At 44.0% G+C, this 72,089-nt stretch overlaps 1 protein-coding gene across 2 annotated transcripts; it reads right to left on the bottom strand.

Moving 5' to 3' along the window:
• Nucleotides 1-23,405: 23,405 nt before the first annotated feature.
• Nucleotides 23,406-62,941, bottom strand: LOC147438315 (UDP-Glycosyltransferase superfamily protein). Of its 2 annotated transcripts, XM_086487601.1 has the most exons (5): nucleotides 62,752-62,941; nucleotides 61,735-62,643; nucleotides 35,317-35,425; nucleotides 34,875-35,010; nucleotides 23,406-23,755 (listed from the first exon to the last, which is right to left on the bottom strand). In XM_086487601.1, the coding sequence occupies exons 2-5, from the start codon at nucleotides 62,580-62,582 to the stop codon at nucleotides 23,574-23,576; spliced, it is 1,275 nt and encodes a 424-aa protein (XP_086343727.1). In that variant the 5' UTR covers nucleotides 62,583-62,643; nucleotides 62,752-62,941; the 3' UTR covers nucleotides 23,406-23,573. The 2 variants fall into 2 exon arrangements, with proteins under 2 accessions (XP_086343727.1, XP_086343726.1); XM_086487600.1 differs by having other exon boundaries at nucleotides 61,735-62,941.
• Nucleotides 62,942-72,089: the final 9,148 nt, after the last annotated feature.

Below are 72,089 nucleotides of genomic sequence, written 5' to 3'. Positions count from 1 at the left end.
AGCTAAGGATGAAGCTCAACCAGCAGGCGCGTGGAAGCAAGCATAGGGTGTCAACCTACGCTTGACTGACTATTGACTACTTCCTATAGAGGCCTCTACCCAATGTCTAAGCTACAGCCTTCAAGAGTACACAAGAGGAGATTTCCTACAACGCTTTCAAGAGCCAAATACCCATCAAACGTTCTCGAAACGCTACGGAACTTGAGGGAAATCCTATTAACACCAATAGGTCGCTCGCCCTAAGGTCCATGAACCAAAATTCCAACCCTAAACACCCGGTGCAAAATCACGTAGGATGTCTGGTCGAAATTTACAGGTCGACGTTTCTGAAAACTAAAGTGCCTAATGTGTAGCTCTACTCATTGCAAACGGGTGGATATGCTAAAATGAAAAAATGGATAACGTATGCTCACCGAATCACCAGATATAGCTCGTGGGTCGAGCTCGCAAAGCCGGGTCGTACACCTGCAATGTAGGTGTTGGCACGTAGCTCTCTTCGGGGGCAACACGCTGCACTTCTACGCACTCGATTCTGACCACCAGCAGTGCGCGTGTAGCGTCAAGATAAAACTCTCACTCTCTCTCGTACATAGAGTACGCTCAACTCACACAGACAAAAACTTATAAAAATGACAAAGGTTTTTTGCATTAAGGTCAAAAGTGGTATAAATACCTTACAATCTAAAACCCTAATGTTCCAATTTAACCATTTACCAAGCCTAAATGTCAAAAATGGGATACAATTTGGAAGCTTTTGCAAGCCCCAATATTTACAAAGGTGAAATGACGGTTTCTTCTCAATTAAGGAATAATTACAAAGGAAATTAATATCCCGCTGGGCAATCATCCTCCGTTGGGTGTGTCCAGCCGCCGCCTACACTCCCCCCTCCTAGATCATTTCGTCCTCGACATGACAGTAGATCTTCTTCTTCAGTGCAGGCTTTCTTGCATCTTCAGAAGAGACTCATACCGTGCATGCTGAGCCAGTAATGTAGGGCCGAATATTTCTATATCGATGGTGAAGAAACCGGTGTAGAAGGCTTCTTCAAAGGCCTGGAGATGATACGAGGGCAAAAACATTATTCGCTGGTAGAGGGCATGTATCACTTCATGGGAAGGCTGAGTAGACAGTTCATATGCACATCTATATGTGTCTTGGAAGAAGAATATGCTGTTTGTTGCTTGTCCAGGTTTAAAGATCTCAAAAACTGCCAGAAGGGTTTTACAGATTTTCTTGAGCATGATGCAAGAGAGGTCAGGAGAGCCAGTGAACAATTGAATGGCGCCCTTAGGGTTTTCACCATGTATTGCTCACTCATTCTCTCACCTGCCTTCAAGCCTGGCAGCTTTGGGTAGTCGAGCCACGTGGGGTGGCTTTTCTTCAGCAGATCTTGTTCTTTCCAGGTCCGCATCCTTGGTAGAGGGCAAAAGCTAAGGTTGTCTCTGATTATTTTAGGCGCCTCTACCAGATGAACTAAATACTGTGGATATTTAGTTAGCCATGCCTTTCTCCATTTTGGCTGAGAGTCCACAATAAGCTTAACTCCTTGTGGTTTGGAGATATCTTCTTCGTATAATGGCACTATCGGCTCCTCTTTAATCCGCTTGTTTATTGTAGCAGCTTCATACTTGAGAAGAGGATATGGGAGAGAAGGTTGTAGCCATTCATGTCGAACGACATTTGCATCTAACTTATGAATGGTCATTGACTTTAATACCCTCTGCTCCTACTCCATTGCTTCTTTGGCGGTGTCTTTTATTGCGGCTTCTATTGCCTTTTGTAGATTTTCTTCTTCTTCTTGTGTCAGATCCCAGGGCTCTTGGGATGGTCCCACAAGGATTTCCTCTTACATTGTTGTGTCCACTGGATCTGACACATTGTCTATGTCAATTCCTTCCATTGCTGCTGGCCCTGTGCTCAAATGTGGCTCTTCAGTCTGTTGTTGGCCTTTTAGCTCATCAATCTACTTCTGATATGCTTTCTTTTCCTGTTTAGCTTGATCCCCCATGTTCACTAAGAGGTCGTTCAATTCAGCATTGGCTTTTTCAGCCTCTTCTAGCTTCCTCTTGGTGTCTTCATTTTTTGTTTGCATCCTCTTTAGATCCTCGTCCTTGATATTCTTTTTCAAGGCTTCTAGCTCATCTTTCATGGCCTTGTTCTCATCTTCCAGACGGCTTTGCATCACTAGGGAGTCCTCGGCCAGCATCAATCTTTGTCTCTTCTCTAGTGTCAACTCCTTTTGGAGTTCCTTCATTTGTTCTTCATATATATCCTTCTCTGAAGTAGTGCTAGTTGAGGTAGTAGCTCTGACTTTGGCTGGAGATGCCCTTAGCCTCTAGATGGTCTGATCTTTCACTTTCATTTGATCTTTAGCTCTATAACTTTGTCCTGGCTTGCCTCATGTTCTAGCTCAACTTTTTCCTTAGCATTCCTCAAAGTTTCCACTTCTTTGGACTCATCAGCAAGCTGGAGTGTCAAGTTGTCCCTTTCTTTCTCCACATCCGTCAGTGATTTGATGATTTTCTCGTACTCCTCCTCTGCTCTTTGAAGCTTTTGGTCTACTGCTTGACTCTGTCTTTCCATCTCTTGGCATCTTTTTAGTGCCGCGTCCAGATCGGCTTGCAGCTTGACTTGCTTCTGTGTGTTCTCTTGGTCCTGCTTTTGCAGCGAGTCCACCTCGGCTTTGATTTGAACTTCATTTTCTTTGAGATTATCAATTTCAATCTCAATGGCCATAGACCTTGCTCTGAGCCCAGTGAGTCTTTGCATCATTTCATCCCAATCATTGGCTTGTGGCTGTAAATCCACTGTATCTGTGGCCATTTCCTTCAAATCCACTAACCGAGGGCTCAACATATATTCTTTGGGTTTAGTGCTCGACAACTCAAAAGCTGCATTAGCTGCCTCTTCTTGAGAGTATCCAGCAGCTAGTAGATCAAGAAATATTCTATAGTTTTTTTCTTCTGGATCTGGCTTCTCATCTTTTGGTTCAACTTCTGCCTTCTGATCCTCTTCTTTGTTCTCCTCTTCCTTGGAGTCTTGTTGCCCATCAAATTTGTCCAACTCCTCAGTTTGTTGGGTTTGAGGAGGACTATGAGGAGGTGGTGATGGTGGAGGGATGGATTCTCGGCTTGATGGTGGAGTTGGTTGCTTCTTCTTGAAATCCCGATCCGCCTTTGTTTTCCTCTCTTTTTCTTGGCCCTCCTGCTCTTCTAGCAGCTGCCGTCTCATATCATCAACCTCTTCTTCGCTAAAAGGTATATTCTCCACTGTAGCATCTAAGATCTCAAAATTCTTGATACAATCTTCAAACTGATCCCTTTGAGTCCTTTGAGATGATCCAGACATAGCCTCAAGTGATGGATTCCAAAACTCGCTCAGATCCCCTTTTAGCGCTCTCTCAGCTCTGAAGATTTCCATTAGTCTTTCTAGCCTTACTGCTTTCTGTGACTGTTTCCTTTAATGGCACCTGTAGAGTTTCTTTCTTTCCCTTCTTGGGCTCTGGCGGCTCTTCTAGCACTGTCTCTAAACGGCGCTTCAACCTTGTGGCTACCCTTGGAGCCTTAGGAGGCTCTTCTTCTTTGTCTTCCTTCAGCTTGAGCCAATCATTTTGGAAGGGAGATAGAGGCCAATTTCCCTTGGCATGCAATGCTCCATAGATGACTTTGGTTATCAACTCACCAGGCACAATATAAGTGGGATTTTTGGTCCCCATATTCATAAGGTTATCATGAATGTAAGCGGCATAGTTTATCTCCTTTGGTTTGCTCTTCTGCATCGCCCAGGTGAAAGTGGTGGCAATAGCTCCAGGTGGCATCCTGTATTTCTGTGGCCGCTTGGTACACATGTGGAAGTACTGGTTGTATAGTTGGCTCATGATGGCCACCTTCGGGTTTGCAATATCTTCAAATGTATAGTTATTTTTCTTTTCTGAGTAGACCTTAATGTCATCTCGCCTCTTAGTCACACTGTCTCCTTTGTTAGAGAGGTCGAGTGCTGCTGCCACCACTTTCTTTGTGATGACAATCATTGTATTAGGCTTGCCTTGCAGATCTGTAACTCTGGCTATGCCATCCTCTTTGATTGTGGTGACAAATTCCCACACTCTTTTAACATCAATCCTTGCTGGCAAGGCTTCAAAGTAATTGTGGAGATCCAGTTTGTCCAAGTAGTCCCCCATCTTGCTCCTGACAAATTCATTGAGCTCTTGAGGGATCATGGGTAGCTCCATTGCATTTCCCTCCGGATCTTTAAACACTCCTTGGTAGATTCTCAGATCATTGGTTTCTAGTAGGTCATCTTGAATCCAAGTGCTTGTGAGCTTCAGGGTTCCCTCTGGGATAACAAAAGGCTCCACTTCTTCTAAGTAGTCCTTGATAGTCATCCTCTTTTTTTTTGCAGGTGACTTTGTGGCTGCCATGGATCCTGTTGCACTCAATAGTCTAAAGTTAGCGTTTTTTTTACAGATTAGCTGATAAACTGAGTTTTGACTACCCAAATGACTTGAAAATTGAAATAAGAACTCAAAAGGGACCAGGGAAACCATGCATGTGTCCACAATAGATTTTTGTCTGAAAAATAAGCATGCAGACATCCTACACGTAGGATGTCTATTTTCTCTGATTTTAATGAAACTTAACAGGCTTGTGGCCCTTGACCTATGCAACATGGCTATGTACTTGGAATTAGGTTTGGACATCAAAAAGTGCAATTTTGAGCAGATTTAGGCTTTAAGCTCACAAAATGGGTAGGATGTCCTATATGGATGACAAATGATATTCAATTGGGTTGAAATTTGATATATAGGCTTCTTATACCATGTAAAAGACTCCTATGAAGTCAATTCCTGCATAGAAGGTCAATATGACCCTGGAGACATCCTACACGTAGGATGTCTACTTTCTCAGAACGACTTGATTTTGGTTCTGTGGGTGGCCCTTAGCATGTAGAACATGGCCCTGCTCTTAGATTTTGACTTGGATAAGCATTGGTGTTGTTAGGAGCATGTGTAGTGTTTTTAGGCTCAGAAAGTGCATCTTGGAGGTTTTGGGGGCCAAATGTGATGGGTCTGGCTTGAAATTTGATTATGAGCTTGTGAAGATGTATTAAGATATCTGGAACTCAAAAACACCAACTGGAGGTCAAATAGGACATTTAGACATCCTACGCGTAGGATGTGTATTTCATTAATTTTCATATCTGACCCCACAGTTAGCTTGGCAATGTGCTAATGAGTATATTGTGTAAGTTTCATGTGATTTGGACTAGTTTTGGTAGGTCTATGACCCATTATTGCCTCTATGCTCTGACTTTTGGTTTTTTGATGCATATGAGGTCAACTCCTGTCCAAATGTGATGAAACTTGATGGCTAGCATGTATAAGCTATGTAGACGCTGTGTATGAGGTGAGATATTGAGTTTGGTGCCCAGACATGGCCTTGAGACATCCTACGCGTAGGATGTCTCCTGATGATTTTTTTATGAGAAATGCTACTAGTATATGCCCTGAGCCCCCCTGAGTCCCCTTTAAGCCCTATTTCAATAAAAAAGTCAAAAAGATAGATAGAAACTCCCTGTCTGGCTTTCAGAGTATTGAGTCATTTTCTGACTCTTAATGTGCTTTTCGGCGATGAAATTTCTTGATGTTAGTCTCCATAGCTTCATGGTTCCTTGGGGATCCTTGCCATATGGTTTTTGTTGGCTTTGGCTTCACCGGAGCTCTGTTTGGCAATTTGTCACTCTTTAAGCGCCCGTGGTTGCGTTTACATGTCGTTGATGACTTGTGGTGGTCTACCACCATAGGACTTGGTTCTTGATGGTTTAGGAAAGCCGCTCGTGAAGTTTGGTGGAAAACGGACATCCGGTTTGGCCATGAGAGCCAGTTGACGCTTTGTGTGTCTGATGCCGTTTTTGAAGCTTAGTCCCGCTTCGGGTCGCCTTATGGCCATGTGGGCTATATAGCTTTGTAGAGCATGTCGAGATGCTCCTAACCATGAGTTTTAGTAGCATTTGGGCGACTTTCCATCGATTTACCACTTGGTGGCCTCTTGCAGGGCTCTAGAAGTTAGGGTTTTTTCAAATGGTTTTTTTGCCGCCTTTGTGCATTCAAGAGTGGTCTCCTATGCTAGGGTAAACCCCCTATGAAGCCTTATTGCTTTTGGGTTAGCCGTTAGGCGGCCACCTCTACCTGTAGGTCTCTATTGCCCATTCCCCGTGTGAACCCTACACTAGTTTTCGCGACAAAACATCAAACATATGCGAAAAGCTCAAGGTGGTGAGCCTACCTCTCATATCTGGAGCCTGTCGGGTGGTCTGCGTGTCGTAGAAGCAGCTGGAAGTCCGGTTCGCTCTAGGTGGCAAGAGCTCTCTCTCAAGAAGGAAATAATAGAAATGAGCTCTAAGTGAAGTGAAAAAATCTTACAATGGGGGTCCCCGAACCACTTTCTATGAAATTTGACATGTGCTCCCAACTTCTTGCAAGATGCGGTTTAGGTCGGAAAGTTCTTGATTTGGACTCCGTTTGCCCAGTTTCCGAGAAAATTGTCGTTTTGGTCGTAATATAGCGTTTAGACCAAACACCATGTTGTACGGTGTTGTTCCGATTGATGTTTTGTAAGCTACCCTGTATACCCATAGTGTCGAGTGTAATTGTTGATCCTAGTCAGTCCTTGACTCTGCTACAATTTTAGTCAAAACAGTGCATAGTGTTTTATTTGTGGCCTCAGCTTGTCCATTTGCCTGTGGATGATATGGAGCAGATTTTCTATGTATGACCATGATTCCTCTAGCAGATATTCAATGACTTCATTAAGAAAATGTGTTCCTCGATCACTGACAATTTCTATTGGTAACCCGTATCGTACAAAGATATTTTCATACAAAAATTGTGCAGTGGTTCTTGCGTTTGCTTTTTGTGTTGCTTTGGCTTCCGCCCATTTTGTGAGATAGTACGTAGCCACAATGATATATTGGGTATGGGTGCGATATGCAGGGGGTGAAATAGGCTCCACAAAATCAATGTCCCATTTGGCAAATACCCGTGCTCCCGCTCCCATCATTGGCCGTAGTGGCATCTCATCTCTCTTTATCGGCACCTAAGTGCGCTAACATGCGTCACAACGCTTTACAAAATCCTCGGCATCCATGTGCAATGTAGGCCACCATATTCCTACGGTTAAGACAATTTTTGCCGTCTTATCGCCTGAAAAATGGCCTCCACTTATTTCTCCATGTGTGTGTTCTAGAATCAGCAGGTATTCACTTTCGCTTGCACATATTCTAAGTTGATTGTCCTTTCCTCTCTTATAGAGTTGATTTTCAATTAAATTAAAGTCTCGAGCCTCCAACTCTATAGCCCTTTTTCGCGCTTTGGTTATGTTTTTAGGAAATATCCTTGTTGTTAAGAAATCAATGATATATTGACTCCATGCAGGTGCAATGTTTACCTGAAACAATGTCGCGTGATCCACCGGTCGTTTGGCACTACATATAGTACAATTGTTAACATAAGCATGTGTATCAGCATACATAGTTGGCCAATAAACTCCTAAGTGTTTCAATCTTTGGTGTGTTTTCATTTTTGAACAATGAAATGCACAATCCTGGACTTCTTCAAGATAACACTCGAATTCCTCTGGATTTATACATAATCGTAGAATTTGGTCCGATCCTAGATGGTACAGTCGTCCTGCAATCAATTGAAAGTTTTTTGTTTGTCGAAATGTTTGTTGTTTGGATCTGTCTTCCTTGTTATCAAATCTACCTCGAAAGGAAAGAATGCTAACAGTTTCTTGAGACCATTTGGGTATCATTTCAGTATTGAAAAGATAAGCATCAGGTATGTCATCGTCTACTCCTTTAGGAGCTTCCCCATTTTGTACCCTTGAAAGATGATCCGCCCGTAGATGAGTTTTACCCTTTTTTACTACCACTGTGAAGTCAAACTCTAGCAATATAATAAACCAGCGTACAATGCTCCCAGTATTGCATGGTTTATTTACTAGATACAAAAGAGCTTGATGATCTGTGAAGAACACAAATTTGTTTGCAAGTAAGTAATGCAGAAATTTCTTTACAACATAAATGATTCCTAATCCCTCTCTTTCAGTGGTGGTGTAGTTCTTTTTTGCACTATTTAGCTGTCGGCTCGCATAACAAACTGGGAAATCCATTGTTCCGTCTCCAGGTTGAGCCAGAATACTCCCAATTGCATATGCAATGCATCAATGTGAACATGAAATATCTTTTCCCAATCTGGTGCTTTAAGTACAGGTGCTGATACAAGGTTTTCCTTAAGCTTTTGGAATGAAGTTTCACATTCCTCAGTCCAATCGAAACTGACTAATAAGCGATACAGAGGTTGTGCAATGACTGCATACATATATATGAATCTTCGATAATATCCGCAGTGTCCCATGACGTACTTGTTTGGCATTAGTAGGCATGGGCAAGTCTACTATGACTCTAATTTTGTCTAGGTCAGTGGTTATGCCATTTCTTGAGACAATATGTCCTAAGATAGAGCCTTGCCTAACCATAAAAATGCACTTTTCCTGGTTGAGACAGATTCGATATGTTATGCACTCCTCAAATACCTTTTGTAAATGGTCAATATGTTCTTCTCGTATAAGAGAGTGGACACAGAGATCATCCATATATATTTTTAAGAATATTCTCAGGTATTCTTTGAACGCATGAGTCATTAACCTTTGGAAGGTAGCTGGGGTATTGGTTAGGCCAAAAGGCATAACTCTATATGCATATATTCCCCACTCTGTGGCAAATGCTATTTTGTGTTGATCCTCTATTGCAATTGCCAATTGGTTATACCCCGAAAACCCATCTAAAAAAGAATAAGCCCGTTTTCCAGCCACCCTTTCAAGCACATGTTCTGTGATCAACAAGGGATAATTATCCCTTATTGTGGCTGCGTTCACTGTTCACACACACACGCAGCTTTCTGTTCTTTTTGGGGACAACCACAATGGGTGACACCCAATTTTTATGCTCAATTTCATAGATGAATTCAGCATACATCAGCTTGTCAATCTCATCTTTGATTCGTTTAGCGAATGTGTCATTATATGTGTAAGGACGCTATTTGCTAGGTTTGGCATCTGATTTCAAAGGAATTGTACATTGGCATATCAATGGATCAACTCCTTTGAGGTCTTTGTAGGACCATGCAAACACATCTTTATACTTCTTGAGAAGTTGTGTTAGCAGTTCTTCTTCTTCAGGTTCTAAATCAGTTGCTATATAGACAGGCTGAGGCTCTTCGCGTGGCGCAGCGAGGTCTATCCGTTTTGCATTTTCCGGCCCATCGTAAGATTCCTCGTTTATTCTTTCGCTTATTGGTGGTGTCATTATGATTTTTCTGTCCTGGATGGTGAATTTTTGATAGTGGGATGGTACATTCATGTTTCCCTGACAATGTGACTGAGTCAAACTCTTCCACTGGTGTCTGGTTCACATCCTTGTAACTATGGTCTTTTAGGTATATTTTGGTCGTATTCTCCCCATGTCTAAGGTATATGAGGTCGTAACCCCAATCCTATACCATCTTTAATTGTCTCATGAATGGTCTTCCCAAGATGATCTCGTAATTGTTCTTTTTGTTGAAATCAACTATTGCAAATGTATGCTCATAGTCAATTCCGCAAGAGGTGACAATTACTTTTTCTCAAAGTCCTAGAGGCTTTTCCATGAACCCACCCGCCAATTGCAATTTCATTCTGGTAGCTCTCAAAGCCATTTTTCTCCATTTTTTCTAGATTTCTTTGGTGGCGATAGCGACTCCCGCTCCACTGTTAAGAATAGCTTTGGAAACCACTCCTTTGAATTCTACTGGTAGTGTGGTATTTCCATCTTCTCCCTCGCAATATTCTCCATCCTTGTTTAAAGGTACTGGCCTAGTGTTTAGTTGAGGTTTGTCCATTTCTCTGATCCCTTCTTGAAGCTTCGAGGTAGGGTCTTTTACTCCAAATTTTTCTAAGCATTTGCCTACGGTGGCCACATGTTTCGTCGTAACCTCAGGAGTTAGGCTAACGTGATTGTGCATGCCACAGGAGTTCGGCTAACGTGATTGTGCATGCCACAGGAGTGGACAATAACTCAATCAACCCTTGTGAATCCATCATTATGTTGGAAGAAAGTCTTTGAGATGGGATTACTCTCACCTCAGACTTAGCTTCATACTCCCCTAAGTAAGAGGGTAGAGTTGTTAGCGAGTCTGGTTGGCTATGCCCCGAACTAATTGAACCGTGGTCTTCCCCTTGTGAATGCATATCAAAGTGCATTTGTGATCTTGCCTCAAATTCTTCCATGGGAGGTAAGATCTCATTTTCCTCCTTTCTCGTGCTATTTATTTGGTGGCTCACCCTATTAGCTTCATTTGCTTCCCGGATTTGCTTCCACAGGTTATTTAGACTATTACAATCTTTACCCATTTCTACGAATGTTTTAGGCTCGAAACCATCAATTGTCTCATCTGTTGTATTTGGCACTATGATAGGTTCTCTCCTAGACTCAGAGGCAATCGTGAGTCTCTCCTTCATGTCTATTTGTTTCTCTAGAGTTGGTTTGATAGGGGTTGGAGCTGGTACCTCATGCCAACTTGCAGGTTTACCAAGCGGATTTTCTATCAAGGATTGGGCTGTTTCAATCATCTTTCGACACATTTCCAACCTCTGTTTTTCTATTTCTGCATATGGATAAGTCATCCATCTTTGCTCTTGGGTTTGGTTGTTTTTGAGTCTAGCTTTGTATGCTTTTAGAAGTGCGTCCAACTGTTCATTTACTTTTTCTACCAGCACTGATCCTCCTGATCCTGCACTTTTGGGTTCTACTATTTCCTTGGGCCCTATTGTTGCCGCAGTGTGTGAGCTTAAACTAGTTAGATCCTCTAACCGCTCTAATCTATCCTTTGTGTGTTTTAACTCCTTGGATAGAGCCATTTGCTCTCGTTCTCTCCTATCTTTCATACGCGCCTTTCTAGCTTTCCAAGTGCTTCTCTGATTTTTCATTTCAGCACTTGGGGCATCGGTCTTTGGCTCTTCAATTATGGGTTTGTTTGTCATTCTTTGGGCTTGGGCTCGTGTCACTGCCTGGATAAGTATCACTGTCTCGTTTTCTGACCCTCCACTGGAAGGCACTGCTTCCAGCATGTTCAAAGTAGTTTTTGCTCCTTTGCTCGGGTTCTTAGGGCAATTAGGAATCAAGTGAGTAATTCCACACTCGGTGCAATACACGTTGACTCTAATGATTTCATCATGAGGACAGCCTCTTAGCCAATGGTCTCCACCACACTTGTAACAGGGTCCCTTAGGCTGTTGAGGTGCTCCTTGAGCTCCTCTTTGTTGGTATGCATGCCTCTACCCGCTCATGCCTCCGTTGGCTATGAACAACAGTGTTCATTCATCCAAGCTGTATCTTACTTCTCCTGCTGCCTGTGCAGCTGTTGGTGGTCCTGTACTTCCAATCATGCTCCAAGGTTCTGGCGTTGTGGGTTCTTTCGGTGGATAATAGACTGGATGTTCTGCATATCCATTGGAATCTTCGTAATACGCATGCATAGGTACCAAAGCCTTCTGTTCTGGTTCGTTTACCGTTGGTGTGTATCTTATGCCGATTGGTCGTAACCTTGGTAGGGGTGGTTGTTGCCCCAATACTGGTTGTGGTCTTTCTACACCTTCTGTTCTGGTTCGTTGACTGTTGGTGTGTATCTTATGCCGATTGGTCGTAACCTTGGTAGGGGTGGTTGTTGCCCCAATACTGGTTGTGGTCTTTCTACACCTACAAGTCCTGGTAGGTTGCCTGCTTGATACCTAGGCATCAGTGGAAGTTGAGGAGATGGTACCTGAACTTGGGGAGCATATAGTTGCTCTTTCACATATCCCTTGTTATAATAACATTCCTCCGTCACATGGTTTGTCAATTTTTGTTCAATAGCACACCACTTTGGCTATTTAGCCTGAGGCTTGGCATACATATTAATTTTTTTTAGCACTTCCTCCACAAGCTGCTCTTGGCTTACAGCTACTTCTCCTTTCTGTGCTGTCTTAGCGGACTTGCTTCCACTTTGTTGTGAGAATGAATCGTCATCAAGATCCTTGAATTCACCCTCCTTGTAGACCACACGATTGTCTACAAGGTAAAGACCCTCCTTAGTTAATTCATTTAACTTTGTGATCCTCTTTATATGTAAGTCCTTTTGGAGATCCGCGTTCCTTAGTCTTTGAATAAATATAAGCATAAGTCTGGAGTGAGTTGGCAATTCTTCCACATAGCAGAACTTCACATATCTTTTTTAGTCGTAGGGCTGCCTTTCGCACAGATTCCCCTTCTTTTTGTTTGAATTTATGGATTTGTGAGACTGTATTATGAGCTATCCCCCTTTGTGAGAATTCCTCAATAAACTCGTCAAACACCTCCTCCATAGACTCAAAGTCTCGACGCTCCACAGAGTCAAACCAAGTAGCGGCATCCTCTTCTAGGGTAAGTCCAAACCCTGCAAATTGAGTAGGAAAGTCCAACACTTCTTCAGCTCTAATTACACGCACAAAGGCTGCCACATGATCCCTAGGATCTCTGCTTCACGTGTATTTCTTGTTTACCCATTTTTGCACCTGAGAAGGCCTAATTCTACAATGGTCTACAAATCTCATCATTGGTTCTCCTCGTCCTACTCGATATACCTCTTCTGGCCTTCGGTAGTGGGAGGGTTCCTCTCCCAGAGGTGCCCCTAAGCCATAATTTCTGATGGTTCTTGCAAGAGGTGGTTCATCTCTTCCAACTCATTCTATGGGTTGTCTTCCAGGCTGTGCCGACTCTTGAGTTTTTGTCTTACTCTCGCCTTGATACTGTGAATAGAGTGGCGGTTCTTGTAAATCTCTTAGCCCTCGTGCGGCTGGATAACCATCTTTGTCTCGGTCTTGTTCTAATGTCGCACTTTGTCGAAGCCATGCCTACAATGATGGTTGGGTTGCTTGTTGATTCTGGTAGTTGAACGTCTGTTGCCGGTTAGAATGTAATGTTGCATCGTACTCTTCTGAAAATGGATTTGTTGACTTGCTAGGGGTATAGGTGGACCTTGGTACTTCTTCGGGGGCATATGTTAATGTTTTTGGAACTGTTGCCTTTTCTACCTCCTCAGGGAGAATTCATTTGTATTCTCGCCTGTACCTGTCAACAAAAATGATATCCTTCCCCATAGCAATTTCATAAGAGAATAAGTAAAGAACCTTGTCTTTGCTTAATTCATTTGGGTAGGGTTCTTTGCATAAAAAAATAAGAGACTACTCCCCGCTCTCATGCTTCTAAATTCCCACATTCTCATTATAGGCAGAGACCCTGGTTGTTTTTTATCATACATAAAAAGAGCTCCAGGTCGATCAATTTTTGGAGGCAGCTCTTGAGCCTTTGAGACAATTTTTCCTTTTGCCACATTATCTCCATATCTCTTGTAATCCTCAGGGTTACTAACTATTAGATAGTGGTTCCCCTTTTGGTCTCGGAATCTATCCCCATCATCATAGACTCAAATTATCTCCAGTCTCTGAGAATGTATTTCTTCTATGCAAATACACTTGCGTCCCCGATAGTCAGAATAAAGTAGGGCTCCCCTAGAGTTTGTTCCTTCTAAGAAGATTATAGTGAAGTTGGCATCATTCAAAGGGTTTTGGGAGGTACTTCCTCCTAGCATCGGTCCTTCACCGGAGAAACCTTCTGGCTGTTGACTACCCATCATGAAGAAGGACTTATCTGATGAAGTGTCAGTATCATTACCCTCCTCAATGATTGGTGCTAATGGATCTAGCCTTGCCTAAGTTACACTCTCCTTAGTGGACACTAAGCTACCCTAATCACCTGCCACTTTTTGGTCTCTAGGAATGCGTCTTCCTGGTCTTAAATTCATCAAACTTAGCAATGCAATTTATCACAAATTCAACCACTCACCTGGCAAGGGATCAGTTTCCGCACAACTTCTTGTCTTGCCGCTAAATATACCTGTACACAAGCGTTTAATTTCGGCAATCAAATCAAAGCATTTAACCACTAGAGGTGATCTTAGTAATGATTGGTATAACTGGAGGGTTAACCTCAACCACTACTATACTTTATACACTTCGGATGTTCTTGATTAGGTCTGCTAATCTGGAATTGTACTTCACTCGAATGTTTGTCAGTTTAGAAGGAAAGTCTCAATTTCGTCTTTGCTGAGTCAAAAGGTCATACAAGGTTCAATTTCACTTTTGAAAGAAGTTCTGGAACTCTTAAGTCAATTGGAACATCACTCTATGTCCACAGTCAGATTTTGACTTCAATAAGCCCCTGTAGACATCCTATGCGTAGCATGTCTTCCTGCTCTATTTTGGCTGAAATTTGCACTATAAGATTCCCCTTCATGTGCTGAGTCCACAGCTGCTCTCACTTTTTGATTTGGACACCTATAAGCTGGTCAACTGATCAGAAATATGTTCCAGCAACCTGATGTTGGTCTGACCAGTCAAATCAACTCCAATTTGGACCAAAATTGACTAGGAGACTTGCCTCAGGCTATACAACACCCTGCTATGCCTACAGTCAGGTTTTGACTTCAATATCATGCAGTAGACATCCTACACGTATCACGTCTAACTGCTCAAAATTGCTCCAAATGCAAACCACAGACTCCTCTTAAGGTGTTGATCACTCTGGTATGCTCACAATTGGATTTGGAGTGCTAAATCACTGTGAACACATACTACGTGTAGAATATCTAAATGATCTGTTTGACCCCAAACTTGAGCCACAACTTCTCCTTGATGTCAGCAACCCAATGCTATGCTTATATTTTAGTTTGGATTTCAAAAGACCCCAATTTTAGCTATCCTAGCCTTTTTTCAGTCAAAAAATGCTAAAGTCTGCTTAAAACCCAATTTTCTCTCCCCATTGAGATAAAACCTTTCTCATGCACTCAATAAATCATGTAGATCATGCTCATGAAGCCATCCTATGGTTTTGGTCTTAAAATAATGCCTTGGCACAATTTGGGTAGGATGTCTGGCAATTTCCTTTCTTTTGGCCTTATCCCGTCAAGATATGGTCAAACTTCCACTTTCCAGGTGAAAATAAGGTAAAACCTACCTTCTAAACACACTGGTCAACTCAGATTTTCAAAATTCTCACCAGAACAACCTATAGACATCCTACGCGTAGGATGTCTACTGGCTTAAAATTTAACTTCTTTCTAACAGAAGTACTCTCTATGCTCTGCAGCTCTCTCAAAAATACTCACAGAAACTTTTGAACTTTAATTCAGCTTCTAAACATTCTTTTCCGTCTTTTACAACTCTTTGATGAGCGTAACAGCAAATATAACATGCATGAAGTGCTCCAGATCATAAATCATGATGTCCTACTTACCCTACTCCTACTCATCATGCGAGATGGTGATTTTGGTGTCTCGGTTGCTTCCTGGCCTCTCCAGACTCTCTAGCTATCCTTTCACCGCCTCTACCACTTCAACTCCTACTCTCTACACCACAACTTAACTAATACCTAAAACTACCTAAGTCTACCTAAGTCGAAGGATCTAGGCAAGACACTCGCTCCCTAGACTCCTCCTAAGGCCTAGAGAGTTCCACACCCTTTGATCCTATCTAAATGTAAAACAAAACTCTGGCAAGTTAGAGAATCCCTATCCTCAAGGACTAGTCTCGGTCACCTACCTAGGCTTTTCGTCCTCGACAGCGACGCCAATGTTGGCGGATACGCCACGACGGACATCAGCACAGTGAGAACTCACCTAACAAGATTTGTCAGCTAAGGACGAAGCTCGACCCGCAGGTGCGTGGAAGCAAGCATATGGTGTCAACCTACGCTCGACCGACTATTGACTACTTCCTACGGAGGTCTCTACCCAATGTCTAAGCTACAGCCTTCAAGAGTACACAAGAGGAGATTTCCTACAACGCTTTCAAGAGCCAAATACCCATCAAACGTTCTCGAAACGCTACGAAACTTGAGGGAAATCCTATTAACACCAATAGGTCGTACGCCCTAAGGTCCATGAACCAAAATTCCAACCCTAAACACTCGGTGCAAAATCACGTAGGATGTCTGATCGAAATTTACAGGTCGATGTTTCTGAAAACTAAAGTGCCTAATGTGTAGCTCTACTCATTGCGAATGCGTGGATATGCTGAAATGCAGAAACGGATAACGTATGCTCACCGAATCACCAGATATAGCTCGTGGGTCGAGCTCGCAAAGCCGGGTTTTACACCTGCAATGTAGGTGTTGGCACATAGCTCTCTTCGGGGGCAACACTGTTGCACTTCTCCGCACTCGATTCCGACCACAAGTGCGCGCGTAGCATAAAGATAAAACTCTCACTCTCTCTTGTACAGAGTATGCTCAACTTATAAAAATGACAAAGCGTTTTTGCATTAAGGTCAAAAGTGGTATAAATACCTTACAATCTCAAACCCTAATGTTCCAATTTAACCATTTACTAAGTCTAAATGTCAAAAATGGGATACAATTTGGAAGCTTCTGCAAGCCCCAGTATTTACAAAGGTGAAATGACGGTTTCTTCTCAATTAAGGAATAATTACAAAGGAAATTAATATCCCACCGGGAAATCATCCTCCGTTGGGTGTGTCCACCCGCCGCTAACATTGAGGCTTACAAAAGTGTCTATATTTAGGCCATCACCATGCTTTCCAATCCAACTCAAACTCACAACTAGGTAGGCACCAAATGTCCATCTACTCCAGGGCTCTGCTGATTAGTAGCCTTTCAATCCCATCCAAGTTGTATGGGAGTACCATTTGGTTTGTTCTTTTCCACCAGTTACTACTATAATCTCACGGTTGGTCCAGATGTCGGTTGCCTTTGTTATTGGTCTTTCTAGCAGCTTCCCTCCAAAATGGGTTCGGAGAGATGCTTCTCACCTTAGCCCGCAAAGAGTGGTGGAGTATTCCCTCACCGTGGCGGTCCTTCCTGCCTTGGTCAAAAGACAAATTGTTGAGCTTGCTAAGCCTACGTTGTTCTTCAGTTATTTTGGCAGGGTGCCTACCAAAATAGAGCTCATCAATTGGCTTCAGAGCCCTAACATCCTCAACCAAGGAGGAGGAGTGTCCAATGTGCAATATCTGGAAAAAGGTTTCTTCTTAGTGCAGTTCAATGATGAGGTGTTGGTGGCTAAAGTCCTGCCCAAAAGCCTATTGTTCCTCTACCAATCACCGGTTTGCATGCTACCTTGGGATCCCTCATTTGAGTCCTCAAATGCTTTCCGGGATATGCGTCCGGTATGGGTTGAATTTGTGAACCTCCCATTGTGGCTGAGAAGCAACTTGAAAGACCTAGCAGCAGCCCTTGGTACTCCTCTATTCATACCATCAAGTAAAGTAGCAGGCATCGCTACCAATGAGGTTTGTATATGGTGGGATCTCAGGAAGGTCCAGCCCAAGAATCTAGTGGAAAATGTGGGGGATGGTCTTAAAGATATCCTTTGACCTTTGGTACTTTTTTTTGGTGCGTGATTCAAGTGCAAAAAATTTGGGCACTTTGCTAGGTCTTGTCCAGCTGTCGTGGCCATGGCCCCAAGCGTGAAAAGTGGGGAAAATGCTATACCCTCAACGATGGATACTGAATTACCAAATCCCCCACAGAATGGTACTGAGAAGTCTCGACAAAGTGTGCAACTTGATACAGATAAGGAAACCTCAAAAAATTCAAAGAATGTGCATTGACTACATGGCTTTCAATAAAATCATCATGAAGAACAAGTTTCCAATACCCAGGATTGATGATATACTGGACAGGCTTTAGGGTTCTACATGTTTCAGTAGAATTGACCTAAAAAGTTGCTTTCATCAGATCAGGATCGCTCCTGGAGATGTATACAAGACTGCGTTCAGGACGTCCTTTGGATTGTACGAGTATTTGGTGATACCTTTCGTTCTTACAGATGCTCCTACAACGTTGAATAGGATGATGAACATGATTTTTCAAGAGTATAGATCATTTGTGGACACCTTGTTTGACGACATCATCGTATTCTCCAAGAGTGAGACAGAGCACATACACCATCTGTTACGGGTTTTCAAGGCACTACGGCAACATCGATTGGTGGTTAATGTAAAGAAGAGCGAGTTTTTCTTACTAGAGATGTACTTTTTGGTTCACGTTGTCTCCGCAAAGGGTGTCAGAATGGACCGGGCCAAGGTTGAGACCATTCGAGATTGGCTAGATTTGAAGAGTGTTCACGAAGTTCGAAGCTTTTTGGGTTTGTGCTCTTACTATTGGCAGTCCATTAAAAAATTTGCAGAGATTGCTTCTTCTTTGCACGTTTTGACATAAAAAGGGATTCCTTTTATGTGGGGACCATGTGAGGTTGCAACCTTCAAGACTAAAAGAAAAGTTGACATTTGGTCCAGTGTTGTTTGAAGTTTATTGTGATGCCTCTAATTGAAGTCTGGGAGCGGTCTTAATGCAGGAGAGCCATGCTTCAGCTTATGAGAGTAGAATGTTTTCCAGACCAAAAAGGGTTGCACAGATTTATGAGAAAGAGCTTTTGGTAGTCATCCATGCTCTTACTCAATGGCGACAATTTTTACTCGGAGCCGATTTTACAGTGTTCATTGACTACCAAAGTTTGCAATATTTTTTGTCTCAGAAACAACTTTGAGACAAGCAGATGCGGTGGGCAAACATTTTGTCGCAATCTTATTTTCGGATCATCCACGTGCAATGACATAAAAGCGTGGTGGCAGATGCATTATCTCGCAAGCCATTGATTTTGGATATTAGGTCGATTCATCATCACAGCTTCGAGGACATGGTAGATCAATATGCCACAAATCCCGTTTTGACAGAGTGCCACTATCTATCTTTTTCAGGCCATCGCGGCATAGGCACCACCTTGAAAGGTGTGGAGCAGTTCTTATATTGGCCGAGGCTCAAAGGATGTGGATGAGTTTGTTCGCAGTTGTTGAGTATGCCAAAAGGTCAAGCTTGACAGGCATAAGGCACCATGTCTTCTGCAACATTTACCTGTACCTAGCTGACCATGGGAAAGTATAGCAATGGACTTCATTTTTAATCTTCCAAAGATGAGGAGGTAACTCTCCTCGTAAGCCTTCAGAGAAACAATCAGTTTGAGCTTGCAAATAGTCTCGTCGTTCCTTCTGAAGGTTGGACAAATTGTTATCAAACTCATGTAAGTAGATCAAGTAAACAAAGAGACTAGATTTCACTCATCTGGAAATGGCCGAAGCTGATACAAGTGGGATGGACTCACCCTTTAATTTTACATCAAGAATTATGGCATTATGTAAACGTCCTTGTGCCCTAAATACCCTTGAGAATGCAACCGAATTTTTCCTATGACAGGTGTAATGTGGCAACATCTCGCCCTCGTGCCGCTAGAACTGCCTCAATGGTGGGTGGTCCCATCTCCTCTGGCGTAATTTCAACTCGAGCCGCCAATTCAGTCAAGATGAATTTTGCCTTTGCTCCTCCATCGAAGGAGATGAGGGCTTCTTGATCTTGTACTTTGCCCCACGCTCTCCAAAGCTCTGTACTTTCGTCCATCTGTACTTTCATCCATTTGTTCAGGGTCGGTCTCCACTAAATCTGCCACCAATCATGCATTTGTTTTTCTCGCCCACCGCTTTGAAACTATCTGGCATGTCCTCTGTCTATTCTTTAGGTGCTTTTTTGGGACACCTGGCAAGTATATACCCATGTTCTTCACAACTGTAACATTTACCCTCTTTAAAGTATTGCCCCCTTGACAGTCGAGGGCCTGAAGATTTCTTATTATGTTGCTTTCCCTTCCTTTTGTTACCGCTGTTCGTTTCTTGTCCGGTCTAAACTATGACAGATGTGTCTCTAGGATACGTAAGAGTGCCCATGTGCATTGCAAAGCCTTGCTTGGCATGCACCATCAACTCTTGCATGGAGTCAAACTTCTGCGGCAAACAATAATCCCGTATTTCTTTAGGTAGATGACAGCAAAATCGCTCAATCTGATGCTTAAAGGTGATCTCAGAAGCCGGCAGGAAAGTGTCCCAAAATCTTTGACGGTAGGTATCCAATGTGTCCTCCTTGGTCATCCTCAAATGATTCCAAGCTGTGATCACATCGAGTTTGTATTCCTGGGTGAGCAATGAGGAAGTAAAAACTCGCTCGAATTGTAGCTGTTTCGTTGTTGCTTCCCTATGTAGAAGTAGGGTAGACTAGTAGGTTTGTACGTTCCCCTTAAGGTAAGATGCCGCCCTTCGGACCTTGGGATGCTCTTGAGTAGCGTCCCCCAGAGTAATGATTCCAAGCTGTGATCACATCGCGTTTGTATTCCTGGGTGAGCAATGAGGAAGTAAAAACTCGCTTGAATTGTAGCCGTTTCGTTGTTGCTCCCCTCTGTAGAAGTAGGGTAGACCAGTAGGTTTGTGCGTTCCCCTTAAGGTAAGATGCCGCCCTTCACACCTTGGAATGCTCTTGAGTAGCGTCCCCCAGAGTAGACTATCTCAAATTGTTGGATAAAAGCGAGGGCCTTGTGGATATCTTTAAAGCCAGAAAACATATTGAACTTTATTGCTTGCCCACCATCCTTGAAATCCTTGGGCTTCTTGCCCTTATCCTCAAGAAAAATTGTATTGGTTGTGTCTATATATGTACTTCCTCTTGGTTGAAAACATCTACTCATCAGAATCTGAACTTTCAAAGAAGGAAGAATCCTCGTCCGAATCGTCAAAATACTTATGAGTGGGATCGGGCTCTTCTTTTCTTTCCTCTTGCCTTTCCGATGTCTCTGAGTCTTTCTCCTCTTCATGCTCTTTCTATCCTCGTCATTAGAATCAGAGGAAGAAGAACTGTTCGAGCTGTAAGAAGAGGATAAGGATGAATTGGAAACTTTCTCAAATCTCACACGTTTCTTTGCCTTTCGAGCATTCTCAAAAGTAGATCTCCAACCAAAGTAGCGTGGAGAGTCTGCTACTCCACTCTATTTCTATGACTGCATCTTGAACATTATGAGTAGACTGACTCGATGTTCTATTGCTTCCTCGAACTCATCCTCTCAGTACACCTTCTGAGCTGGTGTTCCTAGTGTAGGCATCTTCTTCACAGGGAACAAATGGTGGTCTGCCATCGTGAATGCGTCTCATCAAGCGGGCACTTGATAAAAATTTTGCATACTGGGGATCCTTGGAATACTGAAGCATATGTTGAGCATAGGCATCGACCTGCTATTGACACTGCATCTCCATTCTTTTGTATACATTATGTGAAAACAAGCCATACTCTTCCAAATCTTCAGAAGATGGTCAATGTCCGTTTGAATTTCCATTATTCTCTCCTAAACCTGGGCAGTCAGGTACCACAATTTCCAACTGGCAGGATTCGTCGATTGAATGTGTGTGCTACAACTAAGGGGATCGGATACTTCTTAGTAGAAGAATTGTCTGATCTTTGATACCACTGTAATAGACTTTGACATTCCGAGTCGAAAGTCTAGTGCAACACATGAGAAAACTGAAAGAATTGAACAAAGTTGAAAGAGAGACAACACAGCACAGGACGATGAACCACGCCCAGAGAGACCGACCCCAAAGAGTGGCCGCCCTTCTCGATATTTCTTTATTATTATGCTTCACAAAGTACAATGTCCAAAGGTCCTCTTCTCTCAACAGAGCCCACAAAGCTAATCTCCAAGAGAGAGGCCCTGGCAATTCTTATAAATGGCCTAAAAGCAATACATGAAACGCATCAAATCCAAAAGCATGCGGCTCCAAAAGCTAGCGCTGCCAACAACCAACACGATTTACGAAAATCCGTTTGGCTACCACATCATCAATGTAAAACACAAAGGGTCCGTACAACTTGTCACGTCATTAGCGCAATTTGCGATGAGCGTCCATACAGCTACCATGTCAACATGTTTTTACGCAAGGCTTGATTGCATGTGAGTGGTCGTGCTTCATTTTAATGTCTAGTGTCCCTAGGCCCTCTCAGAGAGGGTCCCCATAAGTTGGTGACTTTAAAAATAGGCCACTCAGCAAGTCTTGTAAGTTTGGTAAAAAAATTCATCTACTTCTTTCACTAGGGTTTGGACCCCTCTCTATCCAAAGATCTATCCTTTAGGTCATGCCACATCATCACTTTGTGACAGTAATCCTCCCCATGGGCGTTTGTGGCTAGGTTAGAGACCCATTCCATTGAGCAAGGTAGAAGTATTGTAGTCCAAGAGGTTGCTAGAGCTTTCCATAAGAAGCCAGACATTGCTATGTTACACAACTTAAAAATAGACACAATTACAAACTCTGGCTCAATCTTTGCTTCATACAACAAGAGTCCCCCCCAACAATAGAATTGAAGCAAGGTGGGTTGTTGGATGTGAAGGTATAAGGCAATAGATGAGCTCTCCACTACCATTGATAAGTTCTCTTCCTATGCGCCCCCCCACACCCCCCCCCCCCCCCCCCCCCCCCCCAAAAAAAATAAAAACAAAGTAAAGAGTGTTCCACACACTTGGCTTTTATTGATGTATAAAATTTGATACATTGAATAATAAGGCTCTCAATGGCGCCTTTCTTGCAGGCGTTTACCATAGTATGTGCATGATAGAACAAGGGCCACAACATCAGTCCAAAGAGCCACTCCTAAGCATTCCTCGTGACCACCACGAGGGCCGCCTCCTCTTCAAGCATCTGTCAAGGCATGGTAATGTTTTATAGCAAGGAACACCAAGGGCCTTGACATTATATACAAAGATAAATATCCCAATCTCTCATTCATAACAAGCAAACAAGTCTAGCATCTATCAGATCAGCGCACACACAAGATATGAAGAATATTTGTGAGTCCTAATTGCTCAAGATTGTAAACACCTTCTCATGTAGATGGATAGAACCTTTCAGACAAAAGTGGAAAGTGGAGCATAGCTTTTGATCTTATGGACTGCAACAGATAAGCATTCACAATGGTATGGCATTGCACCAAGTAGATGCAGTGACTTGCTTCCCGATGGGTCCTTGGCCATGCGAAAAGGAAGCCAACATTAGTCTATAGACCATTGAATACGACACATTTGGTGCTGCCCTTTCAATGTCTGCGTTTATACATTCTATTTCTTCAAATATTTTTTTTGGGTGCTCTTTTACCATTGAAACTCTCAACTCCAAGGATTTGTTGTGACGGGATAATTGGTGAATGTGTTCTCTTCATCCCAAGCCGTTTCGAGTCAAACAGAAAGATACATGCCATTCTACTCTCAATAGGAAAATGTAGTGGCATCTCACATAACAGCCTCCAGACTAAAGCTGGATATGGATAGTGCATAATTTTGGTCTTTGTAAATCATCTGCAGCGGTCCCAGTTGAGTAAGACATGAATTCCACCAGTTGGATTCTGAGTGAGGCATTAAATTATGAGACGATTAAAGGGTGCTCACCTTAGCACATGCGACTACTAAAGAACCAAGATTACATATGGCATGCTGAAAAAAGATCAATGTTGACTCAAGCCAGCAACCTGGTGTGCATAATATTCTCAACAGGTAGACATTCAAACACAAATGTACTGCTTAGTTCTCTTGTGGAAATTGCATTGGCTGCATCTTTGCTACATCCTGAAATTTTTTGGTCACCCTCCTAGATGCATGCCTCCATGCAAGCAAAAAGACCTCTTGTGCAATCAAGTCTGCTGCGCTTGGTGTGGCTATTTTCAATGCATTCTTGCACATACTTGCCAAAATTGCCTTGTCACCTGGAGCATATAAGCAAACTATGTTACATGTGAAAACTCTCTCTCTCTCTCTCTCTCTCTCTCTCTCTCTCTCTCTCTCTCTCTCAGTAGAGCATGACCATGTATTGAAAGAGGAAAAATTTCACACCATGAGCCGGGATGTATGTGACATAAAAAATGTATGCACAAACAAGTTTTGGGCTGATGTATGTGGGGTAACAATGTGCTTTCTGATTCCTCCCTCATGTAAGCTATGGCTCAAACAAAGAATCTTGTTGAGAATGTGGATGTGGAGGAGTTGGAAGGAAAGGAAACTACGTTCCAAGAACATCATTATTCGTGGATTTCGCGAAGAGACGTTAGAGACACCTCCTCCTCTTGCCATTGTTATCAAATATTTCTTCAAAACCCACTCTCGCATGTCAAAAGTTATGGTTTACGAAGCACATAGAGTAGTAGGTAAGAAAGGAGCTCCTCACTTGGGAGAACGGTCAATTGTATGCACCATGCCAGATGAGACCAGACGAAAGATTATCCTTAATAATAGTTGAATCTATTTGAGGGATACAAAATGTTTTGTATATGAAGATCGCACTATTAAGCAACAAAATATGTGTTGCAAGGCATATAAAGAGAGGACTAAGAAAAACAAGGAGATCTCTCATTAAGAAAATGTGCCCAAGGAGGAGCCAAGTCCCTCAAGCAAATAGGAATGTGCAACCTGTGAGGCCGAGTTACAATTGAAAGTAGGCTTTTGGAATTGCAATGGATACCCATGGAATGCGGAGATTGGCATAGATGAACTAACAAACAAAGCCGATGTTGTACTTCTTGTTAAAACTTGGGAGCATGATACACAAAGGATTGACGGGTTGGTGGATTACAATGTACATTCATTCATGTGGTCAAAGAATCTCAAGCAACAAAGAGAGCAAGGACGGTAGCATATACAGTTAAGAAAGAATTGGAAGATTTTGTATCAATTGTGAAAGATGCACAAACGTTATGTATGGCTAAAAATTACGACACCAAAAAGAGCACCCATTTTTGTAGCCGGTTGTTACATCCCTCATCATGATTCCCCTTTGTATGTTTGCATGGATAGAGATCAGCCTTTATTCAGAGCAGAACAATGTTCATTTTAAAGGCAAAGGTGATGCTATTGTTTGTGGGGATATGAATGCTCACACAAAAACATTGCAACATGATACTCAACAATTCGATCTGCCATATATTTCAAGGGAGTTGGAGGAAGTTCACTCGTATGATCGTACTTCAAAGGATGAGAAAGAGCCAGATCACTATGGCAAGTTACTTTTACACATGTGCAATAGCACGGGTATACTCATTGTCAATGGTGTATCTTTGTAGAGTGGAACCGATGGATTTACATTTAAAAAACATAATGGGGATAGTGTGATTGACTACATGCTACTCTCCGAAGCCATCATGTATCACATAAAGAGTTTTAGGCTTGGCCAATGGACCCTGGAATCAGACCATCGGACCTTATGTATTGACCTTGCATGTGGAGAAGCAACCAAGGATAATAATCTCAGCCAAAGGGAAGAGAAGTTATCACTTTGTATGGATTTCAAACGGGTACCAATGTATACTAAAATGGTTGAGCAAAAGTTATGGATGACAAAGCTTGAATATGACACACCATTGTAAACTAAATGGAAAGCTTTCAGGAAAGTTATTTTCTCTTGTGCCGAAGAATGCTTTGCCATAAAGCATGTCCATGGTATCAACAAAGATAGATCACGCAAAAGATGGTTTGATAAAGAATGTCATGATGCTCGAAAGTCCTTCATAAAGCTTGATGCAACTTTGAACAAAGACAAGTATCAAAGTCACTTGCATACATACAAGGCATTAATTCAAGAGAAGAGAAGATGGGAAGTAAAGCATTAATTTTTTCAAGTTCAAGAAAAGGCATGTGCATGTGAAAGATTTTGGAGAAACTTGAGGGGCAAGCGGGTTGAGAGTTCTAGTAACTTGAGTCTTGTGGATATGTACACGCATTGTAGGCAACTATGTGAGCAACCAAATGCTGAAAAAATGTCATTTTATGGTTCACTCCCATGTATGCCCTCTTTTTTTACTATTGAGAATGTGTGCAGTGGACTCGAAAAGTTGGCCACTCGCAAAGCGAGAGATCTTCAAGGTATCAAGCCGGAAATGATTAAATGAACGGGAGATTTTACGCATGAGTGGATGTGTGATATGTTCAACCTTGCACTTCGTGTCACAAATTGCTGACGTACCAAGCCATTGAAGAGCGGAGCCGGCTTGCAGATCCTAGCCGAGGGGCCTAAACCCTAAAAAGCAGAAGAAGAAGACCCCATCCGATGGGGCCCACTTGACCTAAGGATATTAAAATGAAGCAGGACCAACATACACACACACATGCTCAATTTGCGTAAACTATTGATCGTGGCAATTGTACGGACGCTCGCAAAACGCGTTGCAGTGCCACGTGGCAGCCTGTACGGATTTTCGTGTTTTACGCTGCTAGAGTTTAGTGCTTTTCATGTAACTACTTTTCATACACCAAGGGCCTTTCAATATGTGCAGAGGGCTCAATCTCTAGTACTCTTCCGGGTGAAGGTGCGGAGCGCGAGTATCGGCATTGTACAGAGTTCAAGTAATATAAATAAATATTGAAAGGGACGTTAAGGTTTGGTGTAACTGACTTGGATACTTCAAGTCGAAAATTCTACCACGAAGCACAAATAAACACTTCAAAAAAGTTCACAGTTCACAATTGATTCGACACTGGCCCGGTGGAGTTCCCTGCCTAGAGATATTGACCCCAAAGACTGGCGCCCCTTCCGGTATTTCTTTTTGTATTAATCTGTGTTCAAAGTACAAGAGTGCGGGCAGGCGCTCACACTCAGACTCTGCTTCCAGATGCTCTGAGTTATGAGTGGCCTACCCACTTATTTAAAGAGTACAGGGGATGCCAAAAGCAGAGCCCAAAAGCTGTAAATCAAAAGCTCTTCATAAATAAAGCAGAAGAGGTCTTCTCTCACAAGCCATCTGAGTACCACACACTACTAGAGTGCTCAGCTTTTGGTCACATCCGAACTTGCTTCCCTCACATTTTTAGCCACAACTTAGACCTACACACTTTCCTCTCCCAGCCACAGTGTGGGCTCTCCATTGCGACTCTCATCACCACAATTTTGAAGCAACACTTATCAGCCACACACATACTACATCACATGTAACTTTGGTCCCATAGGTCATATTTGACCTCTGAGGACGATAATAAAATCTCTCTCTCTCTCTCTCTCTCTCTCTCTCTCTCTCTCTCTCTCTCTCTCTCTCTCTCTCTCTCTCAAATCTGCTATTAACATAAAATATTGCTTGGTTTTTCATATAAATTCTCTTAGATCTCCAAACATATATATTCTTTTGTGATCCAAGATGGAGAAAATTCACCTCATACTATGTCATAGACACCGCAAGAGGAACATCGTCTCTATCACATGTACATTAAGGTAAGTCTATGATCCCCAAGAGCCCTAATGGGTTTAGGAGATCCAAGTGGTATGTTTGCTCAAGAACGTGAAGTCTAAAGAGGTGGATCATGTGGTGAATCCTTGCGTCTGTAAACCTGTCGGTATGCCTCTGCCAATTTCGCTTCTCTCCTCCTGGCTCTCTCAACCTAGGCCCTCTGTCCTCCTAGATCCTAATGAAACCTTGGGAGCTCCCACACAACAGATATGCACGGCTAGCGCTTGAGTCATCGTCGCGACACTTGGCAAGAGAGGGTGATCCTTCATGTTGGTTTGCACATATATCACTTCACATATATCACTTGGTTTGAGCTACATGGATTTAGTATTGACAGGCTGCCTCCTTTTCAACATGCCTTAGATGCACCATCCCTCACACCTTAGATGCACCATCCCTCACACTCACACATTCAGAGAGACTTGCAGGATTATCACACACGATCTCATTCAGCTTGATACTAGGAGCCCGGAGGACTTGGCTGTCTCTTTCACATGAGTTGGGGACAAACATGTCTTTTTATCAAGACCATCGTCTATGCACAACAAATGATGGGTTTATCTCACGTCCGAGGTATATGGACACCCACCTATCTCATGGCCTTAGATGTGTTATTGGTCAACTACGCACCTCATCTCACCAGTTGGAGATAGAGATTAGCTGATCCAGAGGTATACCCCCATAGGAGAGATTATGCCAAGTTTGCCAAAGAGATCCATGAGAGAATTTATGGGATGATCACCATTGTATACTTTCTCCATTGTACACCTCATTAGCCCTCATGTGATTGTATCCCTCCCTCCCCATAGTTTTGAGATGATGCATTATCTACTGATGATGAGGATGTAGGGTAGGCTTACATAAATACATACCCACTCTAGGTACCCCCTCATTCATAGGTCATTTTGGCCTTTCGAAGACGTTAACGTTTCATTTCATGATGTAACCTTTTGGTCTCATAGGTCATTTTGGCCTTCGAAGACCCTTCTCTCTCTCTCTCTCTCTCTCTCTCTCTCTCTCTCTCTCTCTCTCTCTCTCTCTCTCTCTCTCTCTCTCTCTCTCTCTCTCTCTCAGCTGGATCACGTCCTGACGAATGAGTCTAATAATCTCCACCCATGTAAGAGACATCGAGGGTGCCTGAAGAGAGTACTCGAAAGGGGGCAGCCTGTCACCATGCGTCTGAAACCATGATGTCATCTCTACATACCAGCATGAAGTGTCCTCCTGAAGAGCTAACTGTCTAAAAGACTCAAGGGCCAGTCTAGCATATCTGTCTCTAGTAGTATCCCACATGTTGTGCACAAAGGAGACTTATCTGGTAAGCGCCTCAATCTCCATAGAAGGGGCAGCTAGCTCTTCTCCAATGATAGCGTGGGGTACGGAGGCCTTGGCTCTGATCAATCGAGAGATCATAGATACCAAGGGCCTCTCCATACGTCTCCAACTATCCTGACCTATAGAAGGTCCCCATGACTACACCCCATACAACATAGTTGAGGCTACTACAGTATCAAAGAGCCATAACTTTTTCCGAGGTTCCTGGAACTGAACCTGCGAACACATCCTCTCCAAGCCTCCCAAGACCGCAAAAGCTCTAGTCAGTCTAGTCTTTGCTGCTCTCCCCAAAGAAAACATCAGCCCAATGAAGACAACCCCAAGGTAAGTGTAAGCATCTGTATACTCTACAATCTCTTGACCATATGTGAAAGTCGGTGCTAATCTCCTGATCCACTGTGGTGTGGTGTTAAACACCATAACCTTGGTTTTACGAAGGTTTACAAACAATCCACTATCCTCTGCAAATTTGTGTAATGCATCCTATTGTCGCTGCATACCCTCTGGTGAGTCAGAGATCAACACCGACTTTCACATGGATAGAGCCGCCACAGGAGTTGGGCACGAAGATGGATTTCTATAGAAAGCATCTTCTCCACCTCACAGGAGATGGGTTTGTGATTCGACCCAACTACATGGACACACATATGTCTCATGGTTTACGGTGTGCCATTGGTCAGATACGCACATCCTCACATCAGCTGGAGATTGAGACTGATAGATTTAAAGGATACCAGCAGACAGCAGGATATGCCACTTATGCCAGTTAGAGCCACAGACAGAGCTACATTACATATGTCATTGCACAGTGTACTATGAGATACGGGGCCGTTTCCACTGCTTATTCAGAGAGGATTTCGGTCCTTTCTCTAGGGTCATGAGTTATGAGGATCAGAGATGTCTTGGGCTATATCTACTTGAGTTACAAACATATGGAGACACTTTACTACAGAGAGATAGAGAGACAGTCCTAGAGACAGATTACAGGTTACTTTTCACTAGATATGGGACAGCCAGAGGAGCAGTCATCATTGCAGAGCTCGGCCCACACTCATTCGACCACTACCGGCACTCTCATTGACCGAGCACTGGAGCTACGGAGATCTAGACGGCCACAATTGAGGAGAGGGGCTACACAGCATCGGCAAGACTATAGCAGAGGATTCGAGCCATACTCTCGATATCCAGAGTGTTGATGAGGATGGATTCTAGTAGTAGTATCTAGTTTTTTTGTACCCAGACATGGTATTAGATTCACCATTTTGTAACAGATTGGTCTCATAGGTCATTTTGGCCTTTTGAAGACGTTAATATAACATTTCATTTCATCTCTCTCTCTCTCTCTCTCTCTCTCTCTCTCTCTCTCTCTCTCTCTCTCTATCTAAAAACGCAGCCGTTTTTTGACCTAGTAGACAGCAGTCCACTCTTTTGATCATAACTTCTTCATCCGAACTCTGATTTGGGTGATCTATAGCCTCAATCGAAGAGCACGAAGTCCTCTACGCATTGATGTAAAGACAGAAATTTTCAGAGTTATGGAAGGCGTTTCTGTAGCATCATTTCCGAAGTGAACAGGTTCAACAAAATTGATTCTCATCTCCTATTTTACATACAATGTCTTCCGGCACTCGCAAGGGTTCTTCTTCTTCAACAAGGTCCACAACCATTGTGGAAAATAATCCAAAATCTCCTAAGTGTGGAGATAGCAACACAACCACCCAACCAACAACATCGGAAACCATGATCATGGCGTACTTGGTATCATTGCAAGAGACCGTAAACAAACAAGGCGAACACTTACGAGCACTTGCAATGGAGAATGGCACACTAAGGGTACTTGTGGTTGAGAATGAGAATCTCAAGAGGACACTTGAGATGCAAACAACACGTTTGATGCAACTTGAAGAGGAAGTCAAGGAATGTAAACGCTCTCTTGTGGACTTGAATGCTTTGAAGGAGCGGATGAGCAAAGTAGAGCATGACCATGTATTGAAAGAGGAGAAATTTGACACTATGAGCCGGGATGTATGCGACATGAAAAATGTATGCACAAACAAGTCTTGGGCTGATGTATGTGGTAGCAATGTGGTTTCTAATTCCTCACTCATGCAAGCTATGGTTCAAACAAAGAATGTTGAGAATGTGGATGTGGAGGAGTTGAAGGAACGGGAGCGACGTTCCAAGAACATTGTTATTCGTGGAATTCCCGAAGAGAAGTTAGAGACACCTCCTTCTCTTGCCATTGTTATTGAAGATTTCTTCAAAACCCACTTTGGCATGTCCGGAGTTATGGTCTATGGAGCACATAGAGTGGGGAAGCAAGGAGCTCCTCGCTCGAGAGAACGGCCAATTGTATGCACCATGCCGGATGAGACCAAGTGAAAGATTATCCTTGATAATAGTTGGATCTATTTGAAGGATACAAAATGTTTTGTATATGAAGATCGCACTATTAAGCAACAAAATATGCGTCGCAAGGCATATGAGGAAAAGAATAATAAAAACAAGGAGATCTCTCATGAAGAAAATGTGCCCAAGGAGGAGGCAAGTCTCTCAAGCAAATAGGGATGCGTGACCTATGAGACCGAGTTACAATTGAAAATATGCTTTTGGAATTGTAATGGATACCCATGGAATGCGGGGGTTGGCATTGATGAACTAACAATCAAAGCCGATGTTGTACTTCTTGTTGAAACTTGGGAGCATGATACACAAAGGATTAACGGCTTGGAGGATTACAATGTACATTCATTGATGTGGTCAAAGAATCTCAAGCAACGAAGAGGACAAGGAGGGTTAGCATGTATGGTTAAGAAAGGATTGGAAGATTTTGTATCAATTGTGAAAGATGACAAGTACAAACGTTATGTATGGCTGAAAATTATGACACCAAAAAGAGCACCCGTTTTTGTAGCCGGTTGCTACATTCCTCATCATGATTCTCCTTTTTATGCTTGCATGGATAGAGATCAACCATTTTCTGATTTGGAAGAGGACATTGCTTATTTCAAAGGTGAAGGTGATGTTATTGTATTTGGGGATATGAATGCTCGCACAAAAACATTGCAACATGATACTCAACAATTTGATATGCCATACATTTCAAGGGAGTTGGAGGAAGTTCACTTGTATGATCGTACTTCAATGGATGAGAAAGAGCCGGATCACTATGGAAAGTTACTTTTACACATGTGTAATAGCACGGGTATGCTCATTGCCAATGGTGTATCTTTGTGGAGTGGAACCAATGGATTTACATGTAGGAGACATAATAGGGATAGTGTGATTGACTATATGATACTCTCTGAAGCCATCATGTATCGCATAAAGAGTTTTATGTTTGGTCAATGGATCCCGGAATCCGACCATCGCACCTTATGTATTGACCTTTCATGTGGAGAAGCAACTAAGCATGATAATCTCAGCCAAAGGAAAGAGAAGTTATCACTATGTATGGATTTCAAACGGGCACCAATGTACATTGAAATGGTTGAGCAAAAATTATGGATGACAAAGCTTCAATGTGATGCACCATTGGAAACTAAATGGGAAGCTTTCAAGAAAGCTATTTATTCTTGTGCGGAAGAATGCTTTGCCATAAAGCATCTCCATGGTATCAACAAAGATAGATCACGCAAAAGGTGGTTTGATAAAGAATGTCAAGATGCTCGAAAGTCCTTGATAAATCTTGATGCAACTATGGACAAAGACAACTATCAAAGTCATTTGCATACATACAAGGCATTGATTCAAAAGAAGAGAAGAAGATAGGAAGTAAAGGAACAAGAATTTCAAGTCCAAGAAAAGGCACATGCATGTGGAAGATTTTGGAAAAACTTGAGAGGCAAGCGGGTTGAGAATTTTGGTAACTTGAGTCTAGTGGATATGTACACACATTGTAAGCAATTATATGAGCAAGCAAATACTGAAAAAATGCCATTTTATGGTTCACTCCCATGTATGCCGTCTTTTTTTACTATTGAGGATGTATGCGGTGGGCTTGAAAAGTTGGCCACTCGCAAAGCGGGAGATCTTTAAGGTATCAAGCCGGAGATGATCAAATGGACAAGAGATTTTACCCATGAGTGGATGTGTGATATTGTCAACCTTGCACTTCAACATGGTATGCCTTATGATTGGAGTACTAATTGGGTTAAGCCTTTGCATAAAGGAGGGGATGTAAAGAATGTAAGCAACTACCGGACTATAATGATTGGGTCTCTTATGGCAAAGTTGTTTGGGTGCATAATGGAGATGAAATTGAGTGATTGGGCTGAAGAGAATGACAAGCGTGCAAAGGGACAAGCGGGTTTTCGTCGATGCCATAGCACCATTGATCATCTTGTCACTCTTCGTGTTCTCATGGAGGAAAGTCGGTTGAAAGGCAAGCGATTGTATTGTTGTTTTGTGGACTTTAAGAAAGCCTTTGATATGATTCCACGTAACAATTTGTGGAGAAGGATGAAAGAACTCCAAGTGCCAAGTGAGTTTATGCTTGCGGTTTCTCGAATCTATGAGAAGGTGATTTGTCAATTGCGCATGGGAAGAGAAATTTCAAAAAAAATTGTAAGCACTATTGGGGTTAAACAAGGATGTCCATTGTCACCAACTCTCTTTGGTCTATGCATCGATCAATTGGAACAAATGGTACTTGACTTTATGCAAGAAGAAGGCATTGAAGAGGTCACTGTTTGCAATGCGGTAATCATGCTTTTGTTGTATGCGGATGATGTAGTGCTTCTAGCACACACTTTAGAAGATGCACAAAAGCTTATGGTTGTCCTTGAGAACTTTTGCTTGCATAGTGGGCTGATTGTAAATGAATCCAAAACAAAGGTTATGCTAGTGAAAACCAACCATAAGGAGAAGCCATGCATTGTGTACAACAACGAGACACTTGAAGTTGTTGAGAGCTTTAAGTACCTTGGCCTTGAGGTTCCATCCAATCACAAGTGGCATGAATGTGCTATGCGTCGTTTGGAAGCGGGAAAGAGAGCATATTATGCATTTGAGAACATGTATAATGCGGGAAACATCAAGTGTTGGGTTCTCAAGAAGTATCTTTTTGATGCATTGGTGACACCGGTTCTTCTTTATGGAGTTGAAGTGTGGGGCAGGAGCATCTCAAAGTCTACTTGGAAAGAGTTTGAGAATGTCCAAAAGCGTTTTCTTACAAACTTTCTCCAAGTTAAGACACAAACACCATATATGCTCCTACTTCTTGAGTCGGGATCTCTTCCAATTGAGGTTATGGGCATGGAAAGGGTTGCGGAGTACATGATAAAGATGCGTCAAAACCCCTCACATCGACTTCCTACAATTGCATGGGAAGCAAGCAAAAAAGTTCAAAAGACGCATAAAAGCAAGATCTTGAGCACGGGATGGATGCAAGACATAAAGAAGTGGTTTGGGAGATGGGATGCATTACACTTGCTACATGATGCTTCAATTGACTCTCAAGTGAATGAAGCTTTTCTACAATGCCAATGTATTACGGCTTGGGAGAAATCCGGTGGGTCACGCTTCATACATTACACCACCTATATTGCCCCCAACTACAAAACCATGTTCTTCGCTGAGAGAGGAAACCGTACTCACACTTACATGCTTGAGCCTATTCCCTTGTCCGCGATACGCACTATCGCAACAATTCGGCTTAGCTCCCATTTCCTTCGATGCGAGACAGGGCGTTGGGGCAATGGAGAAGAGTCAAATCGATTGTGCACATTATGCTCACTGCAAGTTCGAGAGTCTGAGTACCACACACTACTAGAGTGCTCAGCTTTTGATCACATCCGAACTTGCTTCTCTCACATTTTCAGCCATAACTTAGACCTACACACTTTCCTCTCCCAGCCAAAGTGTGGGCTCTCCATTGCGACTCTCATCACTACAATTTTGGAGCATCGAGAGTCACTCATCAGCCATACACATACTACATCACATGTAACTTTGGTCCCATAGGTCATATTTGACCTCCGAGGACGATAATAAAATCTCTCTCTCTCTCTCTCTCTCTCTCTCTCTCTCTCTCTCTCTCTCTCTCTCTTCTTCACCACGAAGATGTGGCAGGAACTTACTCGTTTGGGCACTCTTCCAGTTTCAGGGTTCTAAAATTGAATGCCAAAGAGCATCAGACTATATGCATGAATTGATGAAGTCAACAGTACATACCAGCCATAAGCTACTCAGAATAGGCTAGATTCCTTAATCTAAGCAAACCGAAAACAAATAAGAAGCCATACCTAACAATCCATTGATAACAAATAAGAAGCCATACCTAACAATTCATTGATAGCCCCTTCAAGTTTTTCTGGGGTTAAACCAACATCATCAAGAATTCTTGCAGCACCAGCTCTTTCAAGCACTGCAGCATTGTTCCTTTGATGATTATCAGCGACATATTGAAGTGGAATCTGGCCAAGCAATTTTATGATTAAATCTGGTAGTCATGAAGAGGTAATTGTTGAAAAAACAAAAGTAAATCTGTTTGATATCCTTATGCATTGCAATAGCTTGTTCGTCATATAAGTAACAATCCATCGTTAGTTAGAAAAACAGCGAGGGCTGAATTAGCAACTCACAACTGATGCATTTTGTGCTCCTACCTTTAAAACTTCAGGCCCTTGGTCAACCCAAAGAACTGAACTCTTAGCTTTAACTCATCATTGGCTTTCTTAGTCAAACCCATTTTCCCTTCAAAATCAACTCATTTAACGCACCAGTATTGATGGCTTCCCCAAATTGAGCAGCTCACTGCATGTAATGGCCCCAGAGCAAGCAACCACTAGATCTGCAGCTGAGTATGCTAAGTTCATATCAAGTAAAAACCTGCAAACAAATAAACCTACTGAGGAAATATCACTGCTAGTTCAAGTATTAAGCTAAGCAAGCAAACATAGGAACAGCTACATGAGCTCCATAGCAAAGGGCTGCTGATGGCTATAAGCAAAAAGCTCCATCCATGCACAACATTCATTTGATCCACGCCTGGAACTTGCAATCTAGAGACACATTTCTCACATAGAAGAGCCACATGCATGGCACAGACGACACCATACTCTCTCTTAAACAGTCTGCCGTAAATTAAGCGTCTACTTGTGTGAAAGCTAAACCTGATCAAAGTGTAAGCAGATACTACTACAAAAGGAGAAGGTGAAGACAAAGCACTACAATAACAGAAAAAAAAACCCTCCACAGGAACTGCCACGGTGCCACCAGCAGAGATAAGAAAAGAGGAGTTGGCAAAAAGAGCTCGAATACCATACAGAGAAAACATTGGTGGCCCTCTAGTCCCACTATTAGTGCCCCAGCAGGTATTCAACACCAGAAGCAGGAGACAAGAATTAACTCCACACGATGAATGCACTAGAACAAAGGGTGGCTAAGCCTTAGAGCACATGAGATACGCCAAGCAACCCCTCAAAGCCTACTCTTCAAGGCTATACCTCTTCCCAATAGTTTGGCATATAGGAGATCTTGAAATTGGGTTGAAAACCAACCTTACCACAATTCAAAGGCACAAAGAAAGAGAGAGACGCCCCTCCACTCCTCCCCTAGTGGTGAAACCCGTGCCTGGCACGCAGCATAGCCAGCCGTCGTCGTGCCAAGCACTTCACAATGGGAAATAAAATGTACATATTGTTGCATTGAAATCAATGCAACAATATGTACATATTGTGATGTATGAGAAAGCGGCTTCTGTGGTTGCTATCATGTACATATTTATTGAGTGAGCTTTGTCTCACTCCAATGTCCAGTGAGTGTGAGCAATATGTAAGCTTATATAAGGCCTGAAAACCTAAATATAACCCCCTCTTTTCATTGTGTTCACTTGTGTGCAACCTTATCCTCTCGTGGTTTCTCTTTTGTTGCACGCTCGTCCCTAGCCACGGCGAAGCTTCGTCTTCATCCCCAATAGGCGTCGTCGCCCTACAGTGGTATCAGAGCCCTAGGCAATCCTGCAGGTGGCATATCAAAAAGCCATCTTTTTGTGGTGGGCGTCACGGAGCCCAAGCGGCATATCAAAACGCTTGCTGTGGCGGGCGTCCGCGGTAAGCTTGGGCGGTGAAGAAGGCCCTTGTCAGCAGCATCTCAAAACATAGGTGCTCCCATGCCGCAGTCCTACAACGGCATATAAAAACGCTTCTAGGGAATAGGCCCTTGGAGGTAGCTTTTTAAAACGCTGTGATTCTCTGTGGTATCGCAGTGGTGGAGAACACCCCAAGCTACAATTTTTTACAGCGTTTTGACAAGCAATCGAAGGCTAGGGACCGCAATTATACTCAACGTTTTGCAACACTGTCTGTAGCAGCTATTTAGCAAGGCCTAGGCAAGTAGTTATTATAGGGTGAGTTCGTTGACAGTTTTTTGCAAGCATCTCAAGGCACACTGCAGTGGGCTCCTTGGCAATGGTGGGTAGCTTCACAAGCTTTTTTTTCAAGCATTTTAAAACGCTCCCTGAGATGCATGTGCTAAGCTGTGAAAACAACAAGTGGAGCACTTTTTGTTAGCAAGCATCTCAAACTGCTATCACCAAAGGACTTGCATACGGTGGAAGAGTTGTTAGAAGAGGCATTTGGATATGTGGGATTGAATTGGAGAGACCATATGCGGATTGATCCGAGGTACTTTCAACCAACTAAATACATGACTGGCAATAAGGCAATTGATGCAGAACACAAAGATTTGGTTCAAGAAGGTGGTACATCAACAGAAATATCCAAAAAAAATATTTTTCTTGTTGTCTACATCACAGGTTTGTTTTATTTTGTCATTTGTCAATTTTTTGGTCCAAATAAACTTGTATGGGACTAGACACTGCCCTGGCCAAGAGAATAAGAGGCCGGAGGTAAGACCTTCCCTTGTGTACTCCATACCCACTTATGTGCGGGTTTAGACACTGCCCTAGCATCTTCAGCTAGAGGTAAGACCTACCCATTGTGTGCACTCAATTTGTGTGCCTCGAAAACCCTCATTTGTGTACGGAAGCATGTGTGTCTCACCTTGTGTCTAGGATACGTGTGTGCTTACCCATGTGTGTGTAGGGAAGGCTTATATCTACCAACCTACAATTGTGTGAGGGGAGGTTTGTGTGTCTACACCCTTTTGTGTTTAGGGAAAGACAATTGTGTACCTCTATCCTCTTTTGTGTTTGAAGGGAGGCATATTGTGTGAGTGTTAGAAAGCTCAAGGGGAGGATTGTTGGGGGAGCTTTGTCTCACTCCAATGTCCAATGAGTGTGAACAATATATAAGCTTATATAAGGCCTGAAAACCTAAATACGACCCCCTCTTTTCATTAAGTTCACTTGAGTGCAACCTTATCCTCTCATCGTTTCTCTTTTGTTGCACGCTCGTCCCTAGCCATGGCGAAGCTTCGTCTTCATCCCCCATAGACATCATCGCCCTACACATATTATTTGGGAAGTCATGGCCCCAGATGTGGTGTCATTCCAGGTTTTCTCACTTTTGATTTTAGAATGTATATTTTCCAAGTGTTTCATGGTGGCACATCGTCTCGCTTACAAAGTTCAATGCAGGAAAAAACCGTCAAACATAGTAACTAGCGGACGCGGTTGTCATAAATGCATTGAGAGTCATGACAAGTAGTAGAAAATTGATGTTCAGCATGAAATTTGAGCTCAAGGGAAGTTTCCCACGAAAATAGGGATTTTTTCCAACCAGTTTGAAACATTCACGTATGTTAGGCCAAACAGACATTTGCAAACGTATATTTTAGGAGAATGTTTGGTAACATTCTTGACTTTTTATAAAAGTTTAAAAACCTTAAGGGCCTCATTTTGTTGTAACCAACAAGTTTACCATGCAGTATTTGGAGCTTCATCATGAGCAAAGACAGCATTGAATGATCACTCTCATGTGCTCTTTTTTTTGTGGTTTTTGCTCCTAGGAATCCGGATTTAGCCTTGAAGCATTATAATTTAATATGCAGCTTTGGCAGCCAGCCTTTGTCTCATTTTCTTGTAATTAACCAGTATGTTCCCTAGATTTTAGAAATGCAATTTAAACAAGAATCTCAGGAGATTTTGTTTGTTTATGGCATTTTTAAGGGTGTTAGAACTCTCTCTCTCACCCAGGTGTGGTAGATTGGTTATGCCATTTCCCTCTTGAATAACAGGTCTTGAGTTCAACTCTCCTTGTCAGATAGATCTTTAAGGCCTCTTGGGATAGTTTCCCACCACGTTAAAATACTCTTCTTCTTCTTCTTCTTCACCCAAGCTTCCTACGACGTTAAAATTCTCTTCTTCTCGGGTGTGTGTGTGTGTGCGCGTGCACGCGCTAATAAAAAGAGGAAAATGGTATAACCTTTCTATCACCCAAGTGTGGTAGATTGGTCATGCCATTTCCCTCTTGAATAACAGGTCTTGAGATCAACTCTCCTCGTTGGATAGATCTTTGAGGTCTCTTGGGATAGTTTCCTACAACATTAAAATTCTCTTATTCTTCTTCTTCTCTCTCTCTCTCTCTCTCTCTCTCTCTCTCTCTCTCTCTCTCTCTCTCTCTCTCTCTCTCTCTCTCTCTCTCTCTCTCTCTCTCTCTCTGTGCTGAGAGCTCTCTAGCTCATACGCTCTCTCTGCGTAAAGGTTAGCCGTTTTACTGTCTTTCTAGATCAGGTCTTGAGAGAGGGAGGACGAAGGCAAGGTGGAAGGTGGGGGGAGAAGGTTGAGAGAGAGGAAGAGGTTGCCTCTATCGAGGTTCACAGAGAGAGAGAGAGAGAGAGAGAGAGAGAGAGAGAGAGGGCGAGGTGGGGAGAGGAGGGATTTTTTTTTTTTTTGGGGGGGGGGGGGGGGGGGGGGGGGGGATGGTGGGCTAATATGATACGTACTAAAGCATAGCACGCTTGAGGAATCTTGATTTATTTAATAGTAGAGCCAATTGACCATGCAATGTTTGGATTCTAAAACTCGATAACATATTTACCCACAAAGATGACTAAAATTCAGGGTCACGTATGTTTCAAGCAACCCCTTTGAACCATACTTGAAACATACTTCCATACCCATATGCGTATGCATATGCTTCCTATATGTTTCAAACTTTGTTCCCAACATTTTTTGGCCAAAATTTGTTAGGTGCAGCAGAATACATTGATGGTGGTAGCTTAAGATGAGAGCTCAATACTTACACAAGAACATACTTCCAAACTTTGTTTCCCAACTTGCTTGGGTTTTTTATGCTAAAAAACGGTCATTTTTAGGCCAAAAATTGTTAGGTGCAGCGGAACAGATTGATGGTGATAGCTCAAGATGAGTGCTCAGTACTTACATGAGGTTCCTTTTTCTTTAATGAGAGAGATGTGCAATAGACAAGAGAGCGAAGAGAGAATGATACTCTGAGTGAAGGTTCTCTGAGTGATAGAGAGGAAACGAAGACTAACACCATACAAGGTCCCAAAGCTCCCTCCAAGCCCCCCCCCCCCCCGTCACAAACTGCCGACGTGTCAAGCCATTGAAAAACGGAGCTAACCTGCAGATCTCAGCCAAGAAAGCAAAAACAGCAGAAGAAGTTCCCACTAGCTTATGGGACCCCGTCCGATGGAGCCTAAGTGACAAAGGCATTAAAAATTAAAGCGGGGTCAACACACACAAAGCGTAAAAACTGATGACGTGGCAGCCTGTACGGAATCCCAGATTTCGCGCTGACATGCTGACGTGGCAAGTATACGGACGTTCGCAATTCGTTGACATGCTGACGTGGCAGCTGTACAGATTTCCGCAAAACGCGCTGACAGCTTTTGGTGCTAGTGCTTTTGGAACCAGTTGCTTTTAAGTGTGACTGCTTTTCAAGGCCAAGGGCCTTTAAATATTTGTTGAGGGCTCATTCTCTGGCATACTCCGCATGAGGTGCAAAGGATGGAGTATCGGCGATGTACTGAATGCAAGCAATATAAAGAAATACCAAAAGGGGCGCCAAGGTTTGGGGCCAATGCTCTCTGGGGTGGAACACCGCCACTCCCGTCTCGTGTGTCGTGCATCTCTTTCAGTTTAGTTGTTATTTCAAGTGCTTAAAGTTGTTCAGTCTATTATTTTCTGTTGGCCAATGGTACCCGTCTCGTGTCACAAACTGATGACATGGCATGACCACCCGCGGACAAATGCTGATGTGGACAGATAGTACGGTAGCTGACATGGCAGACAATATAGACGTTCGAAAATTCCACTAACAGGTTGCTAACGTGGCAATACGGACCCCCATAAAATGCGTTGCTGATGAGGCAGAAGTGTACGAAATTCTGCAAAAAGCGTTGATGCTTTTGAGCCAATTTTTGGAGATTATTGCTTTTGGAACTCTTTGCTTTTGAGTTTATGGCTTTTGGGGCTCTACTTTTGGCTTTCCTTGTAAAGAATAAAAAGGGCCCAAGTGCCTCACTCTTCAGGCATCTGGACGCAGAGTCTTAGAGCGGAGGACCCGGGGGAGTCGTACTTTGATCGAGCATTGATATAAAAGAAATATGAAAAGGGGCGCCAGTCTTTGGGGCCAATATCTCTGGGCACAGAACTACGTCGGGCCGTGTCGACCAAATTGAACTGTGATTTTGAATTTGTGCAGTATTTTAAGAGATTCTTTCATGTGTCGTGTCCAATTCTCGACTTGGGGTGCCCAAGTCTGTGGCATCTAGTGACAATGTATCAGTGTTCCTGTGCGGTGATGGTAGTCCGAAGACCTGGCAATCACACTAGACCTCCAAGGTTTTAAGCTCAGGAAGAGACACCTGATGAGAGATGTCGAGAAATTTCAAGTCGTAATCCGCAAGGGTTTTCGTGGCAAGCATTTCAAGATACCCCATCTGCCAAAAGCTGCCATAAACCATTAACTTCGAGCAAAATTTTCTTGAAAGATTGCCAAGTCCTTGGAGTGTGCGGCTCGATAGCTATAGACATCCACCACTGCATGGCACTGCCTCTAAGAAAAACAACGGCTTGAAAAAAAAATTGATCCTTCTCTGCAAGTGATCTTTATGCCTTATGCCTTGTATGACAAAGCTATGAAGACGGGAGCGCACCTGTAACAAACTTGGACACTCCAAGTCAAGAATCAACCGCGACAGCACCAAATAACCACTTCAAAACAATTCACAGATCACAATAGATTTGCACTGGCCCGGCGGAGTTCCGTGCCTAGAGATATTGGCCCCAAAGACTGGCGCCCCTTTCGGTATTTCTTTTTGTATTAATCAATCATCAAAGTACAAGAGAGCGGTTAGGGTTTCACTCTCAGACTCTGCGTCCAGATGCTCTGAGAAGTGAGGCCCTCACCACTAATTTAAAGGTTACAAGGGATGCCCAAAAGCAGAGCCCCAAAAGCTTTTAAAATCAAAAGCATCAATTCTCTCTCTCTCTTAGAGAGTCTTTTCTCTTTTCTTTTTTTTTAAAAAGCAAAAGCAAAATTCGCGTCGCTCATCAGTTTCCAAAAAATAAAAAAATAAAAAAAAAAAATTTAATAATCCGCCTCCGCGATTTCCGGAATTTAGGGTTTTTGGCAAAAATTAGGGTTTGCAGGAATTTTAGGGTTTCTGGCAGAAATTAGGGTTTTTGCTGTCCGCCACGTCATCACTTACTCCGCCGGGCCAGTGCAAATCTATTGTGATCTGTGAATTGTTTTGAAGTGGTTATTTTGTGCTGTCGCGGTTGATTCTTGACTTGGAGTGTCCAAGTTTGTTACAGCACCCGAGGCGGTGGGATTGTTTAATAAGTCCGAGGTCGGGACACGAAGACACCTTAATAAATCCCTGTAAAACTTGGAAGCGCCATCTTGCTCCGTATGCTCTTTGGTAGGACCGGTATGCTTTTAGAAAAGCACACGCCACTCCCCTCTCGTGTGTCGTGCCCTAGGAAAAGAATAGACTGAACAACTTTAAGCACTTCAAATAACAACTAAACTGAAAGAGATGCACGACACACGAGCAGTGTGACATGAAACGTTTCGTGGTTTTGGTCGTTTCGGGGTTTCGAGGTTTTGAAACGTTTCGTTTCATAGCGTCAAAAACATGAAACAGGTTTCATAAACGACACTAAATTATATATTATGTAAAATATGATAAATATGTATACAATGTAGCACACATGACTCGAGACTTTAATGTCCACAAGAGAGAGAGAGAGAGAGAGAGAGACGTGCTCAGTGCTCACTGCTTAGAAGCGATTTCAAGCGAGCACGATTAAAGAGATGTTCAGTATTGATGAAAGATAAAACACAGCCACTTGAATCATAATTGATGCATCATTGATTCATTTAGCAAAGTACTTCTATTGAACAAAGTTTCTGGGAAAAAAGCCCCAATTTTAAACGTTTCATAAAAAATGCATGTCCATTTCATGCGTTTCGACAAAACGTTTCATAGGTTTTGGGGTTTCGGGGTTTCATCTGCATGAAACGCGTTTTTATGTCACATTGCACACGAGAGGGGAGTGGTGGAGTTTCACCCCAAAGAGCACTCGCCCCAAACCTTGGCGCCCCTTTCGGTATTTTTTTATATTGCTTGAACTCGGTACATCATCGGTGCACCATCCTCTGCACCTCACGCGGAGCATGCCAGAGAATGAGCCCTCCATACATATTTAAAGGCCCTTGACCTTGAAAAACAGTTACATGAAAGGCAGTCAAACTCAAATTCCAAAAGCACTATTGCCAAAAGCTGCCAACACGTTTTGCGAAAATTTGGACAGCTACCACGCCAGCATGTCAGCAGGAAATCCAGGATTCCGTACAAGCTGCCACATCATCAGTTTTTACCCTATGTGTGTGTGTGTGTGTGTGTTGGCCCCTCTTTAATTTTTAATGCCTTAAGGTCACTTAGGCCCCATCGGACGGGGTCCCATAAGTTGGTGGGAGCTTCTTCTGCTTCTTCTTCTGCTGCTGCTTCTGCTTCTTAGGGTTTAGGCTCCTTGGCCGAGATCTACGGGTTAGCTCCGTTCTTCAATGGCTTGACACGTCAGTAGTTTGTGACACTCCCCTCTCTATTGCTAGAGAGCTATTTGCTTTAGATTGCACAAATGCTGATACAATGGATCTAGATGTTGAGATATTGATGGGATCTTGGTATGGATGCTAGGATTTGAGAGGCTAAGGGTCTGAAATTAGAAAGCATTGGTGGGAACTGAGTCCGCATCTGCAAACTAACGAGGCTTTGCTAATGCCGATGTGGACGATGTTGATGGGGATGACAATGAATGGCTGAAATTTGAAAACACTAACTGATCTAAGGGCTGAAATCTGCAAATGCTGATCTATGGCAAAACGTTACGGATTTGATGCTGAATTTACTAACCCTAGGGATATTGAAGGATCTGGCGATGATGAGGCTAGTCTGCTCGTTGAGAATCTTGATGGCGATTTGCTAGGAGGCTGACTAGCTGTTGCAAAAACGTCAAGGATGCTAAGGCTTGATGGTGTTGGCTGCCCATCGGGTACTTGGTACTAAATCTGATGCCTAATGGGTGACCCCCATGGTCACTTGTATATTGATAAGTTGGGACTTACTGATAGGAGGTGCTTCATATGCTATTAACTACCTGGTTCGGGTACTAAGGTACTAAATGCAACCGATCTCCAGTGCCTACACTAGCAGACACCGGCGGTGATCCTATCCAATAAGAGGGTATGCAACTACCTAAAGTGCCTGGACATGCATGTCCTACGCACAAGCTCACAAACGTGCCAGAACATTTCCTAGGTTGCCCTAAACCCTAGACATAGGAGTCAGCTTGTCCACATGCACATAGGGTTAGATGTGCATGTGTGTGACAAACTTGGACTCCCCAAGTCATTAATCTAATACAACACAACAGAGAATCACTTAAAAATACTTCACAAACTTTATCACAATTCACTTGAGTCGACACGGCCCGGCGTAGTTCCGTGCCCAAAGGTATTGGCCCCAAAATCTTGCGCCCCTTTCCGTATTTATTTTTATATTAATGCTTGAGCAAAGTACAAAGTCCGAGGGTCCTCTCTACTAAGCTGGTCGTCAGCAAGCCCCAGTGCAGGAGGCCCTCAAAGACATATTTAAAGGCCCCAAGGGCTCTCACAAAAGCAATACATGAAAAGCTTCAAACTCAAAAGCTACTGGCCCAAAACGCGAAAATCCGTACGCTGTGTCACGTCAGCACCTGTAAGCACATTTCACAAAAATCCGTATGGCTTGCCACGTCAATATGTCAGCACGTTTCCGAGCGTCTGTAGAGTTGTCCACGTAGTTGGGACTGCCATGTCATCAGTTTGGGACATACCCCCCTCTTGAGAGAATTGTAATTGCCCTCGATTACGCCTACAAAAACAGACATAAGCCATAAACCAATTCAGTAGACATTGACTCTAAGTACCGATGCACTAGACGACACAAATCTAGTACTTTACAAAGACAACAGTCGCTGAACATTCAAATCATATCACATAAAATCCATCCAGATCTAGGACCATGATTCCTGGCAACGTGTTTAGCAATCGCATCTAGATCCACACCGGACCTCATTGATCTCGGATTAACTAATTCTTATTGCGATCATGTCCATAGACTCTCATGATCGAAATGTTGCAATCATTTCATCTTTCAAACCTGCACTCAATCACAATTACATGAGTGAGCACAAGAAACAAATTCATTTCCGTGAATTCCAATTTCAAGGTCCTTCATTCACACACTGAGTTCATATTGAACATAGTGTTTCAATCATTCAGTCTAGTCATCTCATCTGTTCAGAAGTCTTGATGCACTTAGATCCCTGTGATGCGCTCACCACAGTATCCAGTCATCTCATTCATATGAGTGTAATCAGTCACCAACATCATTCAAAATTCATGATTCTTATCTTGAACCGTGATTTGATTCATTCTTGAGCGGTCATTGCTCCCAATTGCATTCATATACAAATTCCTCACCTGTTATCTGTACACAAATAACAAAATCTTCCAAAAACATTAATTTCACACATAAATCAAAGTCATCTTCGAGAATTCCCATTTCAAAGTTCTTCATTCATAAAGTCATTAAGCAGAATAATGTCAGCACATCAGTATCCCTTTCTGTTTCCTATTCAGTATCTGTTCTGGAGCGAGTATTTCCTTGCCTAGTTCTATTTTCAGTATGTCGGTAGTTCTCATTCTTGTGCCTTTTTGGGGCACCACGCAGATATATGTCCTTGTTCCCGACAGTCAAAACACTTCTCCGTTTTGAGGTATTCGTCTTTCTGTTCCTCTGTCAGTCAGGGACGTGTATCTTTCTTTCTTCTTCTTCTGACATCATTTGTCGAAAGTTGATATGTTGGATAAGTCAAGTTAACTGAATGCATAGCAAACCCTTGCTTAGCATGTCCCACCATTTGCTGTATGGACTCAGATTTCTATAATAAACAGTAATCTCGTATCTCTTTGGGAAGTCCATAGCAAAATCGCTCGTTTTGCTGCTTAAAATTGATATTTGTAAAGGAGGAGGCGGGTTAAAAAACATCCCAAAATCTCTCATAGTAAATGTCCAACAAATCTCCCTTGGTCATCCGAAGATGATTCCAAGAAGTAATTACACCACGTTCGTACTCCTGAGTGAGCCATGAGGAAATAAAAAGTTGCTTGAACTTTAGCCACTTTGTCGGTGCTTCTTTACGTAACAGAGGAGTAGACCACCATGTGCATACATTTCCTTTCAAATAAGATGTTGCCTCCTAATCTTGGAGTGCTCTGAGTACCGGCCTCCAGAAAAAGCTATGTCAAACTGTTGAATAAAAGCGAGTGCCTTGTGAGCATCTTGAAAGCCTAAAAAGGTATCAAATTTTAGTGCTTGTCCATCCTCCTTAAATTCTTGGGCTTCTTGCTCTTATCCTCGAGAAAGTCGTATTGATTGGCTCTATAAAAGTGCTTCCTCTTAGAATAAAACATCTGGTCATCAGAGTCCAAACTCTCAGAAGAGGATGAATCCTCCTCAAAACTGTAAGAAAATTTCAGAGATCTTCGTTGGGATCTTCTTTTCTTGGCCTTCTTGTTGTTCTTTCCATGTCTCTTGTTCTTTCGCCGTTTCTTGCCCTTTCTATCCTCATCACTAGAGTCGGACGAGGAAGAGCTGTCGAACCTATCAGAAGAGGATGAGGACGAATTGGGACACACCCTCGAAGCGAACATGCTTCTTGGCTTCTCGCGCATTTGCAAAAGAAGACTATCGACTCAAATAACCAGGATCGTTTATTCCCTTGCTGCGTCTCTTTGAATGCTTCGTGGTCTTCACTATTTGATTTACTCGTCGTTCGATCACATCATCAAGTTCATCTTCAGTGTACATTCGCGGGGCAGGTGGTTTCTTCAATGCCGACTTTATAGGTGAGTTGATGGCTTTGCCATCGGGTATGCACTTCGTCAATCAAATGCTTGGTCAAAAATTTTGCACACTGGGGATCCTTCAAATACTGGAGTATCTGCTTAGCACAAGCATCAACCTGTTGTTGAGGTTGCATCTCCATTCGTTCATACTTCGTAGGTCGTGGTGGCCCGTACTCTTGTTCCCATTCTCCATTTGAATCTTCCGTAATTTCACCCAATCCGAAGTTGTCAGGTGAGTTCGTCTGATTCTTGCAGGATTTGTCGCTTGAATTCATGTGTGCCGCGGTAAAAAGGATCGGATTTCTTGGTGGAAGGAAAATCGACTGAGCTCTGATACCACTGTAACGGACTTGAACTCCCCAAGTCGTTAATCTGATACGACACACAAGAGAATCACTTAAAAATACTTCACAAACTTTATCAATTCACTTGAGTCAACACGGCTTGGCGTAGTTTCGTGCCCAAAGGTATTGGCCTCAAAATCTAGTGCCCCTTGCGGTATTTATTTTTATATTAATGCTTCAGCAAAGTACAAAGTCCGAGGGTCCTCTCTGCTCAGCTGCTAATCAGCAAGTCTGAGTGCGAGAGGCCCTCAAAAGTACATATTGAAAGGCCCCAAGGGCTCCCACAAAACTAGTACATGAAAAGCTTCAAAGTCAAAAGCTGGCCCAAAAGCTACCACCGAAAAGCGTGGAAATCCATACGCTGTGCCACGTCAGCACCTGTCAGCGCATTTTGCAGAAATCCGTACGGCCTGCCATGTCAACATGTCAACGCTTTTTTCGGGCGTCCGTACAATTGTCCACGTTATCAGTTTGTGACTACGTGTCATCCCCCTCTTTTCAAGGTGAGGTATTGACAACGAGCTGCGTGGTTTTCTTGTAGTCCGCCAACAACCCTGGGTAATCTGTGAAGAAATTTTCGTCGACCCACCCTGCTTCGTGGGCTCCACGATACTTGCACTCAATAACGACTAAAGTGCTTGCTTCTTTAAGGCGTGCCGGAAGCAATGCAGAAAATTTTGTTGCGGCTCCATGACTTCAGCTTTGTCTACGATCTTGGGTTCGTTCTACTTCTTGTCACAGAAGCAGCTATCGGAAAAGCAGATGCGGTGGGTGAATATCTTGTCACAGTTTCATTTCCAGATTGTCCATGTGCAGGGACGGAAGAATTTGGTGGCAAATGCTTTGTCTCGGAAGCCGTTGGTCCTGGCTATTTCCCCGATTCATCATAGGAGCTATGAGGATTATGGTCGATCAGTATGCCACAGATACAGATTTTGTAGGCATTTTCACACGGACACGGGATGGGGAGACAGTAGCAGGATATTCCATTCGGGATGGCTACTTGATGAGGTAAACCATGTTGTGCATTACACAGCCGTTGAGGGAAAAGGTTATGACCGAATGCCACTATCCACCTTTTACGGGTCACCGCGGCATTGCTACCATCTTGAAAAGGATAGAGAGATACGTCTTTTGGCCGAGACTCAAGAAGGTTGTGGACGAGTTTGAGCCCAGTTGCTTGGTATGCCAGAAGGTTAAGTTTGACAGGCATAAAGCACAGGGATTGTTACAGCCTTTGCCCATATCCACCCGCCCCTGGGAAAGTATTGCAATGGATTTCATTTTTTCTCTCTCAAGAACACAGAGTGCTCACGATGGTATCTGGACTGTTATTGACAGATTTAGCAAGAAGGCTCATTTCATTCCAGTGAAGAAAACAGTCAAGCCGGATCGCTTAGCGAGAACGTTTGTGGCCCAAATCTTCAGATTACATGGCATGCCCAAGACAATTGTCTCTAACAGGGACCCCAGATTCAATAGTTTGTTTTGAAAGGCTATTTGGGAGAACATTGGCACGCGGTTGCAGTTCTCGTCATCGTTCCACCCGCAGACTGACGGGCAATCTAGATTGCTAATTCAGTGGTACTAGATTTATTGAAGTCTTACATCTCGGATCAGAAGACTCAATGGGAAAAGTATCTACCTTTGGTGGAATTTGCCTACAACAATACGATACACCCTTCCTAAGCACGAAGGGTAAGATCTTTGAAGCCGATGAGTGCACGCGCGACTTGGACACGGCTTTTGCCAAGGTCCGCAAGGCTTTGCAGAAATCTCAAGAAAGAGAGAAAAAGGCAGCAGATCGCCATCGTCGCGATTTGAAATTGAAGGAGAACGATTGGGTGCTCTTACATTTTGAGAAGGCACGCCTGAGAAAGAAAAAGGGAAAGGAGAGGCTTTTTCCAAAGCTTAGTATCGGTACTACAAACCTTTCCATATCTCCGAAAAGATAAATGATGTCTCCTTCCGATTGAAGCTGCCCGAAACTTAGAGGATTCACAATGCTTTTCATGTGAGTCTCCTGAAGCCTTTTAAAGGAGATGTGCTCGATGATGGGGAGCCTGATGAGCAACCCAAAGTGGAAGAAAACGAGGAGATCCTTGTTCCCACACAGATATTGGCACATAAAGACAGAAAGATTAAGGGTAAAGTGATAAGGCAGTTCTTTGTTAGATTCAAGAACTATCCTGCATTGGATAGTTCAAGAATCCTTCCAATTGAAGCTGCCCGAAACTTGGAGGATTCACAATGCTTTTCATGTGAGTCTCCTGAAGCCTTTTAAAGGCGATGTGCTCGATGATGGGGAGCCTGATGAGCAACCCAAAGTGGAAGAAAACGAGGAGATCCTTGTTCCCGCACAGATATTGGCACATAAAGACAGAAAGATTAAGGGTAAAGTGATAAGGCAGTTCTTTGTTAGATTCAAGAACTATCGTGCATTGGATGAGAAGTGGATGGAGGAGGAGGACCTAGCAGATAATCCTCAGATTGTGAAACTTTACCTTAAAGCTTTTGATTTAGCATAGTCTATTCCAAATGGAACCCCGAATTCAACTTGGCTGGATATCTGCTGCAGTGGGTATGCACAAGAGGGGAGTTACTCCGTCCTTTGTTAACAAATGCCTCGATTTTTTATACTAGAGTCACTGATGTTTCTTTGAGCTTCGGGGATACTGAGAGCTGACAGTATTCTGCTGTAATGACTTTATAAACTGGAATTCCCGATAACATGATACTGATTTGTTCTTGATTTGTTTAAGTGCAGGAACTGACAGACGAAATGACTGCAGCATTTTGGTCTGAATGATCTCGATAAACATGGTTGCAATAGGGATTAGTCAATCGGGCATCTCTGAGGTCTTGAGTGGATCTAGATGCAATTGCTAATTGCATTGCCGATAAATCATGGTCTGAGATCCGAATGAATGTTGAATGTGATTTGTCATGTGATGTCCTATGATGTCAAGTGATGTCCTATGATGTCGTGTGATGTGATTGTCGATTGGTACATGTGCTAGATGTGTGTTCCTAGTGCGTCGGTACTAACAGTCAGTGTCTGCTAAGACAATTTATGGCTTCTGTCTGTTTTGCAGGCGTAATCGAGGGCGGTTACAATGCTTTCAAGAGGGGGGTATGTCACAAACTGGTGGCGTGGCTGCAGTACACACACAACACACACCCGCCTTGCTGGTCCCGAACGGTGGAAATGCGGGTTGCATGCTAACATGGCACTGTCGTACGGCTACCCGAAAAACCCGACGCAAAACGTGGGGCTACCGACACGTGGTAGCAGTGTACGGACGGCAACGATAGATTTTGGGCAGCTTTTGCGTGGCCTGTTTTTCTACGCAAGAGGAGAGAGAGAGAGAGCTTTTATTTTAAAGCCTTACCTTATTTTTTACCAAGCCTTGTGAGAGGTGGTGCATTATTTTTAAATGCTTTTTATTGGCCAGCTTTTAGGACAGCTTTTGGGGCTCTGCTTTTGGCATCCCTTGTAACCACTTTATAAGAGTTGTTGGGCTCTCACTTCTTAGAGCATCTGGACGCAGAGTCTGAGAGTGAGTCCCGAGCACTCCCTTGTACTTTGAGTTGCAGATTAATACAAAAAGAAATACCGATAGGGGCATCAGTCTTTGGGGCCAATATCTCTAGGCATGGAACTCCACCGGGCCAGTGTCGAATCAATTGTAGACTGTGATCTGTTTTGAAGTGAATTCTTGTGGTGTCGCTGTAGAATCGCGACTTGGAGTGTCCAAGTCTGTTACAGCTAGTCCATACAAGGTGCCACGCCAACAATCCACACGATTATGAGTATGTGAGTGAGTCCTCTGCATGATTTTATCTAAAACCGGCCCGTAGGGCGGTAGGCGTTGGCTTTCACCCGAAATTCTTTACTTTAAACACACACACAGAGCACTTTGCAAAGAGAACCTGCGACGGGAATTAACACTTAATCACACACACAGCTCGGAAGCTAGAATGCTCCGAGCAGACGCCGACAACCTGTAGGCCCCAAACTTGGCGCCCCTTTCGGTATTTCTTTATTCTTTAGGAGGGTAAATTACAAGGTAAGGTCCTGGGACTCCTTCACGTGTATCCACCTAGATACCATTTGATTTGGCCAAATTTCGGCAACATAACAGCCCCAAAACTTGCGCGAAACCAATTCCCCTGCTGGAACTCGCTTGCACTGTCGTATACCCTCTGATTCCTGTCCAAAAACAGTAAATTCAGCACGCTGTATTTACTGGTTTTTGCCCTGTTTTCAGCCCCAAACAGTCCCCTAATTGTCCTTTGCCAGTGGGGCACGATTCCCAATGATCCTGGCGTCCGTACGGCTGAAAAACAGTGAATTTACAGCGCATACACAGCGCTGATTTTGCACCTGTACGGTGAGGTTATGACCCTCACCAGTGCCTGCTTTGGAGCAGCAGTTAGCTACCCCTGTTCCTGCTCAAGGAGGCTCTTGCCTCAGCACAAAAGCATGAACCCACACAACTGTACATCAGTCAAATGAGTAGCCCTCTTGTGGGGCATCACATAACTGCACGTAGGGGAGAGAGAGAGCAGTGTGTAGTGTGCAGGGCATCACTCCTAGCACCACACTGTACATGAGAGGGAAAGAAAGCACTCCATAGCTCTTAACCTGTGACAGGTTGCAAATGAGGCTCATCCCAGCTTAAAAATTCAGCGCCCATTTTTCTGCAAGAGGAAAGTTCACCAAAATGTGACACTTGGCGCATTTTCAAGCATTTTCCCGTTTCGGGTTTGCCGCTTAAAAATATCCTGACCGGTTGCCCAGTTGACTTCGCGGCAGAGTTATAAAATGTTCCCCTAGTCATACCGGAAGTAATGACGCGAACACATTTCACGGCCCAAAATAGCAGTTCCCTAAATTTTAGGAGATGCTTCCGTTGGGCTCCCACTGGTCTTCTGACCATCTATCCTCATTGGGACCGCATCCAAAAGTGCAATGTGGCCCAACTGTCGGATACTTTTTGTTGGAAGTCCCACCTTGACTTTACGCCTTAATTGAGTTCACTTCCTAGTATCCACCAACTTGCTAAGTGCGACGGGGGGACCTATATGATCTTGCTCTGAGCCTAGACATCCTCTTACCATACGAATTCCAGTGCCGACCAACTTCCCGTCTGCGGGTGAAACTACCGTTCACATTGGCCATACAATGTCCGACCATTTGCAACTTCAAAAAGAGGGTCTCAAAACAAATAAAATAAACCCCATTGGAAAGAAACCAACAACCAAGGTTAGCAGTTGCCACATCTCTGTGACATGGTTAATAACTGCCACGTCCTCGTGACATACCCCCCTCTTGAAATCGCAAACGTCCTCGATTGCATACCATAAATACACGCCACTGATGATCTTGTGCTATTAACACTCTTTTATCATCGCATGTATCCGCAAGAAAGGTCGTAACATACATAGATAGAAATGACTTAATGAGGCCTTCATACTTTTGCCATTTTCCATCTATGGCACTGAATTTATATGTACATTTGATGTACTAGCTCTATCATTACCCCTCCTTTGCACACGTTGGGTTGGGGCATAAGTAGGCTGTAACCCAAAGGCTTCAAGGTAAAGCTGCAATACATTTGGTGACTCTGACAGTTCATGCTCTTCCATCCACTTTGCATCCATAGGCAGATAGTTCTTGAACTTCACCAAATAGCGTCTTGCAACTTGTCCTTTAACTTTTCTGTCTTTATGTGCCAAAACTTGCTCAGGCACCAGGATCTCATCAAGTTCCTCAACTTCTGGCTGATCCTCAACTGGCATATCTTCTGGCACATCACCCACGAAGGGTCTTAGAAGACTCACGTGAAACGCATTATGAATCTTCCACGCATCAAGCAACTTCAGTCTGTAAGCCACATCGCTGATCTTGTCAAGCACTTGAAAAGGCCCATAGTAACGCATGCTGAGCTTAGGAAACAGTCGTTCCTTGCCTTTTTGAACTTTAAGAGAACCCAATCACCAGGTGATAGTAACAATTCACGACGGTGACGATCAGCAGCCTTTTTCTGTTTTGCCTGAGTCTTCTCCAAGGCAACTTTAATCTTCTTATACATCTCATCCATGTTCTCAACATATCGATCTGCCTCAAAGATCTTGTCCTTTGTGTGCAAAATGGGAGGAACCTTTTTGCCGCCTTCAACAATTTCAAAAGGTGCTTTGCCAGTAGACGAATGCACCGTATTATTGTACGCATACTCAAGCATAGGCAAATACTGTTCCCACTTGCCCTTATTATCTGACACATAGCATTTCAGCAGATCTAAGACAGTAGAATTAGCCTCTTCTGACTGTCCATCAGTTTGTGGATGAAACGAAGACGAGAACTTGAGCGTAGTACCCATGTTCTCAAACAATCCTCTCCAGAACAAACTGGTCATGCGAGGATCACGATCACTGATAATCGATTGTGGCATACCATGGTACTTAAACACATTGTACATGAACAAGCGTGCCATCTGATCAAATTTTATCTTCTTCCTGACAGGGATAAAATGGGCCTGTTTGCTGAAACTGCAGATAATGGTCCATATACCATCATTCCCTGTTGGCGTCCTTGGAAGATCAAAGATAAAGTCCATAGCAATGCTTTCCCATGGCTTATCCGGAATCGGCAGTGGTTGTAACAACCCTAGTGCCTTTTGCCTGTCAAACTTGACCTTTTGGCAAACTATGCATGCTCGCACAAAGGCATCCACATCTCTCCTCAAGGTAGGCCAATAGAAGAACGTCTCTACCGCTTTAACTGTTGCATCAATGCCACGATGCCCTGCATACGGTGGGACATGACTCTCTTCCATGACCTTATGTCGCAGTGGCCTAGTGACACAAAGTCTGCCATGCATCATCATAAAACCATCTCTGAGGAGGTAGTGCTCGTGATGTTGCCCCTCTTGTAACTGTTCAAAGATCCTTGCAAAATCTTCATCAGCAGTATATTGTTCCTTCATGTCATCTAACTCATGATGATAAGGAATTGACACAGCTGAAATTTGTGGCTTTCTTGATAACGCATCAGCCACAACATTCTTCTTGCCTTCCACATGCATAATCTGGAAGTGGAACATGGAAAGAATGTTTGCCCATCGCATATGCTTTTCGGATAACTTTGACTGTGTCAAGAAGTATCGCAAGGTCTGATGATCTGTTTGGACAACAAAATCAGCACCTAAGAGGTAGTGCTTCCAGCTAGAAAGCGCATGAATCACGGCCAAGAGCTCTTTCTCATAGACTTGCATAGTCCTCTCTGGCCCTTGCAAAATTCGGCTTTCATAGGCTACTACCCGTCCATCTTGCATTAGCACTGCTCCGATGCTACTGCCACACGCGTCACACTGGACCACAAATGACTTCCTGAGATCTGGCAAAACAATAACTGGATCTGAAGTCAACTTTTCCTTTAAGAGACTAAAAGCTGAAATCTCTTTTTGGGTCCATCTGAAAGTGACCTCTTTCTTTTGCAATGCGTGAAGAGGCGATGCTATCTCTGCAAAATTTCTGATAAACCTTCTATAGTAGGAACACAATCCCAAGAAGCTTCTGACATCGTGCACAGTCTTCAAGTCTGGCCATGTCTTGATAGCTTCGACCTTTGCGGGATCCATTCTTACACCATCCTTTGAGACTATGTGGCCCAGAAAGTGGATCTCTTCAAGGAAGAATTCACTTTTCTTAGGATTGACAAGTAACCTGTGACTGCGCAGCTCTTCGAACACAATGGTCAAGTGACGCCTATGCTCCTCTTCATTCTTCGAATACACAATCATGTCATCGAAGAATGTTCCAACAAACTGTTGATGCGAGCGGAAAATCCGGTCCTTCATTCTGTTGAACGTGGCTGGAGCATTTGTTAGCCCAAACGGCATCACTAGAAACTCATAAAGACCAAATGTCGTTCTAAACGCAGTCTTGTGCACATCCTCTGGGCTTATACGAATCTGATGGTACCCACTCTTCAGGTCTATCCTGCTGAAAATTGCAGCACCCTCTAAACGATCGAGAATATCATCAATGCGAGGAATAGGAAACCTATTCTTGATGGTATTCTTATTCAACGCACGGTAATCAATACACATGCGCCATGAGCCATCCTTCTTCTGCACTAGGAGCACTGGGGAGCAAAAAGGTGAAGAACTAGGCTGAATCAGCCCCTTCTCTAATAACTCCTCAACCTGGCCCATAATCTCTTTCTGCTGTGCCGCACTAACCCTGTAGGGAGGTCTATTTGGTGGGCTACACCCTGGCACCAAATCTATCCGATGGTCCTCAGGTCTCTCTGGCGGCAATTGCGACGGTAATGAATCAGAAAAACAGTCACTAAACTTTTGCAAAAATGCTGACCTTTCTTTGTCTAACACGGATAAATTTGACTGATCACTATCTGAGACATCACGTGCAAAAATCAAGTACACAGAAAGATGATTCTTTATTACAGAAGTGATAGCAGAAGCAGATACAATAGGGACTGACTCTCCTTTAAGCTTTACATCCAAGATGTGAGTTTTGCCCCTATGCTGTACAGTGATCTTTTTGTTGTAGGCATCCAAGACTCCATGCACTCGGAACATCCACGGGATCCCCAACAAGGCGTCACAACCTTCCAGCGGCATGATGTAAAACTCTTCAGTGTCCACATACGACTGAATATGCAGACGCAGTTTTCCAATGATGGGAGTAACACACTCGGAGTGGCCAGGACATGCCAACCCTGCCTCTGCTGTGTACCCCATTTCTTCAGCTTTGATGCCGAGCTTCATAGCTAACTCTGGTGAGATAAAGTTGGCTTTGGCACCTGGATCAAAGAAGATGAGTGCCGTCTGATCTCTAACTTTACCCCATGCCCTACATAACTCACTGGCATCTGTACTGGGCCTGTCACCCACCATGTCTGGCACTAAACCTGCCGTGGGTTTAGGCTTCTTGCCTTTCTAGTCTTCTTTATCCTCTAAGTCAGCTGGCCTTTTCCTTTGTGGACAATTTATAGAAATATGACCAGGCTGCTCGCATATAAAGCATTTGTTCTCAGCCATTAGGACCTTCTTTTCCTCGAGCGACTTGCGCACAAAAGGCTTCCTTTTCTGTTTCTTTGCCTGCGCTCCAGAAGTCCCGGCTGAATCCTTGTCTTTGGTGGCCTGTTCTGACCCCTGTGACGCATCAGGAGCCGTTTTCACAAAGGGCTTCTTCGCTGAATTTTTCTTTTGCTGCCCTCCTTTATCACTGCTCGGAAATCCACTGTCCTCTCCTTTCAACAAGGCAAGACCAGTGTTCGCAACTTCCATAAGCTGAGTAAGGGTAGCCACTCTATTCTTTGTACAGTAATCGCGAAGCCCTTTAGGCAGCCCACAACAATACTTCTCTATCTGCTCTGTCAATGGCACAAATCTGTAGGAGGTCACTGAGAGTAATGCTTTACAAAACCTCCTATTGTACTCCAACAAGCTCTTGCACGAAGCTGCCGTAAGCTGGTGCCAATCTGTCAGGACATCGGCTTCAAATTCATTTGATAGCCAAGCAGATGCAAACATTTGCTTGAAGTAAACCCAAGTGGCGGGTGCCTGTCCTTGCATTAACAATGTCGTCCACCATGTAAGCGCATTGTCCTTTAAGAAAGTGGCAGCTTTCCTGACCTTCGAGGCCTCTGTAAAATTCCCTCCCGCATAAGCTGTATCAAACTGCTGGAGGAAAGTGAGTGCCTTGGTCTTGTCCTCGAAACCACTGAAGGTACTGAACTTTACCGCTGCACCACCTTCTTTGTAAGCCTTCGGCTTCTCTAGTGCCCCCAAGTTGTCATACGGAATGGTCTGCAACATGGACACTGTACTAGGCATGATCGGCACGCCTTGGCCATTCACATTTTGCGTAAGAGGTGCGATATCTAGCTGCTGTCCAGAAAAACCAGCCATGCCAAAATGACCCTGTGGCACCCCAAACTAGCCCTGGTTGCCGTGGAAACCTTGCTGCATGCCGATAGTACCATACATGGGGTTTGGCATGATGCCTTGCATACCCCCGAACACTGTTCCTGGCATGTACGGCTGACTTCCAGACGCATAACCAGCCATACTTTGGAACACTGATCCACCCCCGAAATACCCAGGATGTACCGTGGGTGGTGGAAAAACTGAGTGCATAGCCTGGTATCCAACTCCCTGTCCATTCAAGACAGCATGCTGGCTCTGAAAGGTGGCGGGCTGAACTGGCATAACCTGTGGAATAGGCGTTCTAGCCACCTGTTCAAGCACGAGAGGAACCTGCTTTGGAGCCCCCGACTCCGCAACATGCGAGTGTTCCCTTTCCTCCTACGCCTCATGAAGTACCTGGGCTTGAGCTTCAACAAGCTCCGTACGCGGCGTAGGTTGTCTATTTTGCTGTTGCACTGGTGGCGCTTGCAAGAATTCCATAAACCTCGGATTTTGCACCAGCTGCGAAAAGACATTCACCGCGGCAACTAACTGAGTCTTAAACGCATCATCCTCAAGTTGCCCTGTCATAAAGCCCTGTACTACTGGAGGGACATTCACGTTGACAGGAGGTACAGACTGACGTGGCCGTGAGCTCTCGCCAATCTCAAAAACCATAGGAATCTCCTGCCTGTCCTTTGGAGAGGAACCCTCTTCCATAATTCCCTTCCCCTTGTCGGCCATAGTGTAATCCCCGCGTTCTTGCACTGTGTGTCTTTACCCTGAACAATCCAGGCTCACTCTTTGAGGAAAAAGTGATTAATATCCCGGCAATGGAACCATGAAACCGGCCCGTAGGGCGGTAGGCGTTGGCTTTCACCCGAAATTCTTTACTTTAAACACACACACAGAGCACTTTGCAAAGAGAACCTGCAACGGGAATTAACACTTAATCACACACACGGCTCGGAAGCTAGAATGCTCCGAGCAGACGCCGACAACCTGTAGGCCCCAAACTTGGCGCCCCTTTCGGTATTTCTTTATTCTTTAGGAGGGTAAATTACAAGGTAAGGTCCTGGGAATCCTTCACGTGTATCCACCTAGATACCATTTGATTTGGCCAAATTTCGGCAACATAACAGCCCCAAAACTTGCGCGAAACCAATTCCCCTGCTGGAACTCGCTTGCACTGTCGTATACCCTCTGATTCCTGTCCAAAAACAGTAAATTCAGCACGCTGTATTTACTGGTTTTTGCCCTGTTTTCAGCCCCAAACAGTCCCCTAATTGTCCTTTGCCAGTGGGGCACGATTCCCAATGATCCTGGCGTCCGTACGGCTGAAAAACAGTGAATTTACAGCGCATACACAGCGCTGATTTTGCACCTGTACGGTGAGGTTATGACCCTCACCAGTGCCTGCTTTGGAGCAGCAGTTAGCTACCCCTGTTCCTGCTCAAGGAGGCTCTTGCCTCAGCACAAAAGCATGAACCCACACAACTGTACATCAGTCAAATGAGTAGCCCTCTTGTGGGGCATCACATAACTGCACGTAGGGGAGAGAGAGAGCAGTGTGTAGTGTGCAGGGCATCACTCCTAGCACCACACTGTACATGAGAGGGAAAGAAAGCACTCCATAGCTCTTAACCTGTGACAGGTTGCAAATGAGGCTCATCCCAGCTTAAAAATTCAGCGCCCATTTTTCTGCAAGAGGAAAGTTCACCAAAATGTGACACTTGGCGCATTTTCAAGCATTTTCCCGTTTCGGGTTTGCCGCTTAAAAATATCCTGACCGGTTGCCCAGTTGACTTCGCGGCAGAGTTATAAAATGTTCCCCTAGTCATAACGGAAGTAATGACGCGAACACATTTCACGGCCCAAAATAGCAGTTCCCTAAATTTTAGGAGATGCTTCCGTTGGGCTCCCACTGGTCTTCTGACCATCTATCCTCATTGGGACCGCATCCAAAAGTGCAATGTGGCCCAACTGTCGGATACTTTTTGTTGGAAGTCCCACCTTGACTTTACGCCTTAATTGAGTTCACTTCCTAGTATCCACCAACTTGCTAAGTGCGACGGGGGGACCTATATGATCTTGCTCTGAGCCTAGACATCCTCTTACCATACTAATTCCAGTGCCGACCAACTTCCCGTCTGCGGGTGAAACTACCGTTCACTTTGGCCATACAATGTCCGACCATTTGCAACTTCAAAAAGAGGGTCTCAAAACAAATAAAATAAACCCCATTGGAAAGAAACCAACAACCAAGGTTAGCAGTTGCCACATCTCTGTGACATGGTTAATAACTGCCACGTCCTCGTGACATTATCTCTAGTAACTTGGGCCCCATCGGATGGGGTCCCGTAAGTTGGTAAAACCTTAATAATGGTTTGCCCCGCTCGGCGAGGATCTGTAAGTTTGTCAAAACTCCTTCTACTGCTTCTAGGGTTCAAGCCCCTCAGTCAGCATCTGCAAGTCGGCTAGGATCTTCAGTGGCTTGACATGTCACCAGTGTATGTGTGGTTATGGGGTGTGGGTTGGATGTGTTAAATGTGAGAACGGGGCAGAGTGGAGTGGTGGGCAAGAGGTGGGATGCGCATCAATAAAACTCAATACATAGCAGGCTAATGCAAAAAGGCTATGGCCTCGACTCAGCAACCAACAGGCTGGCTATGCTCAATCAGTAGCTCAATGCACAAATGCACCAAGAAGTTACGGACATGAAGCAGCTTATAGCTAATCGATGAACAAAGGGATGTGCTGGCGAGGCTATAGTAAAGCTCACAGAGCTGCAGCAGACGTACGTGTAACAAACTTCACTCCAAGTCAAGATTCTACCGCAACACAGAAGAGATTCACTTCAAAATAGTTCACAATTCACAATTTATTCGACACGGCCCGGCGGAGTTCCGTGCCTAGAGATATTGGCCCCAAAGACTGGCACCCCTTTCGATATTTCTTTTTGTTTTTGTATTAATCTGAGTTCAAAGTACAAGAGAGTGGGAGGGTTCTCACTCTCAGACTCTGTGTCCAGATGCTCTAAGAAGTGAGGGCCCTGCCCACTTATTTATAAGTTACAAGGGATGCCCAAAAGCAGAGCCCCAAAATCAAAAGAACTTAGGCTTCTTGAAATAAAGCAATGGGCTCAAAAGCTGCCAAAATCAGCCCACGTAAATTGTCCGGGTCTGCTGCCCCACTATATGAGTGTGTCCCAGGGCCATGCAACGTCACCCATTTGTGACAGTACGTGCTCAACCGCAGCGAGACAGCTAAATTAGCTATAGCTTAAAGAAATATAATTCTAAATGGTTTATAGTACAATTGATCCGGAGATGCAAAGTCGTGCATTGCTTTCCAAGCTCATTGGCCGAGGTTCTTCCCTTGGCAGAGAACCTTGGAAGCAATCATGATATCATTCCTTATCAGTGATGTGTCCCTGATTCGGTTCAATGGTGCAGCCTGCCCCTGGCGGTGGACTTTTCAATACATATTCATTGATGCCTCTGTGTGTAAAGCACAGGCTTCTCCTTTCATAAGATCCCTGGTGTGTGTTTTGAGAGAGATGCGGGATGGTATGATTTGTCAAAAACTGAGATGCTTGGAGGAGATGGAGCGACAACGGTTGATGTATAGTGCATATGCCAAGGATCGGGACGGCAATCAGCTGGGAGGGAGAATACATATTGATTGGGCAAGATGGGATGACGGATCTTCACTGTCTAGAAGCTACCTTGATAGATGCCGCGTTTATCTGCCAAGAGTTTGAAGCGCGCAAAGGTAATGTTACTCATATCGTTGAGATTGAAGCAGCTATCCTAGATGATATGCTGGGTACTTTGCTACACTTACTTGTCCTATCTTTGCATGGCGAGGTTCCATGGTTTTATCAGCCCTCAAAAATGATGGTCACTACCGCCAAAGATCCTAGGGAACAAAGCACTCTTCTCATTGTCATGATCTCAGTATGCAGCCCATCAAAGTAGTTTGCTCCCATTGCAAAAAGGCATCGGATCCATTGTTCCTCTTCTGAAGGTGTCCCCCGCTCGACGCCTGTCAATACTGCTCTACCAAGGGCAATATCGCCAAATGGTAATGATCTATTTTTTGCATTGGCGCCCACTTTTGGGTCCAACCTTGAGTTTCATGTTGAGATTCTATATAATTTGACACCTTGCCCTCATTTTGTATTAGGTCTCATTTATTTTTCAGTCAATCAATATTTTTAGGCCAGAGCTTTTGTTCTAGCATTATTCCTCTCTCTCGTCCCCTTCATGTTTGTTGCCATACTTTGTAATTCTCTTATCTCATACTACCCCTTCCGATGCATTAGTTTGTGCCTTGGGAGCTGGGAGCGATTATAGTCCACACATGACAAGGTACATTTCTGTGTGCTTGAAATAAAAGAAACCACGATAATCAAGGTTGACAACAACACATTAGAAGGACTGAATTCAAAAATTCGCTGTCACACCCATGCAGAGAACTAGCCAGACATGCTCAAGTAACCTCCAAAAGAAAGGAGCACTTACTCGCAAATAAAAAGACGCTCATGGCTCCTAAGTTTGTTAAGTACACCTTTAAAATGCTTGGGTCCTGTCTGCCAGATCAGAAATCTTTTTGGATGCTTCTCAAGCATCTCTTCCGCAAAACCAATTACAGCCTGATTGAGGCTTTTAGCACCAAGTGATCCACCCTGAATAAAGACAATCTCGCAGTGTTCGTCATCACACTGTGTAGCTTCATCGGATAACAAGATTGAACTGGGAAAGAAGTGACGAAGCGCTGTTCTTTTAAGCACAAGCTGCTGTAATGTCCAGCGAACTGGGTTGCCAGAAACTATGCATTTTTCTGAAGGAAAGTGAACAAGAGCATCTGCAAATGCCACAAATACAGATGTGGCAAAGCTTGCAAGAATCTTGTTTGCAAGTCCAGGGCATACATTTTGCTCTTGAATGACAAAGGGGCAGCCACACAACAGGGCGGCGAAGCAGATAGGGCCTGAAATGTAGCCCCCTGTTCCAACAACTACATGAGGTCGAAAAGCCAGGAGCAATTGCAAAGCAGCAGCGATTGAAAGAATCAAGCGAAATGGTAGAAGAAGGTTTTGAGGAGAGAGGAAGATGGGGCGACGAAGAGGCACTGCAGGGATGTGGCGGAGAGTGTAACCTGCACGTGGGACTGCGGAGGCTTCAAGACGGTGTCTCGTGCCCAAAAATTGCACAGTGACAGACTTGTGGGCAATGGTAAGAGCATCAGCTATGGCTATTGCGGGGAACACATGGCCGCCTGTTCCTCCTGCCGCAAACATGACCCTCGCAGACACAGCCGGATCCTCCACGAGGCCGTCGGCGTTGTTGCTCGCGATACCCATGAACATCCTGCTTCTTATGAGTGCTGCCGATAAGCACAGACTGCCATTGCTGTTCTTGAACGTTCACCTGATGCGAGAGAACAGCATATTCCATGAAAAAAAATAAAAAATCCCGTTTGAAATGGAAAATGTGGTACGTTTGCGAAAAGTGCTTCGGAAAAATCAAAAAGGTTGCCTAGTGGTCGGATAGCCTGCGCACATGCGCTCAATCCAGTGAAGAAGCCGTCAGTGCTCTAGCCTCTGTGTCGACAGCCATCCTTGCTTATCGAGCACGTGCATGAGAGAAAGGAAGAGAAAGAGCGCTCTGACACAGTGCAGGAAGGTGCAAACCAATGAAGGACCCTCCCGCCAAGCAAACGGTGCTTCACCGGCAGTGACCATTTTAGAACCAGGGGTAGTCAGTCTCGATGATGACGCATCAATTGCCAATGGCTCTGCGATTCTAATGGATAGGTGCATGCACCGTTGGCAGTGGGCCAAGCATGATTTTCGCCCTTTTTTGACGACAGTGGCACTCCATGTCCGCACCCTAGGAGACTCGCAGGTGAGGCAAGAATACAAAGGTTGGCACGTGGTTCTCTCTCTCTTGAATAACAGGTCTTGAGTTCAACTCCTCGTCAGCTAGATCTTTAAGGTCTCTTAGGATAGTTTCCTATGACGTTAAAACTCTCTTCTTCTCGAGAGTGTGTGTGTGTGTGGGTGTGTGTGTGTGCCAATAAAAAGAGGAAAATGGTATAACCTTTCTATCACCCAAATGTTGTAGATTGATTATGCCATTTCCCTCTTGAATAACAGGTCTTGAGTTCAACTCCTCATCGGTTAGATCTTTAAGGTCTCTTGAGATAGTTTTTTACGACGTTAAAACTCTCTTCTTTTCGAGCGTGTGTGTGTGTGGGCCAATAAAAAGAAGAAAATGGTTTAATCTTTCTATCACCCAAGTGTGGTAGATTGGTTATGCCATTTCCCTCTTGAATAGCAGGTCTTGAGTTCAACTCCTCGTCGGCTAGATCTTTAAGGTCTCTTGGGATAGTTTCCTACGACGTTAAAACTCTCTTCTTCTTCAACTTCTCTCTCTCTCTCTCTCTCTCTCTCTCTCTCTCTCTCTCTCTCTCTCTCTCTCTCTCTCTCTCGTCTCTTTGTCTCTCAAAGCGTGTGCGAGGTCGGTGGATGGTTGCTTGCCGATTTCTCGCTATTACATACATGCTAGCTGTTGCACGGTGAGAGAGGGAAGCGGTATGTTGGGCGTTGGCCAACGAGACCATGCGGTGCTCTGTAGGGTGCAGCAACTGTTCACGGGAATCGGGAGATAGGGAGTCGATACTCGGGCAGCAGGCAGAACAGAACGCGCACGACCAAGGGCTCTCTCTCTCTCTCTCTCTCTCTCTCTCTCTCTCTCTCTCTCTCTCTCTCTCTCTCTCTCTCTCTCTCTCTCTCTCTCACACACACACACACACACACACACAAAGTGCACACAGCTCTGAGAGATGTAGGGCGAGCTCAGCCCCTCTCTCTCTCTCTCTCTCTCTCTCTCTCTCTCTCTCTCTCTCTCTCTCTCTCTCTCTCTCTCTCTCACTCACACACACACACACACACACAAAGTGCACACAGCTCTGAGAGATGTAGGGCGAGCTCAGCCCCACTCTCTCTCTCTCTCTCTCTCTCTCTCTCTCTCTCTCTCTCTCTCTCTCTCTCTCTCTCTCTCTCTCTCTCTCTGGCGTTCTCTCTCTGGCGTTGCAAGTGGAAGCGCGTGCGTGCAGAGGGCGATTGGGGAGGGCGGAAGGGGGATGCAAGGGAATGAAGGGAGGTATAGGGGTATGACCTCCCGAAAACGGCCACGGGAGGGGACCCCCCACCTAGACACGCTAGCCTCACAGGGCACGCTATGACCTCCGTGAGTGCGGCGGAGCCTGAGGCTAGCGTGTCTAGGTGGGGGGTCCCCTCCCGTGGCCGTTTTGGGAGGCTCATACCTTATAGGAGGGCTCTAACGCGGACTTTGGTATGTCGCCACAATTTTTTTAAAATCATCAAAGATGGGATTTCATAGAGGATTCTTTAAAAATCTAGAGGATAAAGATGAGAAAGGTCCTCGCAAGTGGGGGTGGCGTGTGAAGCAAGGAGCCTCGGGCAAGTGACGAGCAGTAGCCTAGTCTCTCTCTCTCTCTCTCTCTCTCTCTCTCTCTCTCTCTCTCTCTCTCTCTCTCTCTCTCTCTCTCTCTCTCTCTCTCTCTCTCTCTCTCTCTCTGAGCAAGCTCTATTGTGAGAGGAATGTATCGTGGAAGGTTGGGAGGGAAGGTGGAGTAGGGGAGCAACGTTGGGTCCTACAATGTCAGCGCAAGGTCGATAGGCGAGGTGGGGCCATGGGTAGATGGTCTATCGACAGCAAGTAGGGGGCCAAAGCATCGCTTATTGCAGAGGTTAGGGCTTCGAGCTGGGGACGCAGAAGGGGGGGGGGGGGGGGGGGGGGGGGGGGGGGGGTTGGGTCCTACAATGTCAGCGCAAGGTCGATAGGCGAGGTGGGGCCATGGGTAGATGGTCTATCGACAGCAAGTAGGGGGCCAAAGCATCGCTTATTGCAGAGGTTAGGGCTTCGAGCTGCGGACGCAGAAGGGGGGGGGGGGGGGGGGGGGGGGGGGGGGGGGTGGGGGGGGGGGGGGGGGGGGGGGGGGGGGGGGGGGGGGGGGGGGGAGCATGGCTAGGTAGGGAAGGCTGGCGCTTGAGAGACGACTCTCATCTCGCCCTCTCTCTCTCTCTCTCTCTCTCTCTCTCTCTCTCTCTCTCCTCTTCTCTCTCTCTCTCTCTCTCTCTCTCTCTCTCTCTCTCTCTCTCTCTCTCTCTCTCTCTCTCTCTCTCTCTCTATGTGGAACACTTGTAATAAGAGCGAAGGGGATGAGATATTATGAGAACATGGTGCAGAGCAAGGTATCGAAAGGTGCTAGCCTGAACTTTTGCTTGCTTTGGGGGGAGGGGAGGGGAGGGAACGGGGAATATTCGGGGAGTATTTCAAAAGTAACTTGATTTCCTTTTTAGTATGCCAGTATTTTACTCCACACTCAACTTTAATTGTCTACGTCAAATATAGGACATTGTAATTACTAGTATGTGTCGTGCGCAGGTGGATACGATAGTGGAATTAAATTAATTTCATTATGTTACCATATACATGTGGTAGTGATGTGTGTGAACACACTAGGACCGCCGGGGCATTTTTTCCCTCTTTAAGAGGTTTTTTCCCCGTGCATTATATATATGCCCATCACTCTAGGGCTATCTATCTTTCCATTGCACACTAAGTAATACACTCTCTATTGTGTGCCTTGAGCTTCCTTCGTCTTCTCCAAGCTGTGTGTGTTTCTCTGCAACCCTAATTCCAACAATTGGTATTAGAGTAGGTCACGTCCTCCCGGGCTTAGTCGCCAGCTGCTCCAGCACATGCTTGCTCACTTTCTCCGATTTCAGTGAGCTTTGGTGAGCGTTCGTAGGTCGACAAATATTTTGGGCAAGCTCATAGAGCTTGGTCTGCTCAGAATTTTGATTTGGGCTCATTTCGGCCTCTGTTTCCACTACAGGCAGTACTGCACAGGCTATTTCGTCATTTTGTGCAAAATTTATGTCAGTGTCGTTTTTTGCATGACAGGTGCCTTATAGTCTTCTACGGTTTTTGTTATATAGCACAGGTTGTTCCCGCTCCGTTTCTCCTATTTTCGGGCAATTTTCACATCAGGTGCAGCATATACCATGGCTGACAACAACAACACAGATGTGTTCAAGATGTTTGTTGCTGAGGACAGGTTGGATGGGGACAACTACCCTATGTGGGCTTATATGATGCAACATGTTCTTGTGTCAAAGGGTGTCTGGAACATTGTGCAGGGCATTGATGTACGTCTTGGTTCTGAGGATGTAGGCGATGTTGAGGATGTTGCAGGTCTTGCTGCAAGGATTGCAACTGTTAGAGTTGTTTTGCCTACGGCAGAACAAGCTCCTTGGGATGTTAAGGATGCGGAGGCTCATGCATTGATTGCATTGTCTGTGAAGCGCACCATTGTTCCTCACATCCATTCAGCAAAATCTGCAAAACAGGCTTGGGATATTCTAGCTGGTCTTTATGCAAGCCGCAATGAGGCTAAAATTGCTTTGCTGCGTAAAGAGCTGGAGTCGAAGATTATGCATGAGGAAGATGATATGGACACTTTCCTTGCTAGTGTCAAGGATATCAATGAGCAACTTATTTCTGCAGGTGAAGTCATTTCAGATAGTTCCCTTGTGCAGATTGTTCTTGATGCCTTACCAGATTCCTACCAGACTTTTGCTAGTACTTGGAGACTTATGACCCAAGGAAATCCAGAAGTTGTCAAGTTTGATGCATTATGCACATTGTTGTTGCAAGAGTCGCTTTCCAGAAAAAACAGGACTAGACATCGTGCAGTTGAACAGGCTTTTATTGCTTCTCAAAGAAAGGGTGGTAACAGCAATGCAGCCACTTCTTATGGTTCTGCTGCGAGTGGCAAAAATTCTGTTCCTAATGTTTCTGCTGGCAGCAATTCGTCTGGAAATTCTAGTGATAAGGGCAAAAAGAAGATGTGTTGCCATTATTGTAAAGCCAATGATCACTTAATCAAGTCGTGTCCTAAGTTGAAGGCCAAAGAGGCTAAGAAGAAAGAGGGTGGTTCCATTGCAAATGCTAGTTCCACTACAAATGCAGCCATTGTTGAGTCTTCTGTGAAAGGAGACTGTGTTGTTGATGTTGATGCAGAATGGGCTTTTAGCGCAGAGTGCACTTACAATCCTATTGTCCATGATGCATGCTTGTCAGTTGCTGTAGATTCACATGTGTGGTATTTCGACAGTGGTGCTACAAAGCACATTACCTCACATCGTGAATTGTTTACCTCTCTCGAGTCTGTCCCTCATGGGAATTCAGTCACTTGTGCCAACAACACCTCTTATCCAGTTCAGTGAGTTGGAAAGATTGTGCTCACTACTGCTAATGGCAGTTCCTTCACACTTGTTGATGCACTTTATGTACCTGGGATCAAGAAGAATCTCTTGTCTGTATCCGCACTTGCTAGACTTGGACTTGTAGTCAAATTTGTGGATGACAGATGTACAATTCATGATCTCAGTTTTGGTGATGAAATTGTTGCATCTGGGCTTTTGTGCCGTTGGTTGTATAAGCTCACTTTGTATGACAAGTGTGGACAAATTTTTGCAAATGCTGTTGTAGATTCAAGGGCTATTTCATATGCAAAACTTTGGCATGCACGTTTTGGTCATCTGAATTTTGCCCTTTGCTGCGTTTGTAAAAATTTGATATGGTTGCTTCTTTGCCGCCTCTTGAAGCACCTGTCAAACATGTTTGTGAAGGCTGTATTTTGGGTAAGATGCATCGTTCAAAATTTCCAAAGGATGGTTCAGTTCGGGCCACATGCAGGTTGCAGCTTGTGCATAGTGATGTTTGTGGGCCCATGCAAACTCCGCCTTGGGCAATTATCTGTACTTCGTGACTTTCATTGATGATTACTCCAGGCATGCATGGGTATTTCCGCTTAAAGCGAAGTCCGAAGTTTTTATGTGCTTCAAACAATTTCTGGCTATGGCTGAAAATGTCTCGAAATGTATTATGGGCACCCTCCGTTCTGATCGAGGGGGGGAGTATATGTCTCATGAATTTAATGCATTTCTGGCTAGTCATGGGATAAAACACCAACGTACAGTGCCTTATACACCTCAGCAAAATGGTGTTGTTGAGAGGAAAAACAGGTCACTTACGAAAATGGCACGATGTATGGTCAAAAGTCAAGCTTTGCCGCATTCTTTTTGGCTTGAGGCCATCATGTGTGCCACTTATGTACTTAACAGGTGTCCTACGAAAGCTTTGCAGTCTTTTTCTCCATATGAAGCATGGCATGGTAGAAAGCCTTCTATTAAGCACATGCGTGTTTTTGGTTGTTTGGCATATTCTTTGGTGCCACAAGTGCAGCGCAGAAAATTGGATGATAAGGCTGTCAAATGTATTTTTGTTGGTTATAGTGCTGAAAGCAAAGGTTATAGGTTGTATCATCCACAAACAAAACGTATTCTGGTTTCTTGGGATGTAGTGTTTGTGGAAGATTCTGTTCACCCCTTGCTGTCATGTACTAGAGACAGTAATGTAAGCTCACATGACATTTATGACACTTTGTTGCCTCTTTTCACTGGTGGAAATACGAATGTAAGTTCTAATGAGGCAAATGTACAGCCTATGGGGGTTTTCGAAAATGTTTTAGATCAGCCTATTACTGATGCAGATGTACATGATGTACTTGATGAGGAAAGGGCTGAAAATGAGCAGGCTAGAGGTATGTCAAAATGGCTGGTGCACACTTTGCGTGATAGTAAATTGGATGCACCTTTGTCTAGTCGTACTCGTTCAGGCTCTCGCCATGCATCTTATGCATCAGATTGTTATGCTTTGGCTGTGTCTAGCTTCCATGATGTTGAGGAGCCTCTGTCTTTTGATGAAACATAGAATTCAGAAAATTGGATGGGTGCCATGCAATCAGAATATGATGCACTTATAGAAAATGACACATGGACTTTATGTGATTTGCCTCCTAGCAAAAAGGCCATTGGTACGAAGTGGGTTTACAAGTTAAAACGCAAGCTGGATGGTGAGATCGATCGCCATAAGGCTCGACTTGTTGCAAAGGGTTATGCACAGCAAAAAGGCATTGATTATGAAGAGACTTTTGCTCCCACTTGTCGTATGACTACTGTGCATTTTCTATGTGCATTGGTAGCTCATTTTGGTTGGGATGTACATCAATCAGACATTGTTACTGCTTTCTTGAATGTTGACATATTTGAGGAAGTTTATGTAACGCAGCCTCGCGGTTTTGTCATAAAAGGACAAGAGGACAAAGTGTGCAGATGTAAGAAGGCTTTGTATGGGTTGAAGCAATCTCCTCGTGCTTGGTATGAGAAAGCTGACACTCATTTGGTGAAACGAGGCTTTCGTAACAGTCCAACAGAAAGCACATTGTATGTAAAGCATGAGGATGATATACTTCTCCTTGTGGTTCTTTATGTCGATGATTTGCTGATCACTGGACCAAATGAGAGACATATTGCTGAATTTAAGGCTGATTTGAATGCTACTTTCAAGATGAAAGATTTGGGGCTGTTGCATCATTACTTGGGTATACAGTTTAAGCAGTGTGATGGTGGTATTGCTTTGTGTCAGAAAAGTTACATAGAAACATTGCTATGTAAGTTTGGACTTGAGGATTGCAAACCTATTGCCACTCCCATGGAAACACGTTTGAAGTTGAGTCTATATGATGCTAGTGATCCTGCTGATGTCACTCTTTACCAAAATGCTGTTGGCTGCCTCATTTATGTATGCAACACGAGGCCAAATATTCAGTTTGCAGTCTCACACGTCAACAGATTTATGCGTAGCCAAGGGTCTAAGCATTGGCAGGCTGTCAAGAGGATTTTCCGCTACCTTAGTGGCACTTTACATCTTGGCTTGTTTTATCCCAAGGGGGGATCATTGCCGCCAGACTTACATGCTTTTTCGGACTCAGATTGGGCTGGTTGTTTTGACACGCGAGTGTCCACAAGTGGTTTTTGTTTCATGCTTGGCAGTTCATGTATATCATGGTTGAGCAAGAAGCAACCTACTGTGGCCACTTCGAGTTGTGAGGCAGAGTACAGGGCAGTCTTCACAGCTACGGTTGAGTGTGTATGGCTCAGACGTCTTATGGCTAATTTGGGTGTTGGACAGGACACTGCCAACACTATCTACACTGACAAATAGAGCGCATTGGCAGTTGCGAGGAACCTAGTTTTTCATGCTCGCACAAAGTACATTGAGGTGCATTACCACTATGTCAGGGAGAGGTTCTCAGCAGGAGAGATCAACTTGGCTTATGTGCCAACACAGGACAACCTTGCATATCTTTTCACAAAGGCATTGTCTCGTGAGAAGCTTGAAGCTTTCCGCAAAGCTTTGGGCTTAGTCCCCTTTGTGGACTGATCATGTCCTCAGGGCATGGCACTTCCCTTTACTCATGTGCCAGCTCTCGTTCACCGCATCACTCCAGGGGGGATTTGTTACCATATACATGTGGTAGTGATGTGTGTGAACACACTAGGACCGCCGGGGCATTTTTTCCCTCTTTAGGAGGTTTTTTCCCCCGTGCATTATATATACGCCCATCACTCTAGGGCTATCTATCTTTCCATTGCACACTAAGTAATACACTCTCTATTGTGTGCCTTGAGCTTCCTTCGTCTTCTCCAAGCTGTGTGTGTTTCTCTGCAACCCTAATTCCAACACATTGAACCTCCCAGTCAGCTGCATGAACCCGAGCACATTCTTGACTATCGTGATTTACGTACTCATCATCATGTGTGTCACCAAGAATTAGCTAAGTGGAAAGATAGACCTGAAAAAGTGCCACTGGGGAAAACATTAGTGTTCTTAAGAAGAAATGCCCCGCTTTTATTTTTGAGGATGAAAACGCCTCTCCAAGGGGAAGTAATGTGAAGCCAACGGCCCAATGGGAATCGCAATAGGGGATGGCTAGGTAGAGCATGAGGCTCCCAAGCTCAAGGCCTCTCAAAGGGAAAGTTTGGTTAGGCAAGATATTTATCTTGTCCATATTTTGTGCAAAAAAGTAAACTATACAAAATGTAAATCCTAATTAATTGTTTACTTAACCTAGTCCTAATTGTCAATCTACCCTAGCTACAATAGTTATGAAGTCTAGTGAAGGTAGGTCTTCTCAATCCCACTCACTCACTCAATCCTACTTGATCTACAATCTACAGCCAACAAAGAAAGCATTAGTTATCAATCATGCATGGAATGCACAATGTACATGCACACATTGAAGAGAGCATACACACAAGCATTGGAGACATCACTTCCCTCTACACAGTTGGAAATAGGGTTGCTGGGAAACACACATAGCTTGGAGAAGATGAAGAAGCTCAAGGCACACAACAGAGAGTCTATTGCTTAGTGCACAATGGAAAGATAAGTTAGCCCTAGAATAATGGGTGTATATACAATGCACGGGGGGAAAAACCTCTTAGTGAGGGAAAAAATGCCCCAATGGTCCTAAGTGTGTTACACACATCACTATCACATATATATGGTAACAAATCCCCCTTGTGAGTGATGCGGTGAATGAGAGTTAGCACATAGTGTATAGGGGAGTGCCATGCCCTAAGGACATGATCAATCCACAAAGGGGAGTAAGCCCAAAGAATTGCGAAAAGCTTTGAACTTCTCATGAGACAATGCCTTTGTGAAAAGATCTGCAAGGTTGCCATGTGTCAGCAGATAAGCCAAGCTGATCTCTCCTGTTGTGATAATGCACCTCAGTGTGCTTTCTGCGAGCATGAAAAATTGGGTTCCTCACAACTCCCAATGTGTTGTGACTGTTAGTGTAGATGATGTTGGTAGTGTCCTGTCTAACACCCAAATAGCCATAAGGCGTCGAAGCCATACACACTCAATTG

Source organism: Adiantum capillus-veneris, chromosome 17, assembly GCF_014529385.1.
Source record: "Adiantum capillus-veneris isolate H3 chromosome 17, ASM1452938v2, whole genome shotgun sequence".
Taxonomy (NCBI): domain Eukaryota; kingdom Viridiplantae; phylum Streptophyta; class Polypodiopsida; order Polypodiales; family Pteridaceae; genus Adiantum; species Adiantum capillus-veneris.
The sequence above is the reverse complement of the archived record's forward strand: the minus strand, read 5'-3'. Positions and strand labels throughout refer to the sequence as shown.

What these genes read in the sequence shown, in the direction of transcription:
- LOC147438315 (XM_086487600.1), bottom strand. Translation starts at nt 62,582, where the DNA reads ATGTTCATGGGTATCGCGAGCAACAACGCCGACGGCCTCGTGGAGGAT. An exon ending in GAGCGTCTTTTTATTTGCGA is followed by an intron (nt 35,426 to 61,734) that starts GTAAGTGCTCCT and finishes ATTTGTTTGCAG; the next exon opens with GTTTTTACTTGATATGAACT. An exon ending in GGCTATCAATGAATTGTTAG is followed by an intron (nt 23,756 to 34,874) that starts GTATGGCTTCTT and finishes TATATGCTCCAG; the next exon opens with GTGACAAGGCAATTTTGGCA.